The sequence below is a fragment of the Pecten maximus genome, chromosome 5, assembly GCF_902652985.1.
Source record: "Pecten maximus chromosome 5, xPecMax1.1, whole genome shotgun sequence".
In the NCBI taxonomy this organism is placed as follows: domain Eukaryota; kingdom Metazoa; phylum Mollusca; class Bivalvia; order Pectinida; family Pectinidae; genus Pecten; species Pecten maximus.
This window is the reverse complement of record NC_047019.1, coordinates 5,108,443-5,180,531: the sequence shown is the minus strand read 5'-3', so window position 1 is coordinate 5,180,531 and position 72,089 is coordinate 5,108,443. Positions and strand designations below refer to the sequence as shown.

Below are 72,089 nucleotides of genomic sequence, written 5' to 3'. Positions count from 1 at the left end.
AAGTCAAGCAAATGAGTTTAATATTTACCTTAAATATTTTTTCAATATACAACAAATGTTCAGATGACTATTTGTGCCATATGCTGTTACAAGATTTCAGTTACAATTCTAAAATTGAATTAGTATGTAAATATATGTTATCCTGTCAATATCCACAAAGCGAGTGTAGTCTACTGTACTCAAAGTCATGCCAGTAGATAGCGGTACATATACTTACTGCTTACATCTAGTGCTTACTTGTTGTGTGAACTATTAATCAATAACAAAATGGTTCATATATTTCTATATATGACTTCAAAAATTATGTGGTGTCTGAAGATCTGAATGAAGTGAATAAACGATGTATTAAATTATTTTTATGAAATATTGAAGTCACAGATCATTCTCTTTTTAAAATATTGATTTCAGGTCCATTTTGGTAATTCAAATATGACGGCAATCAGGCCTCGAATGGCGAATGATTACAAAAATTTTGAATACGTCTCGGTCAAATAAACCCCTGATATTTTACATATGATTAATTTTGACATTGGAGAACATATAATTGTGTCCATTCTCTAATATAAGCACTGGTAGAAAGTACAGAATAGAGCTTGATAAATATATAATCAAAATTACTAATTACCCCGGTAAATATAACATTTTACGTAAACCTCCCATGACTGATGGTGAACTTAAACTTGCAAATCTCCTGTGTCATTCCAATTTTGATATGTGTAAATATATACACGTACGGTATATATATAGATATAGATATGGAATGATTCACAAATTTGCATACAGTTATGGAATCTTATAACACCCCGAAAACTGTTCTCTCCACATAAAGGATGTGATTTGTGCAATTACATTGATGAACTGTGTGGTTCACTATGATTGGATGGTCAACATTAATATTGGAAAGGGACAATAAATGGGGAATGTGTCATCCCATCGAATGGACTGTAACCTTTATCAGCTTTGAAGTTGAAAATGAAGCTTGAAGTTTTCTTTTCCTGTTTGCTGAATTATTTGATGAAGATAGTCTTTATATGGTTGTTATTCTTTATCACATTGTGTACAATACTGTAATTATACCAGAAGTATATCTTCTCATATAAAGATTTATTAACATCAAATGATTCCTGAACAAAAGGAGTCAAGTTTTTTTGTTTTGAAGTACCATACATGCTTGAGTACAGTTTCAATACGATACATTCCTAATCCGGGCCTTGATTACCAGCTCTGGTTTTGGTTTTCAGTAGTTCTGTATGTGTGTTTCATCATATTAAGTTGAAATATGCAAAACTAACGATGGAACTAGCCTAAATTTAGTGCATATTAGAAGTTGTCATCAATAAGGTCACAGAGTCCTGTCTGTATTATAACTGATGATGCCTTCCCGAAAGAAAGAAGACATATTTTATTTTAATCCATCCAAGATAGATCAACAAACTTCCAATTTCAACCAGGACCTTACAGAAATATGCATGTGTTCAATCATATCAGAACAGCTGCAAACATTTCAAATAATTTGCAATTAATTCCTAAACCAATATCAGTAAATTTATCGACTTTAAACTTAGAAGATTACTGATTTTGCATTAAACAATAATGTTCGTTTACAGTACTTCCAGTACTTTGATTAAATATCTAGACATGTCCCTGTGCTCTAATCTGGTAGCACAATTATTTTTGACATCCATAACGCTCAATAAAATGAAATGTCACGATTTCTCAGGGTTTGGAGGGTTCTGCATATGTTTGCATGAAAACACCGCAAAATATCAAAAATACCGGAAAAAAATCACGTTTTTCACGAAAATTTTCATTTTTATTCAAAAATTTTCATTTTTTGACGATTTCTTGGGGTTTGGAGGGTTCTGTGTATGTTTGTTTGAAAACACTGCAAAATATCAAAAATACCGAAAAAATCACGTTTTTCATGAAAATTTTCATTGTTTTTCGAAAATTTTCATTTTTTTCCCAAAAATATTCATTTTTTCACGATTTCTCAGGGTTTGGACTGTTCTGTGTATCTTTGCATGAAAACACCGCAAAAATATTAAAAATACATGTACACTGTACAGAAAAAATCACATTTGAAGTCATATGAACATTGTTTTGTATATATCACGTGCACTACACCAATGGAAATTAAATAAGAATTATGATCTGATAACTTTCGTTTCTTTTCGGTAAGGTTACTTAGAGACAATGCAGAGCAAATGGAAACATTGCAGTTTATCAACTTCAATATGTTTTTGTCTGCTTGATGAAGTTTTTTCTTTTAAATATTAATTTTGTCTCAATCCCAGCAGTGTGAAAAACCTCAAACATTGCACATCAATGCGTTAAAAAAAAAAAAAAAAATTAATAGCAATTTTTTTTTATACGGAAGTAGACTTAATCGGTTGACAATTATAGTGTATACAGTTTATTGTTTATAGAGTTGTCAACCAATCAGATTGCCCCCGGGGGCCCTTTAATTTTATACCACATACCAGGTACTCCAAAATATACAGCTGACTACATCCGTTCCACAGTCGATGCATCGTCAGCTATAGCGATCACTTTTGATCCATCTTCTTATCTTTAAATCATTGTCACATGACATGCCTATGGTCAGTACCTGGCAACTGCCCCACTTAGGTTTCGAACACGCAACCCAAAGGTGGAGGGCTAGTGATAAAGTGTCAGGACACCTTAACCACTCGGCCACCGCGGCCCCCTTGTGGTGCAGTGACAGGTGTGACGAGCTTATGGACCGTAATTTCACACCTGGTAATTGTTAAGCGGTATACTTACCCGCTCAAAGTTGAGTATACGTAATTCTCCGAGTTTGTATATTATTTAAAGTCCTGTTGTAGAGAAGACATGAACTGCGACACACGAATGGAAAGTAAAATCACAAGGATCTCAATCACGTCACGATAATTACACAAGTACAAAAAAACATACACTTTAATCATTGCGAGCTTAAGCAATAAGTTTTAGTATTAATTATAATTAGTCACAGTGAACTAAATTGTATGTTTTTTTCATCATAAAAAAACGGAGCTAAAATTACGGTTTAATATTTACCTATATGTACCTGTACGTAAACTTAGGCCGGTCGTTTTTCTCCGGGTACTCCGGCTTTCCTCAACCTCCAAAACCTGGCACGTCCTTAAATGACCCTGGCTGTTAATAGGACGTTAAACAAAAACAAACAAACAAACAAACCACAGGTGTCTGTGATTTCTGGCGTTCTAATCGGCACGCGCCGATAATTGCTTGTGAGTTAACGCATTTGGTTTCCATGCACATCAAAAATGTTCCGAAGATATGCTTTTACAGCTTGAATTTTGTTAAGAATTGCGTTTATACTACGGGTAATACATATTTTGTTAAAATCAAACAGATTATTTTTTTTAATTCAGTGAGTTTCATTTTCCCTACAAGCAAACCAAATTTGTATCGCAAAGGTTTGCCTATAGAATTATTAACCTAAGTTGGCTCATTCATATACCCATGATGTTGAACATTTACTCTATTTAAATCTTGTCTGGGTTACTAATCTTTTATGGACAAGATTTATCAATTTCGGACATATTATCAGAAAATCACAAATACAATGTAGCGGTATTTCTGCAAGTGGATTTGCAACGTATCCATTGCTTTTTTTTGGCTAGTAAGAATTCAAATTCTACAGCATTTATTAAACTTCTATTACTAGAAGTATCATAACGGAAATCAATATTTGTACGCAGCAAACCATGCCCTTATGATAAAGGATATGATGTAAGTCATTACATGTTACAAACGTCTTATTATTATAGAACATTAATCAAATGTTATACGTGTTATATACGACCAGTTAAAATAGAAAAATATTCAAATTTTACATGTTATATACGACCCGTTATAATAGAAAATTAGTAAGATGATACTGGTTATAAATTGGCCCGTTTTCATAGAAAATTAGAAAGATATTACGTGTTGTTTACGGTCCGTTATCAAAGAAAATTAGTAAGATGTTACATGCTATATACGGCCCGTTATAACAGAAAATTATATATCCCGGGTTTCGATAGCACTTTTTATTAACTTATTCACAAATATAACTCAAAAAGTTTATTCAACACTTACATGATTTTTGTCTAATTCGCATAAATTACAGGCACGTGTTCACGTTTATTTCTATATATTTCCTATATGGCGGCTCTGATCCCGTTAAACCTGTGACGTCACAGGTTATAATTAGAGGTCACCGAAACGAGGTCAACGGCTTTGGGCTTCAGGTATGTTTTCGAGAAAAATCATGATTAGTCTAAAACTTAAGTTGCTATGAAAGTCGCACTTTCAGCATTTTTAGTTTCCTCCTAAATTATATCTTATAAGCTTAATATAGCAAATCGTTCCGGGTACACTTTAACAAGAGGCCCAGGGGCCTTAACGGTCATCTGACTCTAAATTAAAAACCTTATATAATTGAAGTGTGTATTCTCTGTAGCAAGTATATAGTGGCGCCGTTTGCCATGGTGGCCATCTTGGATTCCTGCCGACCTAATAAATAACAACACTTGGTAAGGACCATCTCAGGATCATTTCTGGTTAGAGTTACAGCTGAATTCCATTGGGGGAATTTGAGAAGAAGTTTAAAATAGGCATTGTTCAGGAAAACCATGATTGCACAATCATGTTACAAATGGCCACCATGGCTGCCAAGTCAATGATTTTACAAGGCGGAAAAATATTAACACTTTGTTGGCACTCCTTCCTTAAAATCCTCACCAATTTCCAACTCAATGGCACCAGTGGAACTGGAGAAGAAGTTTAAAATGTTTTTTCAAGATGGTTGCCATGGTGGCCATTTTGAATTTCTGGCCGACCCGATAAATAACAACACTTGGTAAGGGCCATCTCAGGATAATTTCTGGTAAGTTAGGGCTGAATCCCACTGATGGAATTTGAGAAGAAGTTTGAAATAGGTGTTGTTCAGGAAAACCATGATTGCGCAATCATGTTACAAAATGGCCCCCATTGCTGCCATTTTAAAGTTTTTACGAGGCCGAAAAAATAACAACACTATGTTGGCTAGCCTTCCTTGACATCCTCTACCATTTCCAGCTCAATGGCACCAATGGAACTGGAGAAGAAGTTTAAAATGTGTTTTTCAAAATGGCGGCCACGGCGGCCATCTTGGATTCAGACCAACCCAAAAAATAACAACACTTGGTCGGCATCATATCAGGATCATTTCAGGCAAGTTTCAGCTTAATAGCACTGGTGGAACTGGAGAAGAAGTTTAAAATGTGTTTTTCAAGATGGCGGCTATGGCGGCCATCTTGAATTTCGGACTGACCCGAAAAATAACAACACTTGGTCAGGATCATATCAGGATCATTTCAGGCAAGTTTCAGCTTAATAGCACTGCTGGAACTTGAGAAGAAGTTTAAAATGTGTTTTTCAAGATGGCAGCTATGGCGGCCATCTTGGAATTCGGACTGACCCGAAAAATAACAACACTTGGTCAGGATCATATCAGGATCATTTCAGGCAAGTTTCAGCTTAATAGCACTGGTGGAACTGGAGAAGAAGTTTAAAATGTGTTTTTCAAGATGGCGGCTATGGCGGCCATCTTGGATTTCGGACTGACCCGAAAAATAACAACACTTTGTCAGGATCATATCAGGATCATTTCAGGCAAGATTCAGCCCAATAGCACTGGTGGAACTGGAGAAGAAGTTTAAAATGTGTTTTTCAAGATGGCGGCCACGGCGGCCATCTTGGATTTCGGACCGACCCGAAAAATAACAACACTTGGTCGGCATCATATCAGGATCATTTCAGGCAAGTTTCAGCTTAATAGCACTGGTGGAACTGGAGAAGAAGTTTAAAATGTGTTTTTCAAGATGGCGGCTATGGCGGCCATCTTGGATTTCGGACCTACCCGAAAAATAACAACACTTGGTCAGGATCATATCAGGATCATTTCAGGCAAGTTTCAGCTCAATAGCACTGGTGGAACATGAGAAGAAGTTTAAAATGTGTTTTCAAAATGGCGGCTATGGCGGCCATCTTGGATTTTGGACCTACCCGAAAAATAACAACACTTGGTCAGGACCATCTCAGGATCATTTCAGGCAAGTTTCAGCTCAATCCCACTGGTGGAACTTGAGCAGAAGTTTGAAATGTGAAAAGTTTACGCACGACGCACGACGCACGGCGGACGGCAGACGGCGGACGGCGCACGACGACGGACGAAGCATGATGACCTAAAAAGCTGCTGATCACATTAAAATATTTTAAAATTATTTAACGAGTTAGCATTTAATGCAACAAAACTAGTATCTTTATATATATGGATTATCTATGTATTCTTATTGGCATAATAACAAAATCCTGTCAATTCAGATATGTACTCGAAATATATAATGAGTCTGATCGAGGGATGGTTTCAATTAATTTGGACACAAGTTCAAAATTGTGGAAAATTATACCAAACTATACACAAAATAACCCATATAGAGGTATAATAATTGTACAGCCATTGAGGTATAGCTTTGTTACTAAAAATATACCCAAAATCACTTGAAACTTAACTTTAAATTGTCCAAGTTGCATGTAGCGGACTGACGAAGGCGAAAGAAGCTTTCAAAGTCAGTCAATTGACTTCCACCCATAATTGGCGAGACTTCGATCTGTATGTTGACGAAGCGGTGTATTTGGATTGTTGTAAAAGTCCTAGCTGTTACCGAAGATTTAACGACATATTTGGATTTACTCTGCAGTATGCATAGCAATATGTACGATTTGACAAAATCAGTACTTTTGAAGTGTTTCTATAGGCCCAACGTTAACCTTTATGTGAAATTTTATGCACTTGTTCCATTTCATTTCAGATTTTACTTGGCTAGATGCCTACACACGGACAGAATGAACGTTTCAATCAATAAATGACGGTAAAAACAAAATTTACTCTTTTTGTTTAATGTATTCATCTAATTCATCCTTTTCGATTTCAATCTCATGAGTCATCAATCATAAATGTTGCAGACGCGAACTTGATGTCATACTGTTTTGGCTAGAAACGGGGCATGGCTAAACACAATTGATCATGGTTCTATCGCAGATTAGAACATGGTCTGTAACCAATCAAAACATGCGTTGTAAACGAATCGTGTTAGAATTACCGATATATATCTATAGTCTGTGCCCAACTTAACGTTAACCTACTTAGCTAAATACATGACAACATTTTTTTTTTATAAAAATGCATGTGCGTAAAAATGACACCTGAAACTTACCGGGAATGTTTAAAAACATTATTTGAATAAAAATAATAGTAATGCAATGAATTTTGATTCGAAACAATAGCCTAATTGCAAATAATAGTACAATTACTAACCTAATTAATTGATTCTGACAATGGTTTGTATGTTTTACTTTTTTCTTCTACTTTTCTCTCCCTTCTTTCTTTATGTTATTCTGTCTTGGTCTTGGGAGGTACCAGGTTCTTCTCTGATACACATCGATCATGAACACCAATGATATCACGGTGCTGTCAGCGAACTGCCAGGGGTTATGTGACAGGATCAAAAGGAAAGACGTGTTCTCTTATTTAAGGGAGAAACGATACAGTATCTATTGTTTACAGGACACCCGTTTTTCTCCGGACCAGGAACAAATTATTAAAAATGAATGGGGTTATAACACTTATTTTAGTTCTTTTAAATCTAACGCACGTGGCGTGGCTATTCTTTTGAATAATAACTTTGAATTTAAAGTTTTTAAGGAGAAAAGAGACTTGAATGGTAATTTTCTTGCTCTTGATATAGTTATTGATGGGTCTAGAACAACACTTATTTCTTTATATATATGGACCAAACCAGGACACCCCGGGCTTTTATGAATTAGTTGTAGACACTGTCGATAGCTTTGGGAATGATAATATTATTATATGTGGAGATTTTAACCTAGTTTTAGAACCAAATTTAGACTACGATAATAATTATAAACATGTAAATAATCCTGCAGCCAGAAATAAAGTCTTGGAAATCATTCAAAGCTATAGTCTAATTGACATTTTTAGGGAGCATCATCCAGAAACTAGACGCTACACTTGGCGAAAAGTAAATCCTATAAAACAAGCAAGACTGGACTTCTTTCTAATCTCCGAAACTCTTCTTCCTAGTGTTTAAATAAGTCCAGGATTGAACCAGGCTATAGATCTGATCATTCTATTCCAACGTTATCTTTGACTTTGAATGAATTTAAAAAAGGGAAGGGGCTATGGAAATTCAACAACTCTTTATTATTTGATTCTGAATATTTGGAAATGGTTAAATCTTGTATTGAGGAGGTTAAGCTGCAGTACTGTTTACCTGTATATAATTTTGACTCTCTTAAAAATATTTGTAACAGTGATATACAATTTTTAATAAATGATCAATTATTTTTGGAAACATTACTTATGGATATAAGAGGTAGATCTATATCCTATTCATCTTTTAAGAAAAAACAAGCTAATTTACATGAGGACAATCTTAAGGTGTCCATAGAATTATTAGAGGCGGAAACTGATCCTGACCATGAAAAATTAGACAGATTAAGAAAGGATTTGGAAACGATACGTGTTAAAAAAGTTAAGGGTAGTCTAATTAGATCGAGGGCTAAATGGATTGAGGAGGGGGAGAAACCATCATCATACTTTTTAAACCTAGAAAATAGAAATTTCACTTCTAAGATCATACCTAAAATACAAGCAGATAATGGTGATATTATTTCTAAACAAGAGGATGTTTTGTCTGAAGTAAGATTATTTTATGAAAACCTATATAAGTTTAGAGAGACCGATAACATTAATCTAGAATTACATTTAGAAAACTGTAATATTCCAAAGTTAAGTGATATTGATTCTGATAGTTTAGAGGGTAAGATAACTTTTGAGGAAGCAGGGAAAGTGCTTAGAGGTATGAAAAATAATAAGAGTCCGGGGTCAGATGGTTTTACTTCAGAATTTTAAAAAGTTTTTTGGAAAAATTTAGGTTGTTTTGTCGTGCGCTCTTTAAATCATGGTTTTTTAGCTGGTCAATGTTCAGTTACCCAAAGACATGGAATTATTGTATGTATTCCCAAGGGAGATAAGCCATGCCACTTCTTAAAAAACTGGAGGCCAATTACACTCCTGAATATCACCTATAAAATTGCTTCGGGGGTAATCTCACAAAGAATCAAAACAGTATTAAGTAAAATTATCAATGAAGATCAGACAGGCTTTTTATCTGGTAGGTATATAGGCGAAAATATCCATACAGTGTATGATGTGATGCAATATCTTGAAGATTTAAATATTCCAGGTATGTTGATGTTAGTAGATTTCGAAAAGGCCTTTGACTCGGTTTCATGGAAGTTTATTGATAAAGTCTTCGAGTATTTTAAATTTGGGCCAGAAATAAGAAAGTGGATAAAATTATTTAACAATAATGTATATGCTTCAATTAATCAAGGGGGAAATCTATCGGAACGTATCAATATTGAAAGAGGTTGTCGTCAAGGGGACCCAATAGCTCCTTACATTTTTATTATATGTGCAGAAGTGCTAGCTGCAAGAATTAGAAATAATAATCTTATTAAAGGTATTGATGTAGATAATGTACCAATTTTAAATGTACAATATGCTGATGACACCGGGTTGATACTTGATGGGTCAGAGAGGTCACTTAATGAGTCTTTATGAGAGCTGAATAATTATGCAAAAATTTCAGGGTTAAATATCAATACTAGTAAAACTCAAGTTATATGGTTAGGGAGCTGTAAATATAGTGATGTAACATATAGGCCAGATTTGAATTTACAATGGGGGAAAAATAGATTTACATTTTTGGGGATTGAGTTTTCAGTTGACTTGGATCAAATACCAAAAATGAATTTTGACAAAAAAATTGTAAAACTCAAATCAATTCTTACATCGTGGAAGAGGCGGAGCTTGACTCCGATTGGTAAAATCAATATTATCAAGTCTTTATTAATCTCACAACTAAATTATTTATTCATTACGTTACCAAACCCACCAGAAAAATATATCACTATGATAAATTCTTTATTATTTGACTTTTTGTGGAATGGTAAATGCCATAAGATCAAAACAGACGTTACTATTCAAAATTTTGCAGATGGTGGGCTCAAGATGATTGACGTGTATGCTTTCATTCATTCATTAAAGCTAGGTTGGATTAGAAGATTATTTATGTCTTCAGGCAAATGGTATCTGATACTCAAGTCAACTCTAGATTTAAATAAGCTATATAGTTGTGGGAAAGATTTTGTAAAATTATGCATATCAAGGTGCCACAATAAATTTTGGAAAGATGTCTTTAAAGCATGGGATAAATTAAACTTTTCTGAAGATATGAGGCTAAAAAGACAAGATTGTATTCTTAAAACACCTCTTTGGTACAATAATGACATTAAAGTTAACAACAAATTTGTCTTCTATCCCAACTGGTATATGACAGGTATCTTAACTTTAAATGATTTGATGAAAAATTCTGAAAATCTAGCCTTTCTTTCTTTTGACGAATTTATGCAAAAATTTGGAATTAATACTAATTTTTTACAATATCATGGATTAATATTGGCAATAAAACGCTATTTAAGAAATCTCGAGTTAAAACCAGAGAAGCTTTCACACCCTTTTATACCACAATTATTAGAAATATTTTTTAAGAACAAAAAGGGTGTGAAAGACTTCTACAGGTTTATAATAACTCCAACAACAACTCCTACAGGTACTAGGAAATGGAATTTGAGCTTTAACTTTGATAGAGAAATGTGGTTAAAAATATATAATCTTCCTTTTAAGGTAACAAAAAATTCTAAATTGATATGGTTTCAAGTCAGAATTATTCATCATATCTTAGTTACAAATACCTTCCTTCATAAGATAAGAATAAATCCTAGCCCTATGTGTACTTTATGTAATATGGAAAGGGAGACAATTATACATTGCTTATGGGAATGCAAGGAGGTGCAAACTCTTCTTTATAAATTTGAAACTTTGTTAGATTTGTTGTGTATACCTTTTGCATATAATAAAGACTCATTTCTTTTTGGAATAGTTTTACAAAATTGTAGTTCTGTTGACAACGAAATTTTAATCATTATGAAACATGCATTACATATATAAAACCAGATGTCTTAGCAATTCTTTGAATATCAATGCTCTCATTAATGTAATTAAAGATAATTTTGTAGTCCAAAAATATATGTATAACAGTCTTAGTGACCATGGTAAAAGACAATTTGATTTAGGCTGGAGGAAGTGGAAGCCTTTATTGGATCTATGAGTTGTATTAGTTCTTTACACATCCTACCCTGGTCTTAAACTTATTGTTATATACACTGTACGTATTATTATATAAATACAGGTAACTTACTTTTCTTTTACTTATCTTCTATTGCTGTATATCATAACACTGACTGTTGTGGTCTGTATCGCTGACTAGCCCAGTGATTTATCAGTATTTTATCTTTTAATACATATTGTATTACAATATTCTTGTACATGCATGTATGCAATAATTACATGTATGTAATTAAGAAATGGTACCTTCCCCTCTTTCTTCCTTTCTCTCCCTTCCTATCTGTCTTCCTTAGTGTGTCTTCTGCCTTTCTGTCTGTGAGGGTGTGTGTGAGGATGCGTGTGTGTGTATAGGTGTGTGTATATATATATGTGTATGCATGTACAAATGTACATGTATGTTATGTATGCAGGATCTTCCCTGACACTGGATTCATGCGTGCTATACGCAGAAAATCCATCAAGGCCTCCCAAACTAAACGTCTCTGCACTCTGCATCCTTAGGATGTACTGTTAATTCTAAAATCTGTCATTTGAATGCAGAAAACTTTTTTGATTTTTTTTATTTATTTATAAAGGTAACTAAAGTGCTTGTTGTTGAAGGACACATTGTTAAATTTACAATTCCTGGTTTCAAATTTGAGAGTCCCTAGGACCCTTTATAACAAAATATGAGCGAAAATCCTGTTTATGTTATGTTTATTTATGCTATGTTGTACTATGTTATGTCATGATGCTACATATGCAAGTATATCTGTTATGCCTCGCTATGTATGTATATATGTGTGTATGTATGTAGGTGTGTGTGTGTGTGTGTATGTATGTATGTAGGTATCTATGTATGCTTGTATATATGTATGTATGTATATGTATGTATGTATGTGTATATATGTATGTATGACCTATCATAGCATACACAATGATCTTTTGAATGCTGTGGGTGCGAGTGTGCAAGTGATTGTTTGTTGATGTCTATTTATGTATACCATGTAATGTTTGAAAATAAAAGAAATATAAAAAAAAACACCTAATTAACTGAAATAGTTTGTGTCAAAAACTGCTTTTATTATGTTCTAGTACAAAATATAGATGGTTTTATAGATATTTTCACAAGTGTTTGGTTGTTGCTTTTGAGCATATAGTATTTCTAACAAAAATTAAAAAAAAAAAAATGTTTTCCCACTTTTACTAGTTGCTTGTAGAGCACACTGGGGTATTATCGACCATTTAAGGGTAAATTCACAGCATCCGAGAGTTGCACTGTCATATACTGCTCAAACTTCGATGATCCGATAGCCTCATTGAAGAGCCATATTTATTGACCAACTGGATGCACAGACGTTTATGACCTTGACATAATCTTCAGTGTTATTCAACAATATATGCTGGGTATTATCGACCACTTCCGGGTATTATCGACCATAAGAAAACTTTTTAAAGAATTGATAGTACAATTTTTTTATTATCAACAATATATTTTCATCCAAACTAGCTATAACACAATCATAATTGTAACTACGGAAATGTATAAGGTATAGGGTGCCGAAAACATACTATGGAAACAAAATACAAAATACAAAATGTAAGTTGTTTCAAGCTAGACAGGTATATATGGGCCTTACACACAGAAGTCGCACTGGAACCTATATGCCTGAATATCTGCATCCCGATTCAAGTTTATGAGAGTTGCATCGTTGCTGCACGGAATCTACTACCACAAACTACAGAACTGGTATTTATCAGCAATCTGATACGTAACCAGATGCTAATTATATTCAATTGTTTTGTTGTTATGCTAATATAATACAGTGGAATTAAAGCTTGTATCTGATTCATTAGGGACTGTTCTGGTAAATAAATATAAACACAAGTGTATCTAAAAAAGATATAATCTAATAAATAAATCCTTTTATTGTAAGTTTAAATCCATCAAATTACCAATTTGATTTTGAATATACAGGTTATTTTGGTTATATTCCACTGCATATCTTAATTCTGATTGATCAATTACAACAGAAAAAAATGAAATACGTGCCGGTGAGTGTATTCGATCACGTATTCGGTTGCAAAACAAATTCGCAGAACTATCACTTTATCTTATATTTTTTAACCAGTAAACTACCGTACAAATAGTTTACTAATGAGTCAAATATTTATATAACTAATGTCAAATCATATGTGCGGAGCTCCCCTTTAGTACCCTGCGATTATAATTTCGTCAGGGTATTATCGACCATCCCATGACTATCCCATTTTTCATAAAAACCTTAAAAATAATCATTCATATACAGTTCATACAATAAAAACTGTCAGATTATCTGCTTGTGCATATGAAAACAAACACTTTCATTTTCCCTTTCCAGTTAAATTATCCCGTAACGTTAACGTTGCGTTGTTTTGAAAGACCCGCGCTAGCCAGTTTCAACAATGTCATCCATTAGGAATTAAAGGCTCTCAGAAATCTAAGGAAAACCTCTAGTTATTCCGAAGGGAGTATTCCGAGTGATAGAAGCGATTGAATGACAAGATAACGCTTCTTACGACTTTTATCAAGCTTTAACAAGACAAATGGTCGATAATACCCAGTGGTCGATAATACCCCAGTGTGCTCTAGTATATATATAGTCTAGGTTATTTCCATGTTACCATACATAGATGTGGATGTACTATAAATAGAGCTGACAGGAATACTCATGATCGGTAGGGCTTGGCCCGAATTTCCTCTGGCTTACTACAATATACAGCACACATTACAATAAATTCTAACAAAGTTTTACAAGTACAAACCTTAAAAAGGTAATTGTCATCTTTCCGAAAAACCCATAGGCACTATGTCGGGGTTTATCCGCATGTAAAACCATTCCAGGCCCTACCAGTGAATATTTTAACAACACCGATGCCATCATTCGGAACACTTGATGACCGCAATCGGAACCCCTCGTCATTTTCTCCGAAACTAGACGTTCGCAGACGGAGGCGAGGTGTTCCGATTGAGATGACCGTAGTCTCGCATTAGATGACCGTAGCTCAAGGTCGAGGTGTTCCGAGTGCCGATGCCATGCTTCCAAATGATGACGCATGCACAAACGAAGTCTAGTTGCTAAAGTCGGCTCAAGTGGTTAATAGGTCCTGATGTCTACAATAGTTAGATTATTGTCACTCTAGTCAGCGCCCGAAGTCGCCCCATTGTGCTGCCCGGTACTGCCCGGGGATTATATAATGACCGCCGGGCTTTTATTTTTATCCAAACACTATTTAAACTATTATATATGGATAGATGGTAGCTTAATCAATAATATGGCAAAAAATGGTGAAAATATATTAATATTTGACAGAGTTATAGCTATGTGAAATTAGCGATCTCGCAACCTAGCGCTCGGGATGAGCCATAATCTTGTTATTTGCAATTATACGACCGCCCGGGCTTTTATTTATCCAGACACTATTAAAACTATAATATATGGATAGATGGTAGCTTTATCAATAATATGGTAAAAAATTGTGAAAAAATAGAGGATATCTTACAGTGTTTTCAGTAATACCAAATATATTTCACTCGTGGGCTAATATTTAGATATTTTTCACGAGTGCTGCTGCGCACTCGTGAAAAATATCTAAATATTAGCCCACGAGTGAAATATATTTGGTTTTACTGAAGACACCGTTAGATATTCTGTTTATTACATTTTTTATCAACGAAAAACCTACCCCGTATGCTAACTAGGCCTACAGCGATAATTTGTAAACAAAAAATGTAGTTCCCCCTGTCCAGGTGCTGAGATATATGTCGGGCTTTCGCACCACGACGTTTCGAACCATATGAAAAGACGTTTCGCACCCTATTTTTTTCACTTGTTATAAACCTTAATTAATAGTTAATGTTGTGTTTGTTTGATCTATGGGCGGCCGTTTTAGGATAAAATACAGACACTACATAAGTGGAAAAAAAGCAAAATGGCCATTATGTTCTTTTGACACTTAAGTGCAAAAGATTTACACTTAAGTGTCAAAAAAATTATTTGCACTTAAGTGCAAAAAAATGAAGCGGTTTCCAACAAGAAATTCACCTACCGAAGTAATTTTTTCGACTGGTCCAAAATGAAGGACAATGATTGGTCGACCAATGGGCGAAGTTCTATCAATTTCGTATCGACCAATCAAATCATGCATACTGTCGCAGTGTGCCCTAGCGATACGTAAACAATATGGCGGCTTCTTAATCTTGTAACCGAGCGACTCGTCAGCTGAAAGGCCGTAAGGCCGTAATAGCGGACGTAAAACCCATAAATAAATAAATAAATAAATTATAACCGACAAATGTCGCCCGAGACACGAATTTTATGGAGGTGTCCACAGTTGTAACAAATGCTCGGCAATTAATATAAAGATAGAATGTAAACAATTTTATCGAAATTAGCTCTAGTGGTGAGGGAAGTAACCCGTACATATAGAAGTGAAACAATTATAAAAAAAAAGCTTTGTTGATTTTAAATGGTACAATCGATCAATGTGAAATATAAACCATAATAGAAGGTTTTTTTTACAGTAGACCTTCTTTGACCACGTCTTCCAGTATATGTTTGGTAACAAGTTATGGTAATATTACATAGTACTGTCTTTACCACGCAAATATCTATGAATTTACTTACTTTTTGTGGAAATAAATGCAACTGCATTTGACTTGAATGCAAAGCTGAAAACCAGAGCTTGAAACTGTGCTGGTTGAATTATTATGTCACACCCAAAGTATTGATTAAAGAAATATTTCTATTTTGCAAAGAGTATCACATGTCATTGCGAATATCGACATTTCCGGGAGTGTAGCATAATAAATGGTATTAACTGTAACATTTATGACCAAAATAATGTAAACAGTGAAGGAATAAGGACACTTCACATGCTTTTATGTATTAACTTAGACATATTTACAATTACAGGAAATTTTTAGTAAAAAAATATAAAGTAAAAGCCTCCTCCCCCCGCCCAGGACTGATAATGTAAATGGATGATAATCTAGGGATACATTTATAGTTTTTTGCACTTAAGTGTAAAAAAAGGTTTTTTGCACTTAAGTGTAAAAAAAAGTTTTTGCACTTAAGTGTAAAAAAAGTAGTGTAAAAAAAAAGTTTTTTGCACTTAAGTGTACAAAAAAGTTTTTTTACACTTAAGTGAAAAAAAAGTTTTTTTGCACTTAAGTGTAAAAAAAGTAGTGTAAAAAAAAAGTTTTTTGCACTTAAGTGTAAAAAAAGAGTTTTTTTGCACTTTTTTTTTACACTCAAGTGAAAAAAAAGTTTTTTGCACTTAAGTGTAAAAGAAAAGTTTTTTGCACTTGAGGTTTCCTTAAGGAAAATAATGATAACAAATGTGTTTTAGAAAAGAAAATATCAAAATCTCTATTGGTTGGGTAATTCCCAAAATGCAAGTTACATATATATATAAAAAAAATAATAACTGTCAAAGTTAGTATTTAAATTTAATTTCCAATCTTGTCCACTATTATGAAATGTTATATTTATTCATACTAATGTTAGATGTTGTACTCATCCAACTAAGAGGAAATGACATCTCGGCGACATTATCCCCAGCTACATGTTCCAGAGATTTCCGACACTGCAGGTGGACCTACATCACGCTGGAATTCAGGAGGTGTACTTTTCAGAGATTGTGCGACGTGGTAACTGTGACAAGTCCCCCGGCCTGACAACGACCTCTTTTGAGAAACAACGGAAGAAGATAAATGAACAACTGCTTACTAGAGGACTTTGACTGTGACCAAGTGCATTTCAACAACTCAGGACTCAGGACCCAGTTCCATGCTTTGAGACGACCAGTTTTTGTATAATTGATTGAAATTGATAAACATCTTTAATATGTCATGTTATGCTTTGTAATTTACAATATGTTTCAAGCGATTAATCTTAAAAATCATAACTATCAACTAGAATCATTTCATGATAATCATATTATATTTTATTATTCAATCAACTTTATTGTTGCGAGTTGGAAATGTAAACATTATGATTGATGTTGTTTCCATTATCATTATTTTTGTCTGTGTCATATTAATATTTTGATTTCAGATCTATCTGCTGGTGTATATAATATAATAATATAAATATCCGATTCCTTTTAAATGTTTAATTCCTTTAAATGCTTTGTGTACTACTTCATTGTATAAAAAAGTTGCAGTATATGGACTGTATTAATATCTTTGTTTTTTTTATAAATTAAAAGTGTTAAATAGTGTCCAATCTGGTTTTGTTCATTTTGTAAATGTAAGGGTTATGCCTTTAAAATACATAATTAAAAACAATTTTTGGTAAAAAAAAAAGGTATTTAAATGTGTTATAGAATCAAAACACTGCGAAATAACACAATTTATAAGCGATAAACACCTTTAATACCCATTCTGGTCCAGTTTCATGTCTCTGAGGACTTTGTAAGAGTTATTTCCCTTGAATTGACCTGAAATTACGATAGACAAAAAATACCGAAATTCGTACAAAATACACATTTTTGTTTAATGAAACTTTACTATATCATGTATAATACACATACAATTTGAAAAATCCTTTGATTTTGCACAAACATCTCTTGAATTTTACTATGGCGTGCAGAAACACGTATGAATAGTAGTGCAAAGCGCTTCATCCTGGCTACGCAAATAAGACCGACTTTTTTACAAAGTGTACATTTTTAGCTCACCTGGACCGAAGGTCCGGTGAGCTTATGCCATGGTGCAGCGTCCGTCGTCCGTCCGTCAACATTTGCTTCAAATCGCTACTAGTCAAAAAGTTCTTATTGGATTTTGACCAAATTTGGTCAGAAACATCCTTGGCAGAAGGGGATCAGATTTTGCATAAATGGTGACTCTGACCCCCAAGGGGCCTGAGGGGCGGGGCCCATTAGGGGAAATAGAGGTAATTCCTTCAAATCGCTACTAGTCATAAAGTTATGAATGGATTTGAACCAAATTTGGTCAGAAACATCCTTCAGGGAAGGGGAACAGATTTTGCATAAATGGTTACTCTGACCCCCAAGGGGCTAAAGGGGCGGGGCCTAATGGCGAAATAGAGGTAATTCCTTCACATCGCTACTAGTCATAAAGTTATGAATGGATTTGAACCCAATTTGGTAAGAAACATTCTTGCAGGAGGGGGAACAGATTTTGCATAAATGGTGACTCTGACCCCCAAGGGGCCAAAGGGGCGGGGCCTAATGGGGAAATAGAGGTAATTCCTTCACATCACTACTTGTCATAAAGTTATGAATGGATTTGAACCCAATTTAGTAAAAAAAATCCTTTGGGGAAGGGGAACAGATTTTGCGTAAATGGTGACTCTGACCCCTAAGGGGTCAAAGGGGCGGGGTCTAATGGGGAAATAGAGGTAATTCCTTCAAATCGCTACTAGTCATAAAGGTATGAATGGATTTGAACCCAATTTGGTCAGAAACATTCTTATGTGAAGGGGAACAGATTTTGCATAAATGGTTACTCTGACCCCCAAAGGACCAAAGGGGCGGGGCCTAATGGGGAAACAGAGGTAATATCTTTAAATCGCTACTAGTTATAAAGTTATGAATGGATTTGAACCAAATTTGGTCAAAAACATCAATGGGGGAAGGGGAGCAGATTTTGCATAAATGGTGACTCTGACCCCCAAGGGGCCAAAGAGGCGGGGCCCCATATGGGAAATAGAGGTAATTCCTTTAAATCGCTGCTAGTCATAAATTTATGAATGGATTTGAACCCAATTTAGTAAGAAACATTCTTTGGGGAAGGGGAACAGATTTTGCATAAATGGTTACTCTGACCCCCAAGGGGCCAAAGGGGCGGCGCCTAATGGGGAAATAGAGGTAATTCCTTAAAATCGCTACTAGTCATAAAGTTATAAATGCATGTTGTAAACACAGTGAGTCTGGACTTCATCATTTCTTTAAAGCAGTTAAGATCCCCACGCTATAACCATAAATAGCATTGTTTGAGGTTAACAAACAAAAGGAATTGAACATGAACATTATTTTGACATTTGGTCAAATCCAACCAGGTGAGCGATACAGGCCCCCTGGGCCTCTTGTTTTAATGAAACTTCATCAGAACCTGTAAAAGAGGTAGACCAACGCAAAAAAACCAAGTTATTTTGATTATTTTGTGTATATATCGTTAACATTTTGCTATGGCGTGCGAAAACCCCTATGGCGTATATTTTTCTATGGCGTACATGTATTTAAGGGTCACCCGACATGCGCAGACAAGGGATAACATTTGTGTTGTTTATTGCTAAAGAGTTCTAGTATTACTGGAACGATCCATTTTGAAGAGAGGGATACGAAGAAATTTTTTGTACTTATGTGCGCAGGTACATAATGTAAAAAGATTACTACATAATGGCAAAAGAGGTTTTTTTGCATTATGTGTTTTTTGCACTTAAGTGCAAAAGTTTTTGCACTTAAGTAGTGTCTGTATTTTATCCTAAAACGGCCGCCCATATTATGGTTTGATACTATAGTCGTAAATATTGTTACAGGAAAATTGGTCGAGTTGCTGCGTATTGTGTGTAGGAGTTATCTTACATATAAATAATTTCGTATTTTTGTGCAGATCAAAATAACCTTGTTGAGCTTTGTTTCTCTGATAACCGATATATGCATATTAATATATCTTGGAGATATCCATATACTCCGCTTTCTCGTTGATTTGTTTTTACTGGGTTTTTTTATGCAGTGAATATCTCAAATTTGCATAAAAATAACACAAAGATGAGAAATATTTTCAATGTTTTATTTTATAAATAACATAAGCATCAAAGAACACACAAAACATTTAGTTAGCTACTATTTATCATTAGCATCAAATAAACACAAAACATTTAACATGACTAACATTTTCGAACAAAAGATTGATAGCTACAATTTTGTTAGCCTCAGCTTAAAGCTTCACCCTAAACACCGTAAACAAACCAGAATATGTATTAACATATTATATATAACACAAGTCACTATTAAAACTGAGTTATAACATAAAACAGCACTAATCAACACAATTTTTGAAGCACTAAATCTCGATCTACACAACACACATTTTAATTCAATTATAAAAGCTAAATGTTTAAAAACTTTTACACATGTCACTGAAAGTGGTACCAGTCCTCCATAAACATGTGCTCCAGAACCAACACTACACTAACACAACACAGTTTACACTAAAAGCCGTAGCTTTTCCCAACAAGCTTCAGAAACTGGGAGGCGGTCAACTCATCCTTCTCCCACTGGTCCCACAAAGAGAACAGCTGGGCCTGTGTTGTCTTTGTTTCCTCCCTGTGTCTCCTCATCAGTTTGGCCTCGGAAACCATCTGTATGTGTAGTGGTAGGAGGGAAGCTTCCTTCTGTAGGATACGGATGAGCACATACATTGGTGGCTGCAAGGAAGAAAATATAAAGTTAGTATAAATGCACATTAATTTATATTATATGATTTTAAATACTACGTATTTGCTCATCTACTAATGACCAATTTGATATTATTGAAAATCCACTTAATTATTTTAAAATATCATTTAATATTTTTTGGAAACTCAATGCATACCTTGGAGTCATTGGCCTTCAGGTTTAGCCTACGATGCCAGCCTTCAAGGTCGTTGTTCGTCCGAACCACTTGGCCAAAGACACTCCAATTCTCGGGGCTCCAGATGGAGTGTTTCAGCCAAGTACCCTCGATGTAATCACATAGCTGGACGAGAAGAGGACACCTGACACGTCGTTGCAGCATGCGAAATGCGGCTGGGATGTCCACAGCTGGCAAGAAGGGCAAAGCTATCAACTGCCTCACAAAGTCGTGGACGACTCTCTCTTGTCTGTACGCTGTCTACAATTCAAAAACAAAGAAAAATTAAAAATAAGAAAATAAAGAACATGCATACATTTAATATCAAATGTAAGATATATTAACAAGAGTAACATATATGAATTCAAATCTTATCCTCTTGTGTAATGTGAATATCCTGTTTATGTATATATATATATATCAACAAATCATATTATGCTAAGTACCTGTAACCCGATCTCACTTCCTTTGCGATTCACTGCCTATGCCTAGTGAAACACACACCCCTGGATGTGGACCTCTGGGAACACAGCCTCGATGGCCATCCACATTGCAGGTTCGAAATCAACAACAACCTTCTCCAGTCTCATTGATGGCAAGGCACGGGCAACGGCTCGAAGAATCTAAAACAGGAAATAGAGTTTAGTTCTTCTAAATAAAACTTGTAAATATGCATTTTTTCCAAGTAAAAAAACTTGAAATCTTTAATTTCATTAAGCCATTCATAGTAGGAAAGTCCTAAGAATCTGTTATCAGCATAAATTGTTTTACATTGAAGTTGAAGTCGAATAATGGTATATTGATTTATAAGAATGTCGAGGAAGAAGAACATGTAATAATAATACAATGCACTATACTTTTACTAACCTTCTTGTAATCTATGGTTCTTCGTCGAGCCATCAGGGCAAACACAAGCGGAAGCTGTTTTGCCGTTGTACCAGATCGCACAAAAGCATGGATGGAAAACATCTGTGCGAAGGGTTGCCGTACCACCTTAAATGTTGCATCGACATACCAAGTTCGTGCCCTTGCCAAGATCTCCAGCTGGTGGCGTGTACCAAAAACAAGGTGTCTGGTTCCCTCTACCTCAATGTCAGCCAGGTAAAAGTCCTCTGGGACGAACGTTAAGTCCAGCTGTAATATATGAAATAACAATATTAATACATTTCAATGGTGACTTGCTGATTTGAAGTTTTAAAATTGAGAATGAAATGAAAATTTGTCTTATAATATACATAATGACAGTTACATAACTTCCATACTCATAAATTTATTTCACAGGAATTGTAATCATTTCACTTACAGCAGTTTAAATGTTACACATATGGCATACCTCAAAGTCAAGTCAGTAGGGTCAGACGGTCGCAGCTTCTGTCTGGCTCTGTTGACGAGACGCAGCATACTGGCCTGTGTTGGGCGACTGTGACAGGGAGCATCAGGGTCCCCATTTACCTCCAGTACATCGTCCACCACTGCAGATGCTGCTAAGAACACATCAGAAACAGCTTGTTTCCGAAGCTGTGAAACCAATGGAATAATTATCATTTACTATCAATTACATTACCTCAATACTTCTATTGACCTTTCCCCAATTATGAATATGGGCATGTTGATTAATTCAAACATTAACTTTTTCAAATTTGGCAATAAACATTTGCAAGATTTCCCTAATCTTATACCATAGATATATACATATTAAAAGTGAATATATGATATCAAGACAATTTGACCTCAAATACTGAAGAATTTAGTCGATGAAATGACTTAATGTGACCATTTTTTATACGACCGCCCGGGCTTTTATTTTTTTCGAGACAATATAAAAACTATAATATACAGATAGATAATAGCTTTATCAATAATATGGTAAAAAATTGTGAAAAAATATCAATATTTGGCAGAGCTATGGCTACGTGAAATTAGCGATCTCGCAACCTTGCGCTCGGGATGAGCTATAATCTTGTTATTTGCACTGATACGACCGCCCGGGCTTTTATTTATATTCATACATTATCAAAACTATTGTGTATGGATAGATAGAAGTTTAATCCATAAATATGATCAAAAGTGGTGAAAAAAATATCAATATTTGACGGAGTTATGGCTACGATCTCGCACTATTAAAACGACCGGAAACAGCTACATGTATTCACTGTCCGGGCATTAATTATCACCCATACATCATTAAAACTATAATATTAGAAGATGTGTTGATTTAATAAATTAGTAATACGGTCAAACAATGGTGAAAAATATGAAGTATTGACGGAGTTATGGCAAAACGAAATTATCGAAATTTATATGAAGTGTAATCATGTTATCTATAAATATAAAATCTTTCGAGTTTAATGCAAAGGTTTTTGTCATTTACAGGAAGTTTATGGTAATTATTTTTACGAGCGATGTCGATATATGAAGTCGGCTATATCCTCAAAAAAAGCTGCACGCTAAAGACTTATTATATGTATTGTGGACCGCCCGGGGGACACTTATTCACCAAAGGGAATCACCGGTCTACCTACCCTTACGTATAGCACTTAGATATTAAAAGATGTACGGCCGGGCGGTAGCCAAATACCAATTATAACAATTATAAAAAGCCGGATTTTCTAAATCGCCGTAACTCAAACAATTTTACAGATATTTTCATAATTCTTTTTGATTTCACTTCCTTGACCTATACACTACATGTTCTGTCCACCGGTGGGGGATATTTAACCACGCATGAAAGCCAGGGCAGTAAGATGTACGGCCGGGCGGTAGCCAAATACCAATTATAACAATTATAAAAAGCCGGATTTTCTAAATCGCCGTAACTTAAACAATTTTACAGATATTTTCATAATTCTTTTTGATTTCACTTCCTTGACCTATACACTACATGTTCTGTCCACCGGTGGGGGATATTTAACCACGCATGAAAGCCCGGGCAGTAACCAAATACCAATTATAACAGACATATCTTTCACTCAATTGGCTTCTCTTTTCCGCATTCACAAATCGAGCGTCAGCAGAATTTTCCAGATCGTTACAGATGCTCTAAATCAAGCCTAGTACCCACACATCTTGGTCCGGATCACGTGTCTAGGGCGAAGCGTTGGATCACAAAACAGTTTTCACAAAAACATTCTTCGGCAACAAAGTCACTGTAATATTGGATGGTACATATATATATATCGGCAAAGTGAAGAACATGAGTTTCAGCGGAAAAGTTACTGCGGTCAAAAAAAACCGCAACTACGTGAAGTTTATGAGTATTGTGTTCCCTAACGGTTACGTTCTAGACACTGTCGGCCCATTTCTTGGTAGTGATAATGACGCCAAAATCACTGACAAGATACTTACCTCATTACAAAGTCTGTGAGGTATCCTAGAGGAAGATGATCAGGTAATTGTAGACAGGGGTTTCCAAGACATTTTGAGCAAACTATGAGACAAGGGATACGAGACTCACATGCCGACATTTCTCAAACCTGGACAGAGTCAACATGATGGTATAGAGGCAAACACAGACTGGTGTATCACTAAAACAAGATGGGTGGTCGAAAGTTATCACTCTCGTTTCAAGCAATTCAGATTTTTTAAAACTGAACTCATATCAAACTACTTCATCAAAAATCTCGAAAGTCTTCTGAAAAGTGTCACGGCATGTCTGAATTGGCTACGTGAACCCATATATCAGCCTTCATCAACAAAAACAGCCGAAGATGAAAAAGTTGCTCTGGAGATGAAGTCACTTCTAAACAAGTCCAACATCCTAGCAGAGCGTGTTGAGAAAGAGCCAGACCTATCACGGAGAGCCAAATCCCAATGGCAGAAGCTAGAGGCAGCCCAGCTCGAGTTCCCACGTCTTGACCAAGAATATCTAGAAACTCTGGCATGTGGGACGTACCAGGTGAAGTTGGCCCCCGGATACATATCGGAACATTTGACAGCAGATGGAGATTATGAAGTCATGGCATACCAACACTCTTCTGACCTGATTCGATGTCAAATCCGATCTCGTCATAAATCGCAAACGAAATACAACATATGGATCCAGTACTCAGTTACCGAACAACCACCAATACAGAATTACTACTGTACGTGTCCAAACGGCCAGAGGACTGTTGGTATGTGTGCTCATATCGCCAGTGTTCTCTTCTACCTTGGGGTCTATGTCCATAGTCAGTCTCGAAAACCACTTCGACCAACCAAGTTTATGCCACTGATGAAGTAAATAGCCCGCTAATACATATAATCCAGAATGTAGGGAAGATACTACATTGAATGTTTCCGATATACACAACGTAGTGTCATTGTCACTCTTCAAAAATGATCGACAGTGTCTAGAATGCAACTGTGAAGGAATATAATACTCACATATATATAATATTAAGTTCTAAATACACAAATAATACATGATGAGCTGAATGAGCAAGAACAAAGCACATTAGTTGTACAACAAAGTCATGGAGATAGGAAAATTGGTAAAGGGACTAACATTATCCTGACAAAAATCTTGAAACAAATAGTTTCCTTGAAGGCGAATTCGTCCAATCGTGTTTCCTATAATATTTCAACGTACTTCTTGTCCGGACGAGATGTCTTCACTACCATGCAATGCTTTCAGCACTTTGATCTATATGAAGATTTATGGGGGGTTGACTAATAGAAGTTGCAAAAACGAGGCATATCCATTAATTCTGAAGCGAATTTTTTTTCATGGATTACACAAATGTCTATCGACAAAATTCGATAGTACTCGGGGTTTGAATTAGACAAAATGCCGTTTAAACGTGCATTCAACATTATGAGAAATATCATTTTTTATGTTTGATGTCAAATGTCACAGACAATAATGAAAAGATTCATACAATCGATATCCGATATATAAATGTATGGGGCTTTTTGTCCTAGGGGCTAATGTCCTACACTCGTATTTGAATTTATATAGAAGTGGTTTTTGTCTAAGGGCTAGTGTACATACGTGCTCTTATTTACTCAGATTTAATAAACATATGTATATATATATATATATACATGTATAACGACAGTACAGACAAGTAAATTGTAGAAATTTCGAGGCAATCTGCCTCTTTATCAAGACACAGGTAAGTTACACACATATAGACATAGAACATGGAACAGTTACACAAATATAGTAGGTATAAACAACAATAGATATCGTTATGTTGTGAAAAACGATTCCCTCGGCCGATAATTAATTCGCCGAGGGCCTATTATGATTAATTAGAAAACATCTTGGGTGGTGTACAGATGGTAAAAGTAAATAAATAATATAACTAAAAGGTTTAACAAAACAACATCGCGAGTTGAGTCGATGTGATGGCAGCGCGTGCTATGTAGTGAATGTTTTTAACATGTCAAAACCCATGTATAATTTTCATCAAGTTTTTAATTGAAGTCTAATGCCAGAAAACATAATGAAAATTTTCTACCATAAATATTTATATCACTATTGAAACATTTATATTGTGAAAATATTTTCTGCTGTTTATAGAATACTTTATTACATTTCATTCAAAATATGGCATTTTCACTATATACAAAGCACAGTTTCTTTTTATATTATTTTTGTGTCTAATTATTTTTTTATTAATAGCAATAAATATTATTTAAGCTAAAGTCTGTCCATATCGTATACGAATTTTGATGGGTGACTAATGAAGACCATAATACTGCACTGCTCCATACAATGTACATGCTGCATGACGTATATGACCTTGATTTGTGACGTCATAACGAAAGAAAGGCAAACTGTGCAATCAAAAATGAATGTTGAAAAATGAGCTGAAAAAACACAGAAAAACTTTTTCCGATGAAGTGATAATTAACTTAAATGTAATTTTAAAGTTGACACAAAAAATACATTCTTTTCAACTACGTTTTCATGAGTACAGCATTTTTCATCAAAAATACAATATGATTCAAATCCCATAAATATGATTTATAAACAAGAATAGAAAAGCGCTCTTCTTGGACCTCTTGGACCCTTAAAGAGATCACAATTTAAAAGAAATTTTCTTTTAGTTGTTGCATCAATAATTTAATATTTGTTACCTTCCCCTCCGAATTAAACAAGTTTCATATGAAATCATACAGGAATAAATATCAGAAAAAATATTTACTCAATTATGATTTTTATTCGCATATATTTACATCTCTCCCTTCTTCAGCTTAGTAAACTCTGGCTGTGTTAAAATTACCATGAAGCAATGGGAAATTGCTCGGCGGATTAATAAGCGCGGGAATCGGTAACATAATCATGACCTCGTCTCTTTTGTTTGAATAATATGTATTCATTAATCAAAATAGTCAATACATATACAAATATTTTTATTGAATGGGAAAACATGTTTATAGTATATTAATTCCTTTCCCATTTACATACAAAGGCAAATATAAATCTTCGGGACTGGAACACCTTACATCAATATGAGATGAAATTATAATATTAATTGGTTACAATTAAAACCAATAGACATATATATATATCTATATGGTGAATAGAATTAAAAGCAGAAATAAAGGACAGTGACACCTGTAAATAAGATTACCTTATAGAGCTACATATAAATATAGATCATTATACATTCGATAGATGACATAATGGGTTCAAAAGTATTAGCTAAAACGTTTACTTAGCTTATATAATTTTGTACTGTTAAGAATATTTTATCATTTTTTTGTGTTTTGAATAAGTATCCTTTCCCCATAGCAAACTTTTTTTCAGTGAGTATTATATCTAACTGAAATAAGGTATTTTGTCTGATAATGTTGTAATTGTCACACGATAGTAAAAAATGGTAAGTACTGGACTTTCCTCTAAATTTCTTATGCATAAATGTTGTTTAACACAATCTAATTAAAATCTAGATGGTCATTCTCACTACTTTACATGAACATCTAACAACTTCCCTTAAGGGGTCACGTCAGGATGACCTCTAAGATGTGTGTATTTCATTTTCAGGGCGAATTGGCAATTTGTCGATGTCATCGAAGCAAAACATTTCGTCACAGCATGCATCTGCCATTTCGGCACAGTATAAAACTATATGATTTCTGGGACGAAATCACTTGAAACAAATTGACAGATTATACAAGCCATGCTAATTCGGACATATAAAATTCACTTCCATTTGATTGGCTAATCCAAAAGGTCATCCTGACGTGACCCCTTATGGGATGTTGTTAGATGTTCATGTAACGTAGTGAGAATGACCATCTAGATTTTAATTAGATTTAGCTTCTTGAATTATGACAATATCTTTGACTGTTTTCTATATAACACCAACCAGTCGAAATGATTTTAAGCTAAAAATCTCAATTATATATACACGTATACAAATTGTCATGGTCTTGTTTGATGAAATAACTATTCCCATCTCTCTCTTATTTTTATCGCTCTCTTCAAAATGGTACGTACCCTGATAGATTGAAATCAGCTAACGTCATGCCGATTTTTATGTCTGGTGACCCTCAAAATGTTTCGAAATATAAACCAATATCACGCCTTGAGATGTACGGTGCTGATTTGTGCCATTTCGTCCTTTCATCTTTTCGCCCCGAGAAGACGAAAAAAAAAAAAATCTTAATTCTTATCCAGAAGACGAAAATTAACAAACCTTAATTTTCATTTTTTCGACTTTTCGCCCCGAAAGGACGAAAATTAAGTTTACTAATTTTCCACCTTTCCGGGTGAAAATTCGAAAAGACGAAAATCAATGTTTGTTAATTTTTGTCTTTTCGGGGCGAAAAGTCGAAAAGTACGATGCAAGACATTGAAGATGAATTTTAATTTATCTTAAAACGTCCTTATTTTGATTCAGTACGGAAGAAATTCTTATTATCTAAATCTTTCATTCTAAAACACAATAACATTAATCGTCAAATTATCTTCGTTTTTGTGTGTTGAATCCCTTTTACCTAAAATAAACAAAAACAAAAACAACAAAAAAAACAAAACAAAACAAAAAACAAAAACAAAACTTTTACACTTCAGGTAATAGGGGAAAGTCCGGGCGACCAAAGTATTGCAAATAACAAGATTATAACAAATCTCCAGCGTCGGGTTGCGATATCCTATAACTTCAAGTATTCCAATATGTTTTAAATTCTTTCTTTTTTCAATTATATAGTAAATATCTGTTTTTCAATTTTCATGTAACATTTAGAGTTTAAACTTCCGGGAGCCATAACTCATTTTGTATATTTTTCACAATTCTTTGACCACGGTATTAAAATAGTGAATGTATATTTATACAATACAGATTGGCGGATTATAATAATGGATATAAGACTCCGGGCGGTCGATATATACATATTTACCGGGTGGTACCGGACGGTCCAGGACATACCGTGCTGTAATTAGTGCTTCCTCAGCAATCACATAACTAATATTCTCACTCAATCGCTCACATGAAGTTAAAATGATGTGACATTTATATCAAATTAAAGTTTGAAGTTTTCGCTACCTGAAACAAGAGTTATTGGATATTTTTAATGGCATATAAAAGCACACTAGTACTTGAAAGACAGTAACCCTGATATTTACAGTTAACCCAACCTGGGGAATTCCCCCGTTTTCCACATGGAATCTTACGTCTTTCTATATTTATATAGTATATGCTTTGTATTTCCCGAATCTCAATACCCTACTCTTTATTTTGGTATGTAGTCAATAAAACAGCTGCAAATCTTAGAAACACATTTTCTTAGGAGACTGAATTGGTTCAAGAGAAACAGCTAACATGTAAATGTACATATCCATTTGATATTATAGGTTTAGGGAATACGGGTCAAGTAACTTAGATTTTATATGCGGTGAAAGCCAACTATAGGGGTAACTGATCGATGAATGCCTCATGGTGACGCCAGATTATTGTTATATTTATACATTAATTTAATTTCAATGTGAATAGGATAATTGTGTAGCTTTCAATCACATTTCACTTTCAGGTCCGTCATCTTTGAATAATATCTTACTGTGTCAAATTATAGTATACATATACATTGTATGTATGTTTAATTGTGATGCAGTTTCTCCATCGGTAAATTCGGGTAACCATAATTTGTTACTATTGGTAAGGATAGGTCTTCAAAATGTTTTAAATCGTGTACAGATTGTTCCTTCAACTGGATATAACTTTTGATTAGTTTCTTTTGATTGTGGACAAGTCTTTCAGATCCTTTTTTCATAGGTTACCAGCTGCAGGCTTTAGATTGCCTTTAAAATTTAAAAAAAACCCACATCTACAGTAATTTGTATTTTTCTCAGATTTCCATCTCTGCACCGCTACAGTGGCATTCAGAAGAACACTTTCTTCATTTACTGAATACCTTAACCTTTGTTTTACCAATATCTATATTTATAAAAACAATAGTCGTTTAACTGTTTATTGAAGATCTATATGACTATCGGGCATTAAAAAAATACCATCTGCGAAAACTGATTGAACCTATGATGTTCAAGTTTCAAAGTTGTACATGTACATGTGTCCTTGATCTTTAAAACTTTAAAACATTTACCAATATCGCGTAAAAATAATTTAAACGAAGTAGGAATGAGACTGTCACCTTGTTTAACTCCCTTTGCTGTTTTTAATTGGCAATACTTGTGATAAGAGGTGATTACAATCATTTAGGATTCCCTGCATTTGTTTTGTAAGCGATGTCACTAAAGTAGAAAAACAGCATCCCATATAAATATTTCACAAATATAAACCTGACAAACACTTATCGAGTGACCAGTACAACTGCTGAACCACTTAGAGAGCTACCATCGTCGGTACATGTAACGCACGTGCACATTCTATTGTACGATCAAGACACGTATCCAACGTAATGTTACCGACAATGGAGAGAGCTACTTGACAGCAAGGAATATTTTCAAGCAACAAATTAAATATTTAATTCCAAATAGACAGGAAATGATGACTATACCTTTATCAAGATACAAATGTCATCCAAAGGCACTAAGAAAGTCAGGAAGGATACAAGCCTCAGTTACTATGTTTTTTTTTTCGTTTTTAGGGGTTTTAAGTCCTCGAAACAGCCAGAGCCATACATGTATGAAGAGCCGCGGTGGTCGAGTGGTTAAGGTGTCCCGACACTTTATCACTAGCCCTCCACCTCTGGGTTGCGAGCTCGAAACCTACGTGAGGCAGTTGCCAGGTACTGACCGTAGGCCGGTGGTTTTTCTCCGGGTACTCCGGCTTTCCTCCACCTCCAAAACCTGGCACGTCCTTAAATGTTAATAGGACGTTAAACAAAAACCAAACCAAGCAAAAAAAGTATGAGTACGGATGCCAAAGGAGACACATATAGAAGAAAACATAGCACAGAAAGACAGAGTAGTGAGGAGAGAAAGGAAAGATATAATATCTCAAGTATTGCAATGGGGGAAGAGGATCTATTTTGGTCACAGGCGCATGCGTATAAAATGTTAATTTTTTGGGCATAGCCGTTTAATTTTCTTTTGGCCCGGATATGACGCGAAAGGTGGCGTTACTGGTCAAGATGAAGTATGTGATTGGTCAATGTAGCGGTAGATGCAAAATGCAGATATGCAGTTAAAAACGAAACAAAGTAAAGATTGAATGCAAGCTGAATAAGTGGATGTTTCTATTCAAATGACACATTAATAAAATCATATTCCTGATTCAAATGCAGTCTTATTATCATCAAAAGTGATTCAAACTGATATAATTATGTTATCCGTGCTGAAACTGCGCATTTATTAATTAGTTCGTTAATTTATTTCGCCAGCAGTTTTACATTAAAACAACCAGCATTAAAACTATGCCGTTTATCTTTTTTAAAGATATTTCTTGTTATTGTTCTGTTCATTTTAGCAAGCGCCTGTGATTTTGGTTTCTTCAATGTCCCCTTGATAGAAGACACGGAAGAAAATCCCCGATTCTTCAGTAGGCCCTAAAATTAGTCAGCTCTTACGACATGCAGACATATTACGATGGTTATTTCCGGAAATGAATTCATGTTTTCAAAGCAATGATGCGGGAATGGAAAACATTTGCATAAAGCTATTTGATTTATGTTGTGTTTATGGCCCAGTACAAAAGACAGAGTTGCTTCATTTTATTTTTTCATTCAAATATATATTTTATCTTGCACGCGAGTTTCCATTTATGACAATAATGATGTTATACTTGTGAGAGTTGTTCTAGACATTGAGCGGATATAACATTCCCTGTATCCTTACACCAAAGCAGCTGAGGACTCTCTGTGAAGGGGATCGAGCTGCAATAGAGCATTCAGTTAGAGCACCGTCCACGTAACATCAGGCGAAGATCCCAGGTGCGTGGTACGACGCTCCCTACCAGTGTCGGTTTGTGTTTCTCGGGAAGCTGAGATACTGACCGGTCCGTGCTGTCGTGGTTGTGTCCTTGGGCAAGACACTTTACTCTATTTACTCTAGATGGCATGTGACGGGCCTCTCGTATATTGTTCAGTGAGGTACATGTAGTGACCAGCTAGTCCCATATTGAAGGATTTGAATTTTACGAGACATATAGTATTATTTTTCAACATAATCCCTTTCAGTATCTATACACTTTTGCCAGCCTTGATGCCATGCACTTTATAGAACTCCTTTTCTTGGCTGTTCAGAAAGTCATCCACTGCATGTATGACGTCATCATCAGATTGAAAGTAGGTGCCTGAAACAGCTGTTTTCAGTTTCGGAAATATATGAAAGTCTGATAGAGCGAGATCAGGTGAATAAGGCGGATGCTCAATCAGTTTAAAGCCACAATCGTAAATGGCAGCCATGGCAATGACAGACTTGTGAACAGAAGCATTGTCCTGATAACACACCTTTAAATAGTGAACTTTTCGCGACGCTTTAAGTTTAATATTTTCCTGTAACTACCTCAGAAGATTGATTATTTATCCCCTTTGAAAATAATCTATCAGCAGAATACCATCTGCATCCCAGAAAACCGAGGCCATAACCTTCCCAGCTGATGGAACAGTATTTGCCTTTTTTGGCGGGGGAGAGCCAGCTAGGGCGCTTCCATTGTTTCGATTGTTGTTTGGCCTCTGGGGTAAAATGATGGACCCATGTTTCATCCATAGTGACAAATCCCTGACGAAATTTGGCAGGATCTTTCTCAAAAAGGTTAAGATTAGCAGGCGATAATGTGCGCCTGGTTTGCTTCTGATCAACTGTCAGAAGTCTTTGAACCCATCGGGACGAAAGCTTTCTCATTGCAAGATCCTCGGTCAGAATGGAATGTACTCTTTCCTGTGAAATGCCAACTCTACTGACTGTATATACACAATTTCTGGGGTTGCAACATTGACAGGCTTTCCATGACGGGAGTCATCTTCAAGGCTCTGTCGGCCGCGCTTAAATTCCGCTTCCCACTTTTCCCTATAGCTATGAAGGGGCATCTTTCCCTGGTGTTGCTACCATATCATTATGGATATCCTAAGGTGTTAAACTTTTTTATGTAAATATTGGATCACTGCTCTTTCACCAATGTTGTTCATTGTGCAAAAACCGCATGTCTTGTTTACTGTAGAGTGCTACCTCGTCGATATAAAGCTAACCAAAAGAGACCAGTCCTTGGGTACATGGCCCTATATAGTCAGAGAATAGTAGGACTTACAAAGAACATCCTTGAGTACCTCCTTCAGTACCAGGCTCACAACGTATGAATCAGACCTCGTAGCTCTGGACGACGGACGGACAATTTCTGACAGATAGATGTCGTCAAGACCTGCCGGAGAGCTGTGTATGAATATTCGTTCTAGTCACAAACTACATGGAGATCCCGCCTCAAAATGACCCTGGTTGTTCACGTTGCGATAAATCCTATAAACAAATGTGTCACTCTTGCGGTACTCTCCATAATATTTAATTATAATCCCTTCATTAAACTAACATTTTAAGTACCTGGTATCGTACCTTGTGTGGTCTTTACAATTGCACCTGACATTTTGGAAACCTTGGTTGCTGTTTGTTTGACAGCGTTCCGTTTTCAGGAGTTTCAATGGCGAAAATTTGTGTGACTGACAATGACCTTCAAATTTTGACACAACAGCATTGTAGAGTCATAAATATGTAAACGGGTTTATTGGGACAAGATAATTTCGTCTTTATCAAAAGCAAATGGAAGTAGATCTCCAAAGCTTCTCGTGTTCTCCTTTACACCTTACTTAATCAATATGGTTGACACCTAATATTAAAGGTGTTTTTGTTATTTTTTCACAAAGCTCCCAAATCATGCATTACTGTTATTTTTCCGTAATTGTTTTGGTAACCTGGTTTATGACATGCGACTGAAGAGGACTGTCTGCAGACGACCCAGCCCACCCTCGATTCCGTGCCCATGTCCCCTTCCTGGAAGCTGCCCGACCATGAGAATGTACCGAATAGACAGGATACCAAACTCCCCGGAGGGGGATACAGGCCCCAGTGGCCTTTATCAGTTACCAGTCCCTCACGTCGTATTAACACAGCCATCATCGTAAAATTTAAAGACGGAAAACCTGAACTAACCAACCAACCGCAGCTAAAAGCGTATTCACAACCGTTTAATCAAAATACCTACAAATGATTGATGTGAAATTGAATGTCATTTCTTAGAATAGACTTTCGAAAATCCAACACTCTTCAACAGGTGGTTTGCACTGCTAAATGCTCTAATTTGTGATGGGCATTCATAGGACTATTTCAGCACAAAAATGCCAGTCTCATTGAAATTCATTTTCATTTCCACAAATTATAGTAATTTAAAGGGGCATTCCTTCACTTGAATAAAGTTTAGGTCGTCAAAATTAATCCTACTGGAAAATATGTGTTTTTTCCAAGTAGTAAAAGCTATAATCTTTACATTAATATGGCAGTTTTACTCTCAAGATAAACCAAAGTTCTTCGCGTATCAAGTCCTGAAAATTCTTAATTCGACCCGAAGTATCACTTATTACTGCAAAGACATACTGTATGGTACTTGTAAATGATACGCCCTTTCCTTGTACATTTCAGTGCTGATTTCATTACATGTAGGCACAAACACTTATATAATCAATGATTATCGTTCAGACATGATTTCATCAATAGAAATTTTGTATTTTTCTGAAGTCAGAGCGAAGGAACGCCCTTTTAAATCAGTATGAATGTAAATTAAAAACATACGCCCGACAAATTCTACCATTCGTTTCTTTATTACAAAATAATGAGACGTGCAGCAATATATCTGTATACATAAATAGTTCTCCAATGAATTTGCCTCCTTTCTACCAGTAAATACAAATATAACATCCTTCTTAACTCCACAGAAAATGACATGTAGAATACATGTACATACATACCAATAAATTCATACATGTGACTAAACTATTACCATCCTGCAGTAACCTTCACCCACTGAATAAAACATTCTTAGTTTATTAAGATATGTCAAACCATCTTTGACGGACTTACAGGTACTTTCATGACAAAATTAACTAAATCATGGCTATTTTATATTTATTATTATCATCTTAATTGAAACATCCCTTTCCTTTAAAGATCATATAAAATAATTTGATCGTAATAATTAGCTCATATTGTGACTGATTTTGATGATAATATTTTGAATTCTGTTCTAATCACCACTACAAAATACATAAATACATTTTTTCTAATCACTAGGAATACCCATTTCCTGATCTGTAAAATAATTAATTTTATGCAAATGTGTGCCAAGTCCCTGTGATCATTATTGCCCTGTTATAGAGAAACTTTAATATCCAGGTTTTTTTTTTTTTTTTTTTTTGCACTAAAACTCAAGATTAGGGATTTTCTTTACCTAACATACAAATGTAGGACTAATTGGCACTGCAGAAGTATAAATATATATGTGCCTAGCCTAAGTAAATTTTTTTTATAGAATAATTCAGTATTTTTTTTGTATTGGAATTGTGACTTTTTGAATTGATGATGAAAATAAAACCACCAGAAAGATGTCCCGATTGTCAACAGTAGCTGAGAGTAATCTCCCCTTTGCACATTCCACTATAAATACGATTACACCACGTTCATACCACCACATATAATTTATATATAGATATTGTTTTTGTTGAGGGGGAAGGGGACCTATATTCAACAAACAAAACGCAGTTTTATTTTCTACATTACCAACACAGTTACAAAATAAAGCACTGGTTCAGACTACATGTTCCTACTCTAGATTTATAAAAATTCTGTCTTAGACAGGTAATCCTTTTGCACAGGTGGTTGATATAAAGAGGTTTTGGGAAGTTATGATTGATGAATTGTTGGTTAAACACGAGTGGTAGGTATAGACCAAAGAACCTTGACACAAACCTATATATCGACACAGGATATACATACATGGATCATGGGAATTGTGTCAAATCCCTGTGGTATAGACTTTGATGATAAGAGCCAGTACATATACCTCCTGAGGCAGGTTTGACTGTAGCACAGGGTGCATTACAATGAAAAAGGTTGGAGCCTATAAATGCATTTCTACCACAATATGATGTGTTATATTCCATTCTCACGCCATTATATAAATGGGCTGACTGTTGGATATACATGTATATAGGTTATATTCAACTAGTGGAATATGACCTTCTGGTCTTTTGATTGGTCAAGAAGTTGAACTTTGACCCGAGCTGCAATTGTTATTGATGTCATCACCAGGTCCTGGCCGTCACCTGTACACCTTATAAGCATATACGAAATAAGACTTAGCCACATTTCCCTTTGATTCGAGCCAATATTATTGTGGTAGAAACAGGTCTCGCGACTCATGATTTTTGGATACAGAATCTATTTCACACTAAGGAAGTTATTTTCTAAAAGTTACAAAAGACACTTGCTAAAGCTTGTGTCTTTTGTAACTTTTAAAAAATAGCTTACTCGTGTGAAATAAATTCCATATCCAGCAACCACTCGTTGTGTAACCTCTATTTCTAGGTTCCGCCCCATTTCATGTTTTTCAACAAACCCCTGTGACTTTAGTTAAAGACGGGTCCTAATTTCAGAAATGGCACCAGTTTCATACAGATGGCTGACATGTGATCCATGGCAACCATGATGAAGTTTAAATCACAGGGAATAGACAAACTTTCTTAACCCATAAAAACATATACTTGGTATATGACCTATTGACTTGTGTCAAGCCCCTGTGCCAGTGTGGTGTAAACCACACATTTAACTTGATGTCATACATCTATATTTTCATGTTGCTCTTTTAAATCAAGAGATTTGTGACAATTTCAACAGCACTTTCCACGTTTACAATAAAAATAAATTCTTACTATTAAACATATCAATCTGCTTGATAAACATATTAAGTCAACATATCAAACATAGAGAGGAAAATCACAAACAACAATGGCAGTATGTCAAACATAGATATTTGTATGTCCATTGTACTTATAGGTATCGTACATATATAAATATACCAAATAGTTACAATGAAAAACATTGACATAATACCCCTCATTTTGTTTCCCTCTTACATACTGCTAAAGTACTTCAACATTTGCTTTCTTATAATTTGCAACGAATATCTCCTTCAATATATCACTGAATCTCCCATTTATGACAAAACTGAACTGCCATCGCATCCAATTATTTGTCTCTATATTGAGAGAAAAAATAAATAATGTAACAACAAATTGAAACAGATAATGCAGAACATTTTGGGAGTTTTTTTTTTTATCAATTTTTAAAATCTTGACCAAAATATTGAAAGCCAGTTCTGATAAAAAATGATTTAATATAATGGTTGTCTCAATTTCAAATACTTTAAAAAAGAGAAAGATGTAAAGGAGTTCTAAATTCAATTTTCCTTATTTCACACCTCACACCTATACATGTGTCACACATTAGGCTGTCTCAATGTTTGTATTACCGGTCTCTAATATAATTTAAGATGACAGAATAACCTCCATATATTACATGAACCTTCCCAACTTTCCTTCTTCAGCCAAGTTCATCAAATTGAAGATCACAGAAGAAATCAATTCAGAATGGAAATATAGCCCACTATCAAAAAAATATTGATAAATTAAAAAAAAAAAATCACAAAATTTGATTAACAAATAAATGAAAATTGATCACTGCACAATAAATCATGATGATGTATTGATTGGATTTCCTTTCATCTCATATTTCATTTAAAGTAAAGTTCTCCTGAAACTAATTTTACTGTACAGATAATCAAAATTAATTTTCTTTCCTATCATTATGTGACTTGATATTGACAACCCTGTTGATGTGATTTGCCCATATATCCATTTACAAACTTTGGTTCATTACAAAATAACATTCAATGTAGATATTGAAATAAATAATTTGTTTGCTATGACAGGAATGCCTACATGTTATCTATTACATAAAACTTAGCTAGTAAATAATAATGATAACACTGTACCATGTCTATTAGTGTCACATCTCTATTAATGTCATATTTCTGTTAATGTCATATTTCTGTTAATATGTCACATTTCTGTTAATGTTGTCGCATCTCTGTTAATATGTCACATCTCTGTTAATGTCATATTTCTGTTAATATGTCACATTTCTGTTAATATGTCACATTTCTGTTAATGTCATACTTCTGTAAATGTCATATTTCTGTTAATGTCACATTTCGGGTAATATCACATTTGTGTTAATGTCATATTTCTGTTACTGTCATGTTTCAGGTAATGTTACATTTCTGTTAAATATAACATTTCTGTTGATATCTCATTTCAAGATACACCACATTCCCCTAAGACAAAAAACAGTAACTGACATGAAAGTCCAAGCATTGGAAAATAATTGTACTAGCATGATTTCTGCACATATAAAAAACAATGAAAATTTCAACAACAAATCATTTTACAAATCTCCCAGTCTTACATAATATATGATCACACATACTTGTACATGAAGTGATAACATACTTAACTCACTGGATTGAAAGACGTTCAATACTTAATACAGAGAACTTATTTTAAAGACAATGCTGAAATGATTTCCACCAGTCATTACAGACAGGGTGTAAAGGTTTGTATAAGAGATGAATTTTGGTATTCGACTTCAGATTGGATGCTGTAGTATCTAGTTTTCTATAGAATGTTATGGCTGCACGATTCTTCTACTTTCCGAAGCGTTGGTTGATTCTAGAGAAGTTTTGAAGAGTTGTGATGAATGATTTATATTGAATAGATGAATGTGATGGAATGCACCTGAAATACACAACAAACATAAGAATTAAACACAAATACATAAAGCATATTTGATATAAATTTCACACATTATAACTGGGTATTTATGCGAGGAAGTAATTTATGGTTTTTGTTTGAACTGCGTACGTGTACAAAAAACAGAAAAAAAATCTTATTGTTTTTAATTCCACTCAGAATTCCTACCGACTTGATTCTGGAATAAGGAAGTGTTCAATAACGATGTCATGTTCCCATGGTGTCGATTGGACATAATAACCAATAAGTTCATTACCAAGCTCAAATGTTCATCAAAATATTTGACACCATAAAAATGTTGTTAAAATCACAAAAATTAAACTACATAGTAATAATAATAAAAAAACTTTTCAGAGACCATATGTGATTCAAAATATACTCACAATATTTCTGCAAGCCTCATCTGCCAGGGGAGGTAACCCAACAAGGAATCTGTTTGACCAAACTTAAGCACCAGGTCAGGGTCAGGAAACTTATGAATTTCTGTAAAAATCAATTCATCATGTCAATAAAAATGTGATAATTCACCATGCTTTAAATATTTTTTTCTATTTTTCTGTTTTACGAGGGGAAATTACTAGACCCAGCTGTGCACATGCACTTTCACACTTGCCCAACAACTGGACGAGTCCATATGTACAGCTAGCCATAGTAAAGTACATGTAATTCAATATCTAGCACCCCCATCCCCACTTATTTTTTTTTTTTATATATATATAAGACTCATAACAGGCTCTATTTAGTAAAAGAAGGAGACCATTGAGTGGCATTTTATTTGTCAGTCCTTCAATCTTCTCTGGTCAACATTTCTGGAATCTTTCAATCATAATGTCAACTCATGGATAACCATTAAGATACATTTTCTAACTAACTAGTATAAAACTAAATTGTTACTATGCCATCCCAGATGAAGTCACAACCGAAAAGACAACAAATCACTGTACAGATTTTTCAAGCCATATATAACCACTGACCTTTTTTTAAAAACCTTACTGACAGATACATACAAATGATAACAAGACTATTAATTATTTACAAATAAGGGGTCATTGTTCTGGTTGTAGGGGCCACATCTGCCCCAAATTCTGGATGATGGGTGTGAACTGTTCCTGGGTTGTAGCTTGCCTTCTAAGGTCAATGTCAAAGCAAGAGGGAAAATTTCAAACCATGAAGATACTACCAGGTAGATCTAAATTAGGCTGAGGAAATAATCAAGGAACTGTATAATTTTCAGTTGAAATATTGATATTTTAACTGTACCCACAAATGATACATGTTTTATTTTCTTGATAAGACTGAACCTCTTTGATGCATTTGTTTATAGAATTACCTTGCAATAAATTATCTACAATTTGAGGTGATATATCCTCTATCCTCCGTCGTTTCTCCGTCACCTCGAGACAGAGCTCGCGGGCCGTCTGTACCAAATCCTGCCGACCATCCTCTGTACCCAGTAACTGTATGTGAACACTATTGCCACTGTAACAACCTAAAAAGATGGGAAAGATAATTTTGTAACATGACAAATAATCAAATACGTGTATATTTCCTTTCATCAAATAAATATAGTTTCAGTCCATCACATTAATCTATTTTTAAACAATCAATCTGATTAAAATCAAATCTTGATCTGCGTTCCTGTTCTGTAAACTATACTGCGATACAAGAGCACAGATCAAGATATGATTTTAATTAGATTGTTTGGAAAAATAACTTTTACTGAAATTCACTTCAATTAACTAGGAAAACCATAAAGGTACATAAAACAGTGGCATGTATATATTGTCTTTGTCTTTGTTTGTTATGGTGGAAAAAAATAAAACATGAGTCAAAAAAAAAAAAAGAAAAAAAAAAGATAATCGATGACAATTTTGAAAAGGCAATTGATCAGAAATTTTTTAAAGTGTTGATGAATTTTTAGCTTAGTGAATTTTTGTAATGTTACCAAACCAACTAGCTGATATTTTACCGATATATGTATTGGTCATTTACAAGGGATTAAGGAGAATGAAATACATTAACAACCGATAAATGCCTTTTGTTCAGTATTAAAAATATTGACAGCAAATACCAAGATATGTAATAAAGTACATACATTTTCTACAAAAGGGGAATTATGTGCTAAATTTAGAACAGATTATTTAAATAACTATCCAATTGATTTCATGTTTTTGCTTATTGATTCTGAAAATCAAACCAATTCCCATCCATATTTGTTACATCACTTACTCCCAAATTAAAAACGGTATAATTCAAAGGAAAACTTAACCTTGTTGTCTGATACAGTTCATATTTCTTGTTCTTTTTTTAAAATACTTACCATTTTGATAGACATTTCGTCTGTCAGTAAAACTAGAATGTATATGTATATTGTGTTTTGTATTCTCTGTGTCCGATATGAGCTGCTGACTTTTGCTTATTTCTTCTCTTAAAAGTTCATGCTTTCTTTTAAATTCACCTGAAACAGAACAGACAACTGCAACAAGAGGCCCAATGGGCCTGTATCGCTCACCTGGCTCTACAGCAACTTTGAAGTTGATTGAGGTCATTTCTACAGATACTATGCTGATTATCATAGTAAGCTAGGTTTATTCATATTAATAAATTTTCTAGTCCTTCATTCCAGCATTTTATTGGCCTAATATCTGGTCTAGGAGGCTCTTGGCTATCACAAAATTATTGTTTACAGATTTAAGCCGATTTCACCCCTGTGACCTTAAATGTAGGTCAAGGGTCATTAATTTGAACAAACTTTGTAGCCCTTCACCCCAGCATGCTACAGGCCCAATATCAAGTCCCTGGGCCTTTTGGTTATTAAGAAGAAGTCATTTGAAGAATATAGCCTATTTGACCCATGTGACCTTGAATGAAGGTCAACGTCATTTATTTGAACAAACTTGGTAGCCCTTCATCCCAGCATGCTACAGGCCCAATATCAAGTCCCTTGGCCTCTTGGTTATTGAGAAGAAGTTGTTTGAAGAGTATAGCCTATTTGACCCATGTGACCTTGAATGAAGGTCAAGGTCATTTATTTAAACAAACTTTGTAGCCCTTCACCCAAGCATGCTACAGGTCCAATATCAAGTCCCTGGGCCTCTTGGTTATTGAGAAGAAGACATTTGAAGATTATAGCCTATTTGACCAATGTGACCTTGAATGAAGGTCAACGTCATTTATTTGAACAAACTTTGTAGCCCTTTACCCTAGCATGCCACAGGCCCAATATCAAGTCCCTTGGCCTCTTGGTTATTGAGAAGAAGTTGTTTGAAGAGTATAGCCTATTTGACCCATGTGACCTTGAATGAAGGTCACAGTCATTTATTTTAACAAACTTTGTAGCCCTTCACCCCAGCATGCTACAGGCCCAATATCAAGTCCCTGGGTCTCTTGGTTATTGAGAAGAAGTCGTTTGAAGATTATAGCCTATTTGACCCATGTGACCTTGAATGAAGGTCAACGTCATTTATTTGAACAAACTTTGTAGCCCTTCACCCCAGCATGCTACAGGCCCAATATCAAGTCCCTGGGCCTCTTGGTTATTGAGAAGAAGTTGTTTGAAGAGTATAGCCTATTTGACCCATGTGACCTTGAATGAAGGTCACAGTCATTTATTTTAACAAACTTTGTAGCCCTTCACCCCAGCATGCTACAGGCCCAATATCAAGTCCCTGGGTCTCTTGGTTATTGAGAAGAAGTCGTTTGAAGATTATAGCCTATTTGACCCATGTGACCTTGAATGAAGGTCAACGTCATTTATTTGAACAAACTTTGTAGCCCTTCACCCCAGCATGCTACAGGCCCAATATCAAGTCCCTGGGCCTCTTGGTTATTGAGAAGAAGTCGTTTGAAGATTATAGCCTATTTGACCCATGTGACCTTGAATGAAGGTCAACGTCATTTATTTGAACAAACTTGGTAGCCCTTCATCCCAGCATGCTACAGGCCCAATATCAAGTCCCTTGGCCTCTTAGTTATTGAGAAGAAGTTGTTTGAAGAGTATAGCCTATTTGACCCATTCGACCTTGAATGAAGGTCAAGGTCATTTATTTGAACAAACTTTGTTGCCCTTCACCCCAGCATGCTACAGGCCCAATATCAAGTCCCTGGGTCTCTTGGTTATTGAGAAGAAGTCGTTTGAAGATTATAGCCTATTTGACCCATGTGACCTTGAATGAAGGTCAATGTCATTTATTTGAACAAACTTTGTAGCCCTTCACCCCAGCATGCTACAGGCCCAATATCAAGTCCCTGGGCCTCTTGGTTATTGAGAAGAAGTCGTTTGAAGATTATAGCCTATTTGACCAATGTGACCTTGAATGAAGGTCAACGTCATTTATTTGAACAAACTTGGTAGTCCTTCACCCCAGCAAGCTACAGGCCCAATATCAAGTCCCTTGGCCTCTTGGTTATTGAGAAGAAGTTGTTTGAAGATTATAGCCTATTTGACCCATGTGACCTTGAATGAAGGTCACAGTCATTTATTTTAACAAACTTAGTAGCCCTTCATCCCAGCATGCTACAGCCCCAATATCAAGTCTCTGGGCCTCTTGGTTATTGAGAAGAAGTCGTTTGAAGATTATAGCCTATTTGACCCATGTGACCTTGAATGAAGGTCAACGTCATTTATTTGAACAAACTTGGTAGCCCTTCATCACAGCATGCTACAGGCCCAATATCAAGTCCCTGGGCCTCTTGGTTATTGAGAAGAAGTCGTTTGAAGATTATAGCCTATTTGACCCATGTGACCTTGAATGAAGGTCAACGTCATTTATTTGAACAAACTTGGTAGCCCTTCATCCCAGCATGCTACAGGCCCAATATCAAGTCCCTGGGCCTCTTGGTTATTGAGAAGAAGTCGTTTGAAGATTATAGCCTATTTGACCCATGTGACCTTGAATGAAGGTCAACGTCATTTATTTGAACAAACTTGGTAGCCCTTCATCCCAGTATGCTACAGCCCCAATATCAAGTCCCTGGGCCTCTTGGTTATTGAGAAGAAGTCGTTTGAAGATTATAGCCTATTTGACCCATGTGACCTTGAATGAAGGTCAACGTCATTTATTTGAACAAACTTGGTAGCCCTTCATCACAGCATGCTACAGGCCCAATATCAAGTCCCTGGGCCTCTTGGTTATTGAGAAGAAGTCGTTTGAAGATTATAGCCTATTTGACCCATGTGACCTTGAATGAAGGTCAACGTCATTTATTTGAACAAACTTGGTAGCCCTTCATCCCAGCATGCTACAGGCCCAATATCAAGTCCCTGGGCCTCTTGGTTATTGAGAAGAAGTCGTTTGAAGATTATAGCCTATTTGACCCATGTGACCTTGAATGAAGGTCAACGTCATTTATTTGAACAAACTTGGTAGCCCTTCATCCCAGTATGCTACAGGCCCAATATGAAGTTCCTGGGCCTCTTGGTTATTGAGAAGAAGTTGTTTAAATGAAAAAGTTGACGCCGGACGGCCGGACGGACGGACGGACGGCCGGACAGACGGACGGACGACGGACGCCGCACCATGGCATAAGCTCACTTGCCCTTCGGGCAGGTGAGCTAATAAATGATTGCAAAGATCATTTGCCACAGCTAAAATTTCAACAATATATCAAATTGAATATAATATGCCAATTTGTGTGTTTAATACTGCTGAAAACAAATTTCCAAATGAATAGCAGCTTTAATTAATCAAAATTTGAAAATTCAGAAAAAATCAATTTGTTACTTCATCATACATAGACCTCTAATGAAAATGACCATTGGTGTTTACTGTAAGCATTTGAATAGGTACAGGTAAGCTTATCTCTGTGATGTTTATTGACCCCAGACTAAGAGACGCTCAGACCATGGCCATATCTGCAAAATTTTGGAATTATCCTTTTTGACCGGTGTCATGCATAATATGTACTTCCTGCATAATAAGTATCCGGATACTTTTTATTCTGCATAAAAAGTACCCGATACTTTTTATACCCCTACCAAAACGTACCCCCCTTGCATAAATAATACAAAAACTCTGTAATTTTGACTTGATTAATCTGAAATTGTGAAGATATGATAAGAGGACCCAGGGGATGTCATTTTCAATATTTCTGACCCCATCCCATCAAATCCCCACCCCAGGGCCAAAAAAATGAAAAAAAAAAAAAAAGTCAAATATGACTTGGGATCAACATAGGAAACCTTCATATGCATATAAAAGACAACTCACAACTTCCCCACCCCCCGGATACTTTTTATTCACCTGCATAAAATGTACCCCCGGATACTTTTTATTCCCCTGCATAAAAAGTACCCCCCTACAAAAAATCTTTAATTTTGACTTTATCTATCTGAAATTGTGAAGATATGATAAGAGGACCCAGGGGATGTCATTTTCAATGTTTCTGACTCCATCCCACCAAATCCCCACCCCAGGGTTTTTTTTTGCTCAAACTTCCAAATAACTCTTGGGATCAACATTGGAAACCTTCATATGCACAGAAAAGACATCTCGCAACTTCCCCACCCCCGGATGCTTTTTATTCTCCTGCATAAAAAGTACCCTCCTACCAAAAATCTTTAATTTTGACTTTATCAATCTGAAATTGTGAAGATATGATAAGAGGACCCAGGGGGTGGCATTTTCTGAGGGCTTTCCGGGGCCGTTAATGGGCATCATTCCCTATTGGAATTATTTCATTTTAAAGCCAAATTCCCAAAATTTACAGTTTATTCCAGAAACAATTTCTTCCCAAAAGGAGACAAAAAGGACCCTTCCCAAACCAGTGAGAAAAAGCCCTGAATATGTTACCAACACAAGTTTCCTCTGGACTAACAACAGACTTTTGGATAGACAGATACCGTATTTGACCTAATAAGGGCGCAGGGCGCGGGTAATTGACAGTGGGGGCGCCCTTATTAAGATTAGTTATTCTGAAGTTTTATGAAACAGACTATACCTTATAGCAGAATACCCAAGGTTGTGGAAACGGTAAAATATTCAGTCATAAAAATATTCCAGATGAAGATATCTATTCATTATCATATATTAAGCTTAAACATCACTTGAATACTCCTGTAAACTTGTAAACCATGCCAGCTGATCTTTAGACCAGAGAACGTGTGTTCCACCATTTATGTTCAAATGGAACTCTTTTGTGTTCTATTTATAGAAACAGGTGATTTCCCAGATCATATTAGACATCGTTTTCTTTGACCTAATAATTGATTTACAATGTCTTTTACTAGCTTTCTGTTCTGAACAAAAGTTATTTATCAACAAGAATGAAGTCTTTACTTTATCTTCAAATAAAGATGGTAAGTTATTATTTGTATGTGTGTTTAGTTTTGGGTGCTCTTTGCACTGACATGTCATCTGTAGCCTGTAGGAATACACAAAATGTGGCGAAAACATGTGTTCCAGTTACTTAATTTGCTGAAGAAAATTGAACACATAAAGTAGCAAAATATTTCACATGAATTATTACTTTTGAACACCATTTTGACACTCAGTCAAAGATTTATTTCCTTGAAAAAAGGTAGGGGCGCCCTTATTAGGGCAGGCGCCCTTATTAGGTCAAATACGGTACATTCATTTGTACCTATAGTACTATCTGGTGTTTGTTCAGAGGAAACACCAGCTAAATATTCATTTATGTTACATGGATCACAGGGGCACGTCAATATCGTATGGCTTGGTATACACTTGAGTTGGCTGTTTACCCTATGGTTGATAACGTAGGGGAAACAGACCTCTTTGGTTTTTGTATTGTGTAATATGCTTTGGTCATTTAAGGTCTGGTTTGGTTTTATTTGTTTAACATCCTATCAACAGCTAAGGTCATTTAAGGACTGCCTCCCGTGCGTGCGATATGCATGCGTGTGGTAAGTGCGTATGTGTGTTTTGGGAGGCTGTGGTATGCTTGTGTAAAGTCTCCTTGCAATTGTGATAGGCCGGAACTTTTGCCAATTCATAGTGCTACTTCACTGAAGCATAATGCCGAAGACACCCAGCAGGACACCCGACCAGTCACATTATATTGACAACGGGCGAACCAGTCGTCCCACTCCTAATATGCTGAGCCCTAAGCAGGAGCAGCAACTACCATTTTTGAAAGACTCTGGTATGTCTCTGCCAGGGGACAGAACCTAAAGCCTTCCTCGCAGGGGCGAACGCTCAACTAAAGGCCAAAAGTGAGGCATTGTCAAGGGAGACATTAGGAAGAAGAAAGTTGGTAAGAAAGAAGAGAAAAGATAAGATCCCAAATTTAGTCTGCTCTTACGATCATGCAATGGGGGCAGCAGGTACAATTCTTATGCCCTACCTGCAGGGCAGGGTGATTTAAGGGAAGCATTCCCTGTGTGCGAGATGCATGTTTTGAGAGGCTGTGCTATGTTCGTGTTTGTCTCCTTGTTATAGAGCACAACTAATTGATGCAGACTCCATACTGCTACATCACAGCAAAGACATCCAGCAGGACTTCTCACCTACCCATTACATTGAGTGATTGACAACGGGCGCGGAACCAGTTGTCCCACTGAACGCTTGTAAGCAGAAATAGTTAAGTTTTACCATTTTTACACATTCTGGTATGCCTTGGGACAGATCCAAAAGCTTTCCTCACATGGGCAAATGTTCAACTAAAGGTCAAAAGTGAGGCAGTGTCAAGGGAGACATTAGGAAGAATGTTAGGTGATTAAGGGGAGAAACGGGGATATCTCAAATTTTGTCGCCTCTTACGATCACGTGACTCAAGTGTATACCAAAACACAAAATATTTACGTGCCCCCTGGGTAGCTGACCGGGCATACATGTATATGGATTGGATTGCATCGTTGTCTGGCCATACTCACCATTTATGTCAAACACGCTAATGTAAGAAATACCAAGTGTTATCGACCAGACGATTAAGTTAGCAATGTCTGAAAATGAGACATCGTTCTCCAAGACTAGGATACCAAGGTGATTCGGTAACTTTTGAAACGATCTTGCATCAGCTTCAATCTGTGCTTGAAGACCATAGCTAAGACTTCCGGTTAAAGCTTTCTGTTGGAAAGCGAAGCCAATATAAGGAAAATGGAGAATCCAGTGTTTGACAAATATCCCGAGAGAAAGCACATAGTGAATAAGTCTCAATACTAGGTTGCCAATCATCATGCGTGATTTGATGTGATCACATTCACATATAAACTTCAGCAGTCTTCATTCCCGATGCCGGTGGCTCGTGTCAAAACCGGAAGTAGTAGTTTCGGGCTGAATGATGGACAGAAAATTCAATATTAGTAAAATATTGATATACCCAAATAAAAAATAAGCATAAAGACATTAGGAATAATTATATTTATATTCTGTGTCATTGTTTGCAAATAATTTAAGAGGTTATTGAACTAAAGGCGTGATTTACTTTTTTGCATTGCAGTTGTCGCCCTTTATGAAAACGAAACTAGAAGACACACAAGGTTACTTTTAGGTTGAATAATATTTTCGACCTTACTCCGAATGCCTACATGCACTTAACAGGTTTGTTATGTGAACGAATGTGCTCGTTCATGCATTATATCTGATCTATGAATAATGATACATATATCCGGTTAGCGTTACACTCTCGTGGTAGGTTAAAATTTCAGGTTTCTCGATAATGTAACGTTAATATCAGATGCTAGTACCAATAATCTTACTTTTACTCTGTGACCTTCGTTCCGACCGAGACAAAACACAAAACGTCAGTCGGTAAGCAACGTTACCGCAGCTATTAGAATATACACATGATCGGTTTTTATCAAAATGGACAAGTAGATAAAATTACTATCTAAAATGAATCCCCCATCACCACCCCTTTGAGATATACAGTAGGTAGAATCTATTAACCCCCCCCCCCCCCCCCAAAAAAAAAAAAAAAAAAATCCATATAGATCTATATGTTTGAAAAAAAGTATTTTTTATTTTAGAATGAAAGTAAAAAGTGAAAAATAAATGTTAATTATACTTGTACCATTGTAAAATTGTCATACAGTTATTTATTATATAAACATGCATGAAAGATATGATTAATGATGATGTGCATTGTGTATGTATAATGTATTTTTTAATATCCCTCCACTACATGTAACTCAGAATCTTACAGGTGACTGTCAAAAAATATGTAGTTTTATGGTCAAAACATTATTGCCACATAAATGTATTAATTTGCTGAATTAATGATTTGAAAACCTACATGTAGCTCTTCTAGCTCTAAGGATTGAATCATAAACCTCTCTCTTTTGCTAGTCTGACACTACTCGATGAGCTTATAAGAGAAAACCTTACTTGCATAAGAGAAAGTCTAACTTTATACAGGAGATGCACTACATTTTTTACATGCACATCATGTAGCACTATTAAACTGTACTTTATGAGGACGTCATCTATCAAAGCCTTAACAGGTGTTTAGCTCATCAAGATGAAATTATGAAAATTATGTATAATGCAATTTTTTTTTATTTTAATTTTTATTTTTTTAGAAATTCTACAACATGAGGCATTTACTGTCACATCTGAGGAGTTTTTCCAAGAGAGCAACCATCTGGTCCTGTTACAAGTGTAAACAATGCCAACAATGTTGCACTAGTTTGAATGCTTTATCAATCCAATCTCAAAGGAGTTATAGTAGTGATGAAGGAGAGACAAACTGGAGTGTTCATCCCCTGGCAAGTCGTGGAGTAGTACGACTGGGTGGGACAGACACAATCCCGTTCCTCCAGGGTCTTGTCACAAATGATGTTGCAGTTGTTGGAGAAAAAATTCCAAGTCTATACACCATGATGCTTAATGTGCAGGTAACCCGAATATTTCGCTTGCTTATAATGGTTTTATGTTTTTTAAATTTTCACTAAGTGATTGATTGTTCAAGTTTAAAGTTTATTGACAAATAGCCGTGTACCATCTTTATCCTGCAATAAGCCCAGTTATACAAGGAGGTTAAATTGTGGTCTCCATGGGGACCAGCAGGCCTGGCCCTAATGAATTCAATTCTATATAATAACAGTATATGGAGGTTGTGGCCTTAATGGGGACCAACATGCCTTACTCAAGGGGATTCAATGTTGTACATATGAAGGTACATTATGTAGGCTTTGGTCTCACTGGGGACAAACAGGCTTGCCCCAAGGGGATTCAATATAATACAAATGGAGGTTGTGGAGTCCATGGGGACAAACAGGCCTTCCCCAAGGTAATTCAATGTTACACAAATGAAGGTAAAATTATCCCTATAGGGGCATGTAGGCCCGGCCCAAGAGGCCATTATGAAGTAATTGTTATGTAACTCTATTCTTTAATTACGAATGAATTGAATGGAAATTCAACATTGAGATTTCACCTCAGCTCAGAAACATATTTACTGGTGAATGAAATAGAACAATGTATTTTATTGCAGGGCCGAGTTCTCTATGACCTACTGATGTACCACTCCACAGATGTGACCGGGAAGTCTGTCCTTCTTATGGAGTGTGACGCTACAGTCACAGACGAGCTCGTCAAACTCATGAAAAGATATAAAATCAGAAAGAAGGTGAGTATTTTTGCAATCTTATCAAAATCTAGATGATCAATCTTACTATGTTACATGAACATCTAACAACATCCCATATGGGGTCACGTTCTGATGACCTTTGAGATATGTGTATTTCACTTTCAGGGTGAATTGTCAATTTGTCGATGTCATCGAAGCAAACCTTTTCGTCAGAGCATGCATCTGAAGCAAACCATTTCGGTACAGCATGTATATAGCTATATGTTTTTATGTGACAAAATGACTTGAAATAAATTGACAGATTATGCAAGCTATTGCACTCTAGTCATGCTAATTCGGACATATAAAATTCACTTCCTGCTTCCAATCCAAGATTCTAGAAGTAGTCATTTGATTGGCTTATCCATAAGGTCACCCTGACGTGACCCCTAATGGGATATTGTTAGATGTTCATGTAAATTAGTGAGAATGACCATCTAGATTTTAATTAGATTGGTATTTTTGTCCAAAACGCTATAAGTTTAAAAAGGGTTTTGATACCAGAAGCCGATGATGAATGGGAAACAGTGGCTGTGTTGACTAGATATATTTTGAATGCATTTTGAAACTGCCTTTAGATATAATTTGGCAACCATATACAAAAGTTATACTGGTGCAGTATACTTTTCTGTTTTGACTATTGCAAAACCCTGTCTAAGCCCCAAACACAAATATACAGCCTGCTTTCTGTTGCTTTTAAAAACCAAAAGATATGTAGACAAGAAAAAAAAAATCCAAAACATATTTTTCAAGGGTAATTCAAAACATTGTACAATATATCATGTTTTAGATATTTCTCCCTTAAAAACATAATAATTATGAAAAGTTTAATAATGAAAAAAAACGATGGTTGGGCACTAAAAAGACAGATAATATTAGTCTCTATGCCAAACCCTACCCAACGCTGGAAAATAAAACCTTATTCTGACACCCTGTCTATTCTGTCCAAGATGTTGTATTTCAAAGAATGTTGGATAAGACAGGTTTAACTTTACCGCTGTCTTACAGGTCGACATTGCTGACGTGTCTGATGACCACAAAGTATATGCTGCTCTGTATCAAAGTGGGGAGATAAAACTTTCCCTCGACAAGCAGCTCTCTGGAATAATTTCAGCATCCCCAGATCCTCGATTGAACAGTTTCGGGTGGAGAATCATTGCAAATAGTTCACAGTCTGTATGCACAGGTATATTTCTTATTTAATGATGACAAATTTCCAGTTATTCTAAGAATGGACTTTAATATTGTGTATAATATTCATAAATTGATTAACTATTTTGTTATTAACTATTTTTTTATTGATTACAAATGGTCAAATACAAATATTGTATAATTGAACTGTCGGCTAATTAATGTGAGCTCAATCAGTTTAATCACAAGTAAAATATATGTTGCTTGTTTTACAGAATTTCAGTGCTACATTCATTTACCTTATACTGTTTCACTGGTTATTTTTGTGGGTCGGCAATTTTTCCATGTTTTATGGGCATGCAACTGCAGAATATTTATTACAAAAATTAATTTGCATTTCCGAATTCTCATGAAAAGTCCTGCTAGATTGGTAGTGTAAATGTGTATGATGGAACTTGATGGTTATGTGATGATCTTGGTTCTAACAGAGTAATTGCCCCCATATACATGTACATGTACATATGTTAACAAGTGAGAAGGGCTGTGAAGATATAGCTTCACCAGCTTTGAGTTCTTATTACAAGGACTTCATTAAAACCTTGAAAAGAGTAAGATTTTCAGCTGGTTAAACATACTATAGCATTGAAGTTTGACAACTGGTATCTAAACCACAAAAAAAAAAAAAAAAAATGAAATTATCAAAATAAATTACAGTTTTGAAAATAATAACATAAAAATTTGAACCTGCAAAATTTACCAGTTGTACCACAGGTAGCCCCTCACCTGGCAATATGTCAATTATACAACTGATTGTATATTATGTGTATTGACAGATGAAGCGAGTGTCTTTGGTTACATACTGTGAAAGTGTGATTCTCGGCATGTGTTTTTAAATTCCTCCACCTCTTGGTTGTGAGTTCGAAACCAACGTGGGGCAGTTGCCAGGTACTGACCGTAGGCCGGTGGTTTTTCTCTCGGTACTCCGGCTTTCCTCCGCCACATAAACCTGACACGTCCTTAAATGACCCTGGCTGTTAGTAGGACGTTAAACAAAAACAAACAAAATGTGTTTTTAATGTGTAAACCACAGTTGTGACAATATTTAACTTGACACACAAAAAGACTATGTTGGTTTGTGTTGTAGGTGGTTGGTTCAAAGGAAATGGAGAGATTTTCTCGACAGAAATATATTTTTGTTTTGCAGGGTTTGGGGTTAAGGACGAAACGTCTGAAGAAGAATACCACATACAGCGATACCAGTCGGGTATAGGGGAGGGTGTGGTGGACATGCCCCCGGGGAATTGCTTTCCTCTTGAGAGTAATGCAGTGTATCTCAATGGAGGTGAGACATTTATAGATATATTTTATAAAAAAAATGTTTTAAAATATTGATTAATCTCCATACAGACACTTTAATTGACTCACTGAAATTGGTCAAAATATTGTGCTTTGTAGTACCATATTTATTTGCAAATAAGCCCTTGTTCACAAATAAGCCATTCACAAATAAGTCCTTCTCCACAAAGAAGACCTTGTTCACAAATAAGCCCTGTCCATGCACAAATAAGTCCCTGTTCGCAAATAAGCCCTGTCCACAAATAAGTCCCTCTCCACAAATAAGCCCCTGTCCACAAGAAAGTTTCTTGCTCATTTTTCAGAATCATAAATTCCAAAAAAGTAAGCTAAGAGTAGTTAGCAATCAAACCCTCCCCAAACTTTACTACCTCTCTTTTACACTAGGGGAGGGTGCTTATTTGAAGATGAATATGGCACATGTACATTGTACAACTTTCCACTGGTCTTATTTCCTGGTTTTTCCTAATATTAATTTGGGTTCCATTGCTTGTATTCAGTACTAAACTTGCTTTAGACCATGTTGTGAATTTTGGCAGGAAATTTACAAAGTTACTTGGGTTTAATTTTTCATAAAATTTATCATAAGTTAAAATATTGATGTAAATTTCAACCAATGGAACTTTTTAAAATTCATTTATTAGAAAAGGAAAGAAAAAAAGAAAAAGGTTTTTTTTAATTATGATTTTGTATAGAAGAGATTATTAGAAAAATGAAAAAATAAAAATGAAAGCATATTCTTTCATTAAGTTGTTGAGCTGGAATATAGATATCACATCATATCTGATAGCATTTTGGTATTAGAGTTATTTCCCTTACAACATTTACCTGTATTGCAGTTGCATGAACCAGTTTACATGTTGGTTTGGTATTTGTCACCTGTGACTGTCAGTCTTTTCACTTGGTTCCTTTGGCATAAACTTTAGTAATAATCAAATTAAAATATAATTTTTGCTTGCTAGTGTGGGGTTTAATTATTATTGTTGTTGAAGTCGGTGACCTACAATGTAGATCTACTTTTAAAGTCAAAATTTAAGTACATGGTGATATAAGTTTAAAAACAGAAGAAATTTCTTACAAAAAAAATAATAATAAAAAAAATAAAAAAGAAAGTAAAAGAACAGCTTCTTAAACACAAAAATACAATAATTTTGATATTTGGCATTAAGCTTTCTATGATGAAGGAGTTTATTAATGTTTGTTCAAATAAATAACCTTGACCTACTTTCTTGAACACAAGAGGGAAATGTGTTGAAACCTTTTACTTATAGCCCATAGTATGGTGATATTTCGCCTATAGCTTATTGAAGTATGAGACTGTCTGCATAAATATTATCATTCCAAGTCACAGGGGTCAGATTGTTGCAAACTTTCAAAAGCTTCTTCTAAAGAACAGTAGTTCCCAGCGTAACGGAAATTTGTCTGTAGTTGGAGAGGCTTAAAAGATGTCAAACAAAAAGGTTGTTCATGATAAAATGTAAGATGAGACTTGTATTACTGTGATTGACAGTTCAGAATTTTGTTGTCAATAGGCCTTGTTTCATCATTAAGCGACAGATGAATAATACAGACCCCATGGGCCTTTTTGGCTCTGTGGTATAACATTTTTTTTGTTTCTACTCTTTCAGTCTGTTTCCACAAAGGCTGTTACATTGGTCAGGAGTTGACAGCGAGGACATTTCACACTGGAGTCACACGCAAGCGACTCATGCCTCTCCTGTTCGAAGTGTAAGTCAGCATTCATTTATATGTAATTTAAAAGTCCTAAAGCAGAGATAATATTAAGCAGACGAAAAAATTACAGTTCTATAAACAGAGAAATTATGTTATATCCACATCATATTGATTAAGACACTCTCTTAACTATCTTATATTGATAGATATATATATATATCTTGTAATTCTTAAAATGCTTCAATTTGATTGGTTATTAGTTCCCTACAGTGAAACCGGGTGACCAGTATATTTCCTTTGCCGTACATCTTGTACATATTTGCGTAACACCAAAGTTTTGTCAGTGCTCCATTTGCTTCATTCCTTGAGGAACTTTGATCAAACTTCACACAATGATAAAAGACCGTAATATCTCGGGTCAAGTTTGAGTTTCAGGGATTTTGGGTCAAGGTCAGGGTCAGGGTCATTAAAGCTGCTGAATCTGAAGTTCAGAGGTCAGCATTTAAAGGTCACATGATAAAAAAATTATCAACAGGTTTTGATTTTGATTGTTTACACATCACAGTTGAATTGCATGATGGTAACACTATCTTTAATTCTTTATTTTTGTAGACACTTCACATATAGGCAAGGTGAATTTTTTATAGAAGCATGTATCATGAAGTGAATTTGTTTATTTATTTTTAGTGAACCTCAGAATATGACAGTTGGAGCAAACATTTCGACAGAGAAGGGGAAATCTGCAGGGAAAGTACGAGGCCATGTTGGTAAATACGGACTTGCTCTGTTACGGATAGCAGAGGCCAGTAAAAACCTCAGTGTGAAAACAGAGACAGGGGAGCAACTAGTAGTTGAGGCCAGTACCCCTGAATGGTGGCCTGATGAATCTTGACATCAGTTATATAGTACTCCAGACTGGTAACCTACTCCGACTTGATATAAATTATTAACGCTATGGAAAGTGCTGATAAAGATTTGATATCATTTCTATACACTCAGCAAAGTGCTGATGAAAATAGGACATTAAACTTGACACAAGACTTTGTGTGAACCCAGAAAAGGAGCATTAAGGAGACATATACCAATAGGTCTGCCTACAGGAATTATTTTGTGATCAAGTTATTCACATTTTCTTTATGAGTTTGTATAATATCAATCCAACAATATCAAAAATCACAAAATATTGGGTGTTTTTTTCCCTTTTTTTTTCTTTTTTTTTTTCAAACCACAAATAAAAAAATAACCAAAAAAAAAAAATCATTATTAAGTAAGATTATTTAGTTGAAGATTCTGTTTATCATAGCTGTGAATGATATGCTTCAGTAATTTATTCAGAGATATTATTATCATTGTGTAGGAAAGTTGAATGTCCACTTTGGTAGTGTTGTGAAGAATGATCATACATATACATATACAGAGTATAATATGCGACAATGGCTAGTGTAGTCTGCGATCACACAAGTGAGGAACGTAAATATGTCCGTATACAAGCTTGGCCAGGTGTATGTATACTCCACCGATAGTATAGTCATGCACGGCTGAACATCACCTTCAGTATGAGATGACATAACAGGCGCGGATCCAGGAATTTGAAAAGGGGGGGTCCAGTAAATTTAGTGGTAATGCGAGCGTCGTAGGCGGAAGCCAAATTTTTTTTTGGCGAGGGGTCTGGGGGCCAAAATTTCGGAAAATGAAATGATTATAGCAAATTTTGCAATCTTTCGGGGATAAGATTTTCGATAAGGGGGGGGGGGGGGGGAAGGCATTATTGTAGGGCAATAAAAAAAAAAAAGAAGGGGGGGGGGGGTTCCTGACCCCCAGGACCCCCCATTGATCCGCTAGTGCATAAACACCCTTGTTTAGAGAAGTCAGCTAGTCACTAACATTCACAACAGTAGCATGCTGTTTTTACCTTTCTTGTCCGCGAGGTATCCTATCTGTGAGACTACTGGTAATGATTTATCTAAACAACCTTAGTGAAATTTCTCTTAACACCTTTTCTTGAAGTTGTTTATAAAATGTCACCGTAATTTTGTCCAACAAACTATTAAGAACAATACACATTAACTTGTATATTTATTTTGATTAAAATCATTTGTTTAATGTTTTGAGAAAGAAAAAAAAAATCATTTTTGTAGGCGAAATACATAAGTAACAGATTCCTTTGTGTAGTGTTTCTGAATATCTTAAGTCTGATTAAGTTTAAACTTTGAAACTTACCTACAAATGAGTAGGATTAGTAATAAGTAATGGTTTGCCATACTACAGGTCCAGTTCACATGAAAATAAGTGTAAAGCCGCATATACCTGCCAACTTCCCGATTCAATCGGGAGTTTCCCCGATTTCAGCCTCCTTGCCGTGTCTCCCGATTGTTTTTATAAAAAAATTGGGGATTATTCCCGATTTTGATAAACCTCTTGGTAACCCCCGTATGGAGCCCCTATTCATTATGTAATAAAAATATATTGGAATTAAAGTGATATTTTAAAGACAAGTAAGGTATTTGTTAGTAATAGAGGTGTACAGTGAGGCAGATTCGAGTAGTATTGAATGATGAATTAAATGATGGAAACATGAAAAATGATTTTCTTTTTCTCCATACGCTGAAGAACATTATTATATCAAATAAATTGTCATTAAAATTCATAAAATCTAAGAGGTTCATCTTGTTGTTTTTTCTATAATTTGTTTGTGTATTCGTAACTAAATATGCAAGATGCAAGAGATTTTAAAGAAAAGTTAAATCCAAAATTAAAAGTGTAAATATTGGAATTTAAACTTCACGTGACCATTACTGTTTTAGCAGTGCTCTAGAACGTGCAAAGCATATTGACATGCAAGCAAGCCCTGGGAAATGCTGACATACATGCATGTGTATTATACACGATCAAAAGCACTAAGCCTACCAGGGCCAATTAAAAAATAAATAATTTGTGCACATACAACTTAGTACAACATTTCATCTTGGACAAAGGCTGATTTTTTATCTCGTACGTACGACTGATTATCTGATACATATGAATTTTCAACTCATACTTACGACTAAACATCTTATACATTAACATTTTTATCTTGTATGTACAACTAATTCAGGCGCAGATCCCCAGGAATTTGAAAAGGGGGGGGGGGGTCCAGTAATTTAGTGGTAATGCCAGCGCCATAGGCGCAAGCCAAATTTTTTTTGGCGAGGGGTCTGGGGGCCAAAATTACGGAAAATGAAATGATTATAGCAAGTTTTGCAATCTTTCGGGATAAGATTATCGGGTGTTTGTGGCATAGGTTGTTTTTTTTAGGCTATAAATTTTTTTTTCCTCATCCGAAAAAGGGGGGGGGGGGGGTCAGGATTGATTATCTCGTACTTACGACTGATTGTCTGGTAAATATGAATTTTAATCTTACGGTTTGTTGCTTCCCTTGAAATTGGCATGAAATCGTGGTAAACAAAATTATCGATTTTCTTACAAATTTGGAAAATACACATTTTTATTAAATGAAACTTTACTTAATCATGTATATTACACATACAATGTGAAAAACCTTTGATTTTGCAGAAATAGCTCCTACATTTTGCTATAAACACGTACATGTATGACATATTTTAGTATAAAGTGCTTTCAGCTGGTTGCTCATATAAAGCTGATTTTCTTACAAAGTACACTTTATTTTTTAAATGAAACTTTATCAGAACCTGTAAAAGGAGCATACCAACGCAAAAAACAAGTTATTTTGTGAAGATATGGCTAACATTTGCTATGGCAGGCAAAAACCCCTATGGCATACCTATGGCATATATTTCTATATGGCGTATTTTAGTGCGGCTGCATCTTTCGACTCTTATGTATGATTTGTTAGCTCAGACTTGCGGCTTAGTCTGTCGCATGTACAACTTTTATGGTATGTGAGACCTAATATTAGGTCTGTACCATGCTGGGATGAAGGGCTATGACGTTTCATTCAAGGTCACAGGGGTCAAATATTCTGAAATCTTTGAATGACTTAATTCTTCTTGATAACCAAAAGGCCCAGAGACACAATATTGGTTTGTAGCATGCTGGGATGAACGGTTACCAAGTTTGTTTAAATGGATGACCTTGACCTTCCTTCAAGGTCACAGAGGCCAAGTGTGCTAAAAATATATACATATTAAAAGTGACCGTTAAGTCCCATGAACCTCTTGTTATATTTAACTTACAGTGTATTATTCCATACACATACTATCTCGTATCTTATACGAAATTCATATATTTTTGTAGTGACCCTAGTCCGCTACCTAACATGTAGAATTTCAATAATGATTTATATGAGATGATGATAGTTCAAGTATTGTCGTAGTCAAAACCTTGGTCTTTTTGTTGTAGATTAAAACATAACTACCTTTTCTAATTACAAATAATAAAAATATATCTGTAATGCCAATATGGACATCACAAAACATTCACACAAATACCCAGTAACAAGCATATTATGTTTAGTGCTGAAGCTACGTATGTCTTCTATTGGAAATTTGATGAGCATTTCAAAGGTATAGCACGCATTTATAAGTCTTGAATTGAAAGATTAAAATGCTAAAACTACTTCACTTGAATATTGTAGAATAATCAATAAAGATTATAATGCTGCAAACTACTTCACTTGAAGATTATATAATGATTTCTCATTAATAGTTGTACAATGCACATTTTAGTTAATCTTAAGTGTCATTCTTTAAAACAACCAATATTAATATTTCGAATATCAAAAAATGTCCTCGTTTAACAATTAGGCACGTACGCGCACTAAACTAGGTGCGCGGGCATCGACAAGTACCATTCGGCATACCTCGGCAGGTTCCGTTACCCTGAGGGAATCTGCCGAGGTGTGCCGAATTCGACAAGTACAGGGCGATTTCTGGGGGTCGTATCAAAAAACAAGTACTAGGCGATTTCTGGGGGTCGTATTAAAAGAAAAGGATATTTTTTTCGACACCTAAATAAACGCACTTACACTAACTGATCCGTCCATCGTCCGTCAATTTTCCCTAAAAATCACTGCCATTTATGAACACTTGAATAGATTTGACCAAATTTGGTATGAAACATCCTTGGATGAAGGAGAACACATAATAAATAAGAGATGTGTCTAGCCTCTCGGGAGCCTGATGCATAGGCGCGGCCCAATTGGGAAATAAGCAAATAATTTATTTATTTTCTCATTTTTGGTCGGAAGCATCATAGGGTGAAGAATTGCATAAACGGCGAGTCTTGCAACCCACACCCCAGGGGTCCCAATTGGGGAAATATATGAAATTCTTTGGAATCCTTCTGTAGAAATTAAGTCGAGTGCTTTGCCTTAGTTAGTCATATCAATATCCAGATGAGCGATACAGGCCCTCTTGGCCTTTTTTCCCTTCCCGGTGCTGCACTCTTTTACTCGGTATTTATTAGCTCACCTGGTCCGAAGGTGAACTTATGAGTCATCTATACAACAAACTAATGTTAAATTTCAAGCACCAATAAATACACTAAAATAGTCATGTAATATACCAAAATGTTTGTTTGAACATGTACTTTCTTAAAATCACCAATAAGTTCCTATAGATGCTAACACTTTTTTTTCTGTAAAATTATTTTGTGGTAAGATGCAGAATGGAATAATTCTAAGTCACACAAATGACCAAACTTAAAAAAAATAACCCATCTGTAAAGCTTAAAAGTGTATAACACAGGGTAGAAGCATTTCGATTGTTTAAAGGAACAAGGACGTAGCATAGTTATTGGGTAGGGATTCAAAATTGTACAAATGATGGGGCTGACCCCCCGGGGGCCAGATGGTAGGGCCAAAAGGGGAGAATTTGGCTAAGTTGATGTAAATGACTTCTTCTCTGAAACTTGGCAAAGGATATCACTCATATTTGACTGGTAGCATCCTTATGGGCTAGGTATACAAAATTGTACAAATGGTGGGGCTGACCCCCTGGGGGCCTGAAGGGGTCAATTTGGCTAAAATGACGAAAATATCTTCTTCTCTTGAACTAAGCAATCAATATCGCTCAAATTTATCTGGTAGCATCGTTATTGGGTAGGGATTCAAAATTGCAAAAACGATGGGGCTGACCCCTGGGGGCCAGAGGGTAGGGCCAAAAGGGGTCAATTTAGCTAAATTGATATGACTTCTTCTCTGAAACTAAGCAATGGATATCATTCATATTTGACTGGTAGCATCCTTATGAGGTAGGGATACAGCATTGTACAAATGATGGGGCTGACCTCCTGGGGGCCTGAATGGCAGGGCCAAAAGGAGTCCATTTGGCAATATTGATATTAATTAATACTTCTCTGGAACTAAGCAATGTATGACATTGATATTTGGTAACATCTTTGAAACCATTCAGATCCCCAACCCATAACCATATACAGCATTGCTGCATGGGCATCAATAGATAAACACATGTCTGATGTAAAATTAGGCCCAGGGGGTCTTTCCCCACTCCGAGGGACTGATAGTAGTTTCTTTAAACACAACCATGTGGAATCTTGACTTCGTTTCTGGGTTATATCTCTGAAGCAGTTGAGATCCACACCCCATAATCATATATATATATGTAGCATTATTAGACACCCACAAATAAAGCTATTAACAAATGGAACATAATTATTTTGACGTTTGCTTAAATAAACCAGGTGAGCGATACAGGTCCTCTGGGCCTCTTGTTAGAGATTGTGTGATATAATTAAATATTAGCTATCGGCTTTACTAGCGTATATCTTATCAATACAGTCCGTATTGGTGAAACAGGATAAGCGTAAATCATTTTACTGGGGTTTAAGCAGATGAAGAAAAGAACTGATATTGATTGAACTTTGTCTTGACAACAGACTTGGAGCGTAAAATCTTATTTGCCCCTGTAACATGTACACTGTTCAAGGACTATCGCGAACAGTCCAATATACACGTATACATGTTTATGACTCGTGCCCTGACCGGGCCTCGAACTCGGTCACGATCTACGGCACCCAGAAATACCCGCAGCTTATACCGCTGCGCCACATCGGCGTTCTTAAAAAGAACGTTTCAATGGCGCAGTGATGGTCGGCCCGATATCCTGATAGGATCATAGTGAAGTCGTCTATTAGATGATATGAATACCTGGATCGCAATGCATTTATACATATCAAATAATTAGCACAATGTATCATATGCACTATGTGTTGGTGATCCGAAGATAAAGATTTGAATTTCATGTCGTAGTTGTACTTTGATGAATATTTATAATATATGTACAATTCGCATCCATGTATGTAAATACATTGCGACCCAGGTATTCATGTCATCTAATAGACGACTTCCACAATGATCATGTCAAGATATCGGGCCAACCAATCACTGTGCCATTGAAACGTTCTTTTTCAAGAACGCCGATGTGTTTCTGGCTAGGCGATTTGGTGCAGCGGATCGTGAGTTCGAGGCCCGGTCAGGGCACTAGTCATAAAGTTGTCTTCCTTCGTCAATTGTGTTACTATGTTATATATCAAATATTTAGCACAATGTATCATATGCACTATGTGTTGGTGATCCGAAGATAAAGATATGAATTTCCTGTCGTTGTTGTACTGTAATGTACATATACATGTTTAAATGTAGTTGTTTGAGTTTCGTGAGGGCAACGTCTTCTTTTGGGCTGGATCTGGATTCAAACAAAAATTTTCTAACCTATACTTATATCAGGCACCGCACTATTTGTTTATTTTTTTGTTCATTCAACGAACCGGTACGAAGTTAAATTGCAACCGATGCATATTTTCTTATCAAAACCATTGCTAATGGTTTAGACCTGCTATATTTAGCAACGCTATTTACATCCGCTCTCATTTTTACCTATAACTTCCGGTGTTTAATTAAGTGGATATATTCTATCTGACCAAAGAGTAACCCTGGCTCGTTTGTCAACTATATATTACCAGGGACGTATATACCAGTCTCTGATATTACTAAGCAGTCTCCTTTAAAATGATAACAAATCAGAATCGATCGCTCTCGGTGATCCTACATTGACCCGTACTAAGTAGTTCGGGTCGACTTCTATTAATTATCCAACAGGATGCTGTCTCTTTAATACCAGGAACTCGGTACAATGTCTATCGTCGGCGTAAGAGGGCGCGGGCATTGCGTGTTGGCTATCCCGGCTGAGAGATTAACTCGGCCATTAGTTCAGTTGTGTAGAATGATGCATTCTTAGTTGTTTACGTAATCCGAGGTTCTTGATCGAGAAATTGGAGCTCTCTTGGTGATATGCTTGATAGTCTAAACCTCGGCATAGCCCGGGTAAGACAGCCCCTGCTTGGGGATTTCTCTGTCACACCCTCAAGGAAGGGGCAGATTATATCTATGTTACATTGAACAGGGAATTTTCGTCTCCCATACTTCACAGGTGAATCTCCGTTTTTGGTAGGAAAAAATAGCTCTTTATTATGGCAAGCCAAAGTGGAAAAGTCACTATTTATGGATATCCATAAATGATTTATGGATATCCATAAATAGTGACTTTTTTCCACTTTGGCTTGCCATACTTTATTACATTTTCATTCTATAAAAGTATTATTTTTCGCTATTGAAATGAAATATCAACTTTTTCTTATATTTTTCACTTGTGAAAATAAATATCAACTTTTTCTGATTTGACCAATCAGAACACTGCTTACAAACGACATTGGGGAAAATTAAGATTTGCATTTAGCTCTCCGTCATGTTCTTTGACGTCACAATGCAAGATAGAATACATTACGTCACGATTTGGCGTACCTTTGTGAGCCGTTGACAGGGGACCGCAATGAATTCTTGGAGAGATTGGGCTGCCTCGGTATATTTAAGGCGATTCATGGGATGTGTCGAGAAGAAGCCAATGTTCTTATGACTTCATGAATGTTGAAAAATATAATTTCATTCCTTATATACATTATGATTATTTTCTATTTTATCTGTTAAAACCCCAAATGATAAAAAAGGCATTTTTTTCATGTTTTTACTTGGGAGTAACGTCGGAGAGAGAACAGCCGTTTTCGCGGGAAAGAGTCTGACAGTTCTTGGCACGGTCTTAGCAAACGTCATAACAACAACACAAGCAAAATGTAGTTCCATCTACGATACTTATTCTGTGAGATTTTTGGGGTGATTTTTATGTTTTGAACATTTATGAGACCGTAACAACATTGGATTACGTAAATGTCACATGGAGTGTGTTTATCTAAAAGACCACGAGAATAAACAAAAATCCGACAGCGGAGAGTACTACCCGCGGTAACACGGTCCCCGGCATTACTACACACTGTGATGATACCACTGTTGTTATGAAAATGAATACAATTTTTGCCAATGCTTTCAAGCATACTGAATGTAAATATTTTGCAAAAAATGTAATAAACAGAATATCTAATACATTTGTAGTATCTTCAGTAATACCAAATATATATTTCAATATTGTGGCTAATAATTTGATATGTTTACGCACTTGTGAAAATTTCAAAATATTAGCCACATTCGTGACATATATTTGGTATTACAGAAGACACTGTTATATATCATCTTTGTCTTTTACCGGGGCAGGGAAAGACAGCTGACAGGCGCTATGACACCACCCACAAAAGTGTAGCGTCATCATTTTACGTAGCGTAACCGCTTCCAAAATTGATAACGTAATCAATTTTGACTCACATTTCAAGGAATTGATGATAGTGTGATGGAAAGGTTTCACAACACATTAAAACGTGTTACTTTTTTAAGTATGAGAGAAAAATAATCAAACATCTCAAACCTTGTGTTAGAGTTTGGCTGGCCAGTACTCGACAAGCCTCGAACTGGCAATACAATCGCGTCACGTCAACATTGTCTTCCATTTGTGCACAATGTAACGGCATTATAAGTTACTTTGATTTGTTGCTGTGTTTATCGTTCCGTGAGGGGCCGCGGTGGCCGAGTGGTTAAGGTGTCCCGACACTTTATCACTATCCCTCCACATCTGGGTTGCGAGTTCGAAACCTACGTTAGGCAGTTGCCAAGTACTGACTGTAGGCCGGTGGTTTTTCTCCGGGTACTCCAGCTTTCCTTCACCTCCAAAACCTGGCACGTTCTTAAATGACCCTGGCTGTTAATAGGACGTTAAACAAAAACAAAACAAAATTATCGTCCCGTGAACAGCCAGGGTGATTTTGAGGCGGTTCTCATATTGTAGTAGTTGGTGACTACAGCCTCGTGTTTGACAAATTGAGAGTCTTCCTCCTCTGGTTGTGATCACCCTGTCTCGCCCGAAGGGGATAAATTATTCTATTTAGGGTTTGAACTCGTCAGTAAAGTTTTGAACAAAATATTGCCCGATGAATTCTAACACAGTCTGTTCGTATTTCGGTACTATTTTGTGTAGATCTGGGTTACTGATACGCTTGGTTCTGGTACGTGTATATGACGCAGTTTTATTATTCACAATCTTTTCCTACAGGATATGACGTCATAGCCTGATTTAGTATAAAAATCTACACACCTGCCTCAGTATATTTAGAGGAAGAAATACTTATGTTCTAAAGTCTACGATTAAACACCATGACATCTGAAAAACTCGATATTTCGGAGTTTATAGATACCTGTACTTTCGATACACATTCAGAGTGAGAGACATTTAAACAAAAAAGCACATTAATTAGTTTAAACAATATTTTATTCATTAATCAAAATAATCAATACATATACAAATATTTTTTATGGGATGGGAAAACAAGCTTAGAGCTTATATTAATTCCTTTCCCATTTACATACATTTGTACAAAGGCAAATATAAATCTTCGAACTTGAACACCTTACATTAATATGAAATGAAATGATGATATTTATTGGTTACAATTAAAACAATATACATATATACGTACATGTGGTGACTAGAATTAATAGTAGAAATAAACAACAGTGACACCTGTCAATAAAATTACCTTTTATAGCTACGTATAAATGTATGTCATTATACATTCGATAGACGACATAATGGGTTCAAAAATATCAGCTAAAACGTTAACTTAGCTTAATATAGTTTTGTACTGTCAAGAATATTTGATCATTTTTCTGTATTGAATAAGTATCATTTCCCCATAGCAAAGTTTTTTCAGTTAATATTATATCTAACTGAAATAAAGTATTTTGTCTGATAATGTTGTACTTGTCACACGATAGTAAAAAATGGTAAGTACTTTCTACTAACCCACAAGAACATAATGGACTTTCCTCTAAATTTCTTATGTCTAAATGTTGTTTAAGATTACTACATTTGAGCCTTAGACATTAATTAATTAGTCAAATTAAGACATTTTGTGTATACCGGAACTTAAATTGGGAATTTACGTTGACCTGTCACAGAGGATGATATTGTCACCATAATTTACTTAGTTTGTCGCCATGTTTGTGTGAATTTATAAAGAGCGGTCACAGAGGATGATATTGTCACGATGACTAATTAATTTGGCGACGTGTTTGTTTCATTTCCCGAATTATGAGAAACCTAATGTTTGTTGTCATTCTAAAGTTGTGCATGTGCACCAACTTTGACCTCTGGGCAATTTGTGTACTGAGATTCAAATTGAAATTCATTTACTTTTCTTTTTACATTTAAGCATTGATGTCATTTTTTTTTATTTTCATCGGGGTATGAAACAAATTTTGTTTGCAAACTGTATGAATCCGCGTAGCGGATTCTTACAGAAGTTTGCAAACAAAATTTGTTTCATACCCCGATGAAACTAAAAAATAATTAACATCAACGCTTATAATTAATTTTTGAAAATGATTTTCTAATTTAAAACATGTTTTATTTACAGTTTTACTGGTTTTAAATGGGATTTTTTTTTCTCAAATCAATACGCAACGTCAATCGTCGTATTGTGACGTCACAATTTTCGCGCCATTCTCGGAATTTCTTTCATAGAAGAATGAAAAGAATTTTTCGACCCATCACATTTGAGTATTTACCATGAAAACAAAGAAAAAATAATTATACTGACATGATGTTAAGAGAAAAAAAACATATTTACAATATAATATACACAATAAAGTAGTGTTCGTAGTTGATACAAGGCTCTTTTTCACAACAAGACATTTTCATTTTTATCAAGGAGAAGTTCAAACTGATCATGTTATTAATTATACGGACAAAAGTACACATTTTCATTAGTGTTTTAACATTAGTTATATTCATATTAGTTTGTTAAACTGTACTGACGAGTTATAAAACGTTAAAAAGTTTCAACCATATTAATTATTCTCTATTTCGTGTGTACATGTTTTTTTTTTTTTTTCACTAGAGATAAAGTGCTTTTTAATGTGCTATCAACAGCTAGTCATTTCAGGACGGGTTTTCACGAGAGTTTTATTGGTGGAATTTATATGCTTTCTTATAAAATAAAATAAATTTGGAGGTCAAAATACACGTATAACTCTATCAAATATTCTCTATTTCGTGTATAAACGATTTTTTTTTCACGAGAGATTCAGTTTTTTTTAACGTCCTATCAACAGCTAGTCATTTCAGGACTGCTTTTCATGAGTTTTATTGGTGGAATTAATTTAATTTCGGATACAAATAAAACAAATTTAGAGGACACCATTCACGTTTAACCATATGAAATATCCTCTATTTCGTCTATTAACGGTTTGTTCACGAGAGATTTAGTGTTTTTAACGTCCTATCAACACAGCTAGTCATTTTTACGACGGCTTTTCACTAGAGTTTTATCGATGAAATTTATATACTTTATGACAAAATAAAAAAGAAAGGAAATAATTTGCAGGTAAAAATACACGTATGAGACGTTTTCCACTTTTATCTATTGTTCGAGGACCATGTATAAGATTAATTTCGTGCTAAACATGCTACCCTCATCAAATGAATAAATCATTACATATACAAAATGTATTATTATATATATATATGAGTCAAAGAAGTAATTCCAATTGTGGACAATGAAAACTGTCAGATGTTCCAGGAAACGCATTAGTTCATTAATTCATTTCACCAGCAGTTTCACATTATAACTATCAGCATTAAAACTATGCCGTTTATCTTTTTTAAAGATATTTCTTGTAAGTACTGTTTATATATCATGTGATTGTATTTGTATTCTTTGTGTCTTAAACATTTTCATTGTCCATTGCTTGAATGACTTCTTTGCTCCATGTTATGACATATATACATGTATGCTGATTAGCTAGATGGACTAGATGGGTGTTTCAGCAGACTTGAATGAGTGAAATGATAGCCACATCCTCATATGTACCACATAATGTGCTACTGTAAATGTGGTTATTTTCGCGGGGGGTTAATTTCGCGATTTCGATATGTAATCTATATACGTAGGGGTTATTTTCGCGATCGATCCACCCATTTGTTTTTCGAGATTAGCCAAATTTATATCGGTATAATACGCTTGGGGGGAATTTTCGCGATCAAAACGACTCCGCGTAATTAGCGTAAATTCCCCCTCGCCTAAATTTCCACGCTTACAGTATGCGATTTTGCACCTGGTGTTACCACACCCACACCTGGAGTTCATTAACGACTCTACATATTATTTCTGGTTTATTATACCCGCCAACTGACGTGTTGATCGTACAGTGACATTTACCAAATCATTTTTCTTTGTTTGGAGTCACTGGTAATTTCTCATGTCATACTCATGTCCATATCATATGTTATACTTATCAGTTGAATCACATTGCCTACAAAGCAGGATTACTGACTGCAGTTTTGTTCATCATACAAATTAGCGGTTATTATTGACAGCCGGTGGCATAAGTCACATCTGTATATAAATATAGGTCCTCAATTAACGTTTCTAATTAGCCTGGCTTTGTAGTAAGAGAACAGTACGAATCCAATTAAGGCAGTCCAAGTAATTAGGCAGATGATCTCATCGCGATGGTAGTGTAATTGGGTGGAGAATTTCGAGGATCATACAAAGTGCTTATTGATTATAGATTCGTTTTACTCACGGGTAAATATATACAGTGTATTTGCGTTTCCAATTGATTTTGTATCTGTTTGGAATTTATGACGTAATGTGTTATCAGAATCCGGAACTCCTCGTTTTTTTCCATTCAAAATAATAGGTAGAGCCAACCCGAGGATGATCCGAATGCATGATCAGGAGACAAACGCCATAACCACATCTGCACTCAGGCACCTCAAACACTGGCTGCGATGAAAGGACTCCTTTCAACATTCGTTTACACCCTGTGAGCAAGTGACACTCTATAACAAACTGTTACCGCTCACAAAATTTGTTGATAATTAGAAATCAATACAAGTACGTCAACCAAAGAGTGAAGTGAGAAATTACATGTATACGAATTATATTCTTAATATAATGAAAACACTACATACACAGGCAAAATTCCTTCACACGAAATTCACATGAAATTTACGTGAATTTCACATGAATTTCATAGGAATTTCCCATGAAAAGGGTAGAGAACTGAAATTCACAAGAACTTTTTCATGTGTAATTCACGTGAAACCCACATGAAAAAAAATTCACGTGAACTTCACGTGAATTTCATGTGAAAATTTTTACGTGAATTTCACATGAAAAGGGTAAAAAACTGAAACTCAAAAGAACTTTTTAAAGTGAAATTCACGTTAATTTCAGATTCACGTGAAACTCACATGATAAAAACATTACGTTAACTTCACCTGAATTTCACGTGAATTATATATACAACACTATTGACAAAGAAATACTTCTACTATTGTGATGGCACATGTTGCAAGGTGACCCAACCAAATTATTATATAAAGCGATACAAACACAAGAAGTTGAAATCAACTTTTTTTTCTAGATTCTTGTCGCTGAAATTGTATAGATGATAATAAATAATGGTATGTAATATGGTATATATCAACGCATTAAGTTGAACATTTATTCATAAGCACACACAAATTTGCTGGCTTTTTAATTTTCAACAAATATTATACCAATATCACTCTACGATAAACAGCGGGGTGAAGTATTTCGGGTCGCTAAACAGCGACCTTAAAATTTCGTTATTTTGCGTTACTTTTTTCGTTATTTCGTTCTGTCGCTTCGAAAATACGATGATTAGCGGGGCGAAATAACGAAATAACGAAATGGCACATACCAGCCACCATACTCCATGCATTAATGTTACAATGGAAGTACTTCTGGAGTTCAATTAATATTCTCTTCATTGAATGCATTTTACACACACAATCGATCAATTTTGATTTAAAAAAAGAACCAGAGAAGAGTTGAAAGGAGTACCTGCAATTGAAATACTTTTATGTGCATATCTTATTGCTTTCCTGCTTTATGGTATTTTTTTTTTAAAAATAAACAAAAGGGCAATAACTCTATTATCACAGTAAACGACATCCTAATATCCCAAGAGAGTAATTATCCTTTGTCGATACCGAGATTTTGTTGGAACAAGTGATTGGTTGCAATTGATTTTTTATCCCGCATACATACTTAAAGTGAATAAATAATACGTATAACCGCGGTACTCACTAATGAAATATTTTACTTTGATTTAGATTCTTTCATTGTACTCATCGATTTTTGATATAACTCTCACGCTTGTTCTGTCAATCTACAGACAACATAACATGTTTCTACAACGACAGTAGATTGTTCTGGTATCGATATACATGTATATAAATCTATATAATACTTTCACGTGATTTAGGCACGGAATGAACGGCTATTTATATTATAATGGACATACTTCACGAGCATTTTGGCACGCACAAAACGATTTTACAGTTTTTACTGGATTTGTCACTTTTTTATATTGAAAACGGAACTAACGGTCTTTTACCTAGCAGACAGGAAGCTATCTTAGCTTGAAAAGGTATGGAAGAAATGATCGATACTATACTATAAGTTTGTATGTGACCCATTTTAATTTTTACTTCTGACTTCTGAATTTTTACGATTTTAAACGCTAGCATGCATCAACTCATGAGCTCTTGGAGAACGAAACAGCTGTATTACAATAGTTTTTTAGGTTCATCGTTCGGTCTACTCCCAAATATGTTTGTTTGGCCCTAAATGACCCTAGCTGTCGATGGGGGTAAAATCCAAATAAACAAACAAACGAATCAAAATATATTCATTTCTTTCATGCTTAACTTGATGATTCTTTGCATTGTCTATTTGTTTAAACAGTAAGACAATGAAAAGAAAGAAATACTTGTTGTTCATTAGCTTATGATATATAACACGGCATGGGCATGACAATGGTGGCATAGTCAATTTCATGTAAAAACACAATACCATATTGATTAGTATTTTGCCTTTGTCTAGTTTTAACAAAACGTCTGTTTTCCATTGGCAGTTAATAAATTACCCCATCTATACGACTACTTTATGATTATTTATCAGGTTTGATGAAAAAAATAAGATGCTTATGTTTTTGTTAAGTAAAATGATCCTTCCTGTTCATATAAATTTGTCAGTGATGTACGCTGCGGGCTTCCCATTATTGTAAGACTTCAAACAAGGTCTTCAATAAATGATATCCGGTAAGCGAACTAATAATATTGACAACGTGTGTTCATATCAGGATGCATATTATACATGCATTTTGAATTAAGAACGATGTCATTATCTGACTTACTCTAACGAGCTTGTCTGAGATAGGCTAAGTCTTCTAACCCGAGCTTACCGTTGTCAAAGCGACAATCAATCGCCAAGGTGACGGTCACGGAGAACAACGCTAACTACCCTCTGATGTTGGAGAACTGTCACAATACCTTTCCATGTATGTGTTAAGTAAACATGGTTACCATCTGGTATCGGATGAATGGATTTTACTAACGAACTGAACATCAAGATCTCGAATCCTCTATGGTAGCTTTGAAATTAACTTAAACTGCGTGCGATGAACAGTTTATTTACATCTAGATAGAGAAATAGTATTTTCATTTCCATGGAACATATCTGACATTGTATTCTTACAGAGAGAAAACCATGGATGGCTATAATAGCAGTGCTGCCAATGTAACGTCCTCAAGCGATGAACAAGTATCGTTTGCAATCTCAGTTTTTTTCGTGTTTCTGCCTGGCTGTGTGTTTAATAGCATTGCCATTTTTATCATTGCGAAGGATGTGAAAACATTGCATTCGCCGACAAATACGTTGCTATTTCTGTTAATTTTATTCGACTTTTTAGCTTTAATTTCTTCATATCTATGGTTAGTTATC

General features: G+C 35.4%; 5 protein-coding genes across 5 annotated transcripts in view; 2 read left to right on the top strand and 3 right to left on the bottom strand.

Moving 5' to 3' along the window:
* Positions 1–14,239, bottom strand: part of LOC117326934 (baculoviral IAP repeat-containing protein 2-like) — a 45,192-nt gene extending 30,953 nt beyond the window's left edge. The window contains exon 1 of the mRNA XM_033883738.1: positions 14,114–14,239. The gene's annotated coding sequence lies outside the window, so the exon portion shown is untranslated. The remainder of the gene's footprint in view (positions 1–14,113) is intronic.
* A 5,910-nt stretch (positions 14,240–20,149) lies between these two features.
* LOC117328536 lies at positions 20,150–21,384 on the bottom strand. The gene is made up of 2 exons (XM_033886069.1): positions 20,913–21,384; positions 20,150–20,745 (listed from the first exon to the last, which is right to left on the bottom strand). The coding sequence occupies exons 1-2, from the start codon at positions 21,093–21,095 to the stop codon at positions 20,530–20,532; spliced, it is 399 nt and encodes a 132-aa protein (XP_033741960.1). The 5' UTR covers positions 21,096–21,384; the 3' UTR covers positions 20,150–20,529.
* A 13,718-nt stretch (positions 21,385–35,102) lies between these two features.
* LOC117326933 (dehydrodolichyl diphosphate synthase complex subunit nus1-like) lies at positions 35,103–48,403 on the bottom strand. The gene is made up of 5 exons (XM_033883737.1): positions 48,001–48,403; positions 41,488–41,625; positions 40,498–40,656; positions 39,551–39,650; positions 35,103–39,152 (listed from the first exon to the last, which is right to left on the bottom strand). Exons 1-5 carry the CDS (start codon positions 48,302–48,304, stop codon positions 39,062–39,064), a joined length of 792 nt encoding a protein of 263 aa, XP_033739628.1. The 5' UTR covers positions 48,305–48,403; the 3' UTR covers positions 35,103–39,061.
* A 155-nt stretch (positions 48,404–48,558) lies between these two features.
* Positions 48,559–56,453, top strand: LOC117326932 (putative transferase CAF17 homolog, mitochondrial). Its single transcript, XM_033883736.1, has 7 exons — positions 48,559–48,667; positions 49,648–49,962; positions 50,562–50,696; positions 51,705–51,882; positions 53,032–53,169; positions 54,809–54,908; positions 55,542–56,453. Exons 2-7 carry the CDS (start codon positions 49,660–49,662, stop codon positions 55,744–55,746), a joined length of 1,059 nt encoding a protein of 352 aa, XP_033739627.1. The 5' UTR covers positions 48,559–48,667; positions 49,648–49,659; the 3' UTR covers positions 55,747–56,453.
* A 15,158-nt stretch (positions 56,454–71,611) lies between these two features.
* Positions 71,612–72,089, top strand: part of LOC117326931 (neuropeptides B/W receptor type 2-like) — a 5,953-nt gene continuing 5,475 nt past the window's right edge. Inside the window, exon 1 of the mRNA XM_033883735.1 lies at positions 71,612–72,089. This exon is cut by the window's right edge and continues 525 nt beyond it. Coding sequence (XP_033739626.1) covers positions 71,856–72,089 — 234 coding nt within the window. The 5' untranslated portion in view covers positions 71,612–71,855.

What these genes read in the sequence shown, in the direction of transcription:
- LOC117328536 (XM_033886069.1), bottom strand. Translation starts at nt 21,095, where the DNA reads ATGCTGCAACGACGTGTCAGGTGTCCTCTTCTCGTCCAGCTATGTGAT. An exon ending in TGAAGGCCAATGACTCCAAG is followed by an intron (nt 20,746 to 20,912) that starts GTATGCATTGAG and finishes TCTTCCTTGCAG; the next exon opens with CCACCAATGTATGTGCTCAT.
- LOC117326932 (XM_033883736.1), top strand. Translation starts at nt 49,660, where the DNA reads ATGAGGCATTTACTGTCACATCTGAGGAGTTTTTCCAAGAGAGCAACC. An exon ending in TTCACAGTCTGTATGCACAG is followed by an intron (nt 51,883 to 53,031) that starts GTATATTTCTTA and finishes TTTGTTTTGCAG; the next exon opens with GGTTTGGGGTTAAGGACGAA. An exon ending in ATGCCTCTCCTGTTCGAAGT is followed by an intron (nt 54,909 to 55,541) that starts GTAAGTCAGCAT and finishes ATTTATTTTTAG; the next exon opens with TGAACCTCAGAATATGACAG.
- LOC117326933 (XM_033883737.1), bottom strand. Translation starts at nt 48,304, where the DNA reads ATGATGATTGGCAACCTAGTATTGAGACTTATTCACTATGTGCTTTCT. An exon ending in TAGCGTGTTTGACATAAATG is followed by an intron (nt 41,626 to 48,000) that starts GTGAGTATGGCC and finishes GTTCTGTTTCAG; the next exon opens with GTGAATTTAAAAGAAAGCAT. An exon ending in ATGAGGCTTGCAGAAATATT is followed by an intron (nt 39,153 to 39,550) that starts GTGAGTATATTT and finishes TGTGTATTTCAG; the next exon opens with GTGCATTCCATCACATTCAT.